Source organism: Temnothorax curvispinosus, unplaced genomic scaffold (assembly GCF_003070985.1).
Source record: "Temnothorax curvispinosus isolate PA1 unplaced genomic scaffold, ASM307098v1 QBEX01005133.1, whole genome shotgun sequence".
Lineage (NCBI taxonomy): Eukaryota > Metazoa > Arthropoda > Insecta > Hymenoptera > Formicidae > Temnothorax > Temnothorax curvispinosus.
Genome location: NW_020214913.1, coordinates 1,219,416 through 1,291,504, shown reverse-complemented (window position 1 = coordinate 1,291,504; position 72,089 = coordinate 1,219,416). Strand labels below are relative to the sequence as shown.

At 40.4% G+C, this 72,089-nt stretch overlaps 5 protein-coding genes across 8 annotated transcripts in view; 2 read left to right on the top strand and 3 right to left on the bottom strand.

Moving 5' to 3' along the window:
• Window positions 1-15,924: 15,924 nt before the first annotated feature.
• LOC112454533 lies at window positions 15,925-52,608 on the bottom strand. Its single transcript, XM_025015985.1, has 3 exons — window positions 52,232-52,608; window positions 26,813-26,918; window positions 15,925-19,089 (listed from the first exon to the last, which is right to left on the bottom strand). Exons 2-3 carry the CDS (start codon window positions 26,916-26,918, stop codon window positions 16,568-16,570), a joined length of 2,628 nt encoding a protein of 875 aa, XP_024871753.1. The 5' UTR covers window positions 52,232-52,608; the 3' UTR covers window positions 15,925-16,567.
• Window positions 52,609-60,370: 7,762 nt separating this feature from the next.
• LOC112454573 (peptidylglycine alpha-hydroxylating monooxygenase) lies at window positions 60,371-63,266 on the bottom strand. Its single transcript, XM_025016050.1, has 3 exons — window positions 63,050-63,266; window positions 62,489-62,704; window positions 60,371-62,405 (listed from the first exon to the last, which is right to left on the bottom strand). The coding sequence occupies exons 1-3, from the start codon at window positions 63,164-63,166 to the stop codon at window positions 61,737-61,739; spliced, it is 1,002 nt and encodes a 333-aa protein (XP_024871818.1). The 5' UTR covers window positions 63,167-63,266; the 3' UTR covers window positions 60,371-61,736.
• A 2,885-nt stretch (window positions 63,267-66,151) lies between these two features.
• LOC112454579 (ADP-ribosylation factor-like protein 6) lies at window positions 66,152-70,573 on the bottom strand. Of its 4 annotated transcripts, none has more exons than XM_025016061.1 (3): window positions 70,510-70,573; window positions 67,077-67,256; window positions 66,152-66,902 (listed from the first exon to the last, which is right to left on the bottom strand). In XM_025016061.1, exons 1-3 carry the CDS (start codon window positions 70,544-70,546, stop codon window positions 66,691-66,693), a joined length of 429 nt encoding a protein of 142 aa, XP_024871829.1. In that variant the 5' UTR covers window positions 70,547-70,573; the 3' UTR covers window positions 66,152-66,690. The 4 variants fall into 4 exon arrangements, with proteins under 4 accessions (XP_024871829.1, XP_024871830.1, XP_024871827.1 ...); XM_025016062.1 differs by having other exon boundaries at window positions 70,481-70,552; XM_025016059.1 differs by lacking the exon at window positions 70,510-70,573 and adding an exon at window positions 70,274-70,470.
• On the top strand, window positions 67,548-70,177 carry LOC112454578. Its single transcript, XM_025016058.1, has 4 exons — window positions 67,548-67,975; window positions 68,075-68,568; window positions 68,833-69,177; window positions 69,263-70,177. Exons 1-4 carry the CDS (start codon window positions 67,918-67,920, stop codon window positions 69,986-69,988), a joined length of 1,623 nt encoding a protein of 540 aa, XP_024871826.1. The 5' UTR covers window positions 67,548-67,917; the 3' UTR covers window positions 69,989-70,177.
• A 234-nt stretch (window positions 70,574-70,807) lies between the features above and the next one.
• Window positions 70,808-72,089, top strand: part of LOC112454540 (protein LTV1 homolog) — a 2,280-nt gene continuing 998 nt past the window's right edge. The window contains exons 1-4 of the mRNA XM_025016003.1: window positions 70,808-71,001; window positions 71,091-71,640; window positions 71,708-71,934; window positions 72,010-72,089. The exon at window positions 72,010-72,089 is cut by the window's right edge and continues 49 nt beyond it. Coding sequence (XP_024871771.1) covers window positions 70,999-71,001; window positions 71,091-71,640; window positions 71,708-71,934; window positions 72,010-72,089 — 860 coding nt within the window. The 5' untranslated portion in view covers window positions 70,808-70,998. The remainder of the gene's footprint in view (window positions 71,002-71,090; window positions 71,641-71,707; window positions 71,935-72,009) is intronic.

Below are 72,089 nucleotides of genomic sequence, written 5' to 3'. Positions count from 1 at the left end.
TTGCATTTGAGAGATATACATATGTTTTGAAGCATTTTCTGGATATATGACACGTACGATCTCTCTGGAGACCTACAACGATTATTCAGAGACCGACTTCAAACGCTGCAAATAAGCAGACCGACGCAGCATCATCAGAGTGCGGTCTTATCCTGTCAAACCAAATGCGCATCGCTAACTCTTAGCAGACCTAATATTAAGCTTCTCCGGTGGAAGCAGATTCTTGCAGCGGTAATCATGTCTAAATCTTAATTACGTTGATATAACATGTGATATAACGAAGTCAGTCGCTCAAAACGCTAAACTGGAAGATATATTAAACGCTACTAAAATATTCATGTCAGACTCGAATCGCTCGCTGGTTGGAAACATCTCTTGCATTTCGAGATTAATGAGAATTGATGTATCAGATGTGAAGAGACGTAAAGATATAGACTGATGGGACGCCGGAACCATTTCGTTGCTATCAATAATATTAGCGCGACATCTCACTTCTCCGGACTGTTCATGAATAATTTGGGGGAAAGAGAGGGAGGTTTCTGAAAGATTCAAGCTGTCTGGATATCGGGCACGTCGTCGAATGTGCCCGAACTTTTGTTCTTCATATTCGTTTTAATTAAACACGAACGATCGGCGTGTTTAATCAATTAATGCGACGACGAATCAACCGCTGACGTCGCGCGTCACGATTGTCGGAAAGCTGTATCGGGACGAGGGATGGATCGAATGCGAACTCTAGCCTAATTAATAATTGTTATTGGATAGAGAGACGGAGATACAGAGAAAGAGAGAGAGAGAGCCAAAAATTGTAGTTTTTTCTTTTGGAGTATACATAAACGCGCGAGATAATTGAAACTTCAATTTGAGACCTAACCGCGCTCTATGATTATTGTCGACGTTTTTCTCTTCCCTTCTCTTTTTTTCTCTCTTTTCGAGAGCGTGAATTCATTTTTCAAGTAGATTGTATCGTGGTATTCCATTATCGATATCTGCCGGGTCGTCCTTTTTCTTTCTATCCGATTTCGCAGACTAGTAACTCTGCAAGCTCATATTTCGCGGCGTTAAATATTATGTTGTCCGACAGATAAGTGATATTGTCATCTTTCTTTCCTTGTGAAAAGATAGATAAGAACAGAACTGTAGAAGTTTTGTGCAAAGTTCATTTTGCAAAGTTACTTAATATCTTCGAAATTAAAGACTAGAGTCTTACAATTATTGACTTGTTTTATATTTCTGTCTATAAGTATATATTGCGATTTTCACTAGAGTGACAATTGAGAATTGAATGTAACAGATCTGATTTCAAAGAACACAGATATCCAATAAGGAATATAAAACCCTTTATATACTTCAATATATTTTACTTATTCTTTGCAGAAAATTTATTGTTTAATATTGACAGTTTTATACCGCGATATATTCCCATAAAGTATAGCACATTAAGGCCGATATGTTCCATTGGATAAATAAATCTCGCAATCAATCGTGAACAATGAATGATTCTTGCCGTGGACATCGCTCAGACAATAATGTCAATACAAACGCATTAATATCGTGTGCCAATCATATATCAATATCAAAAAGGGAGTGATGTTCTGTGACAAGAAATAAAAAAGAAGTTTAATTTAAAAATATAAGCTAAAATCTTAGAAATTTATATGATACCTACAACATACTTCATCACAAATATATGAACAAGAAGAGCGATGCCTAAAAAGAAAAGCGACGAGTCTCAGTAATTAATCCTTTAACCACCCACGATATAATTATCTCGCTAAGTCAAGATAACATTTTGGACATAATACCTCGCATTATTTAATAATTTCGAGGAAAATAAATAAATCGACAATCCGCTAGCATTTAGTAACATATCCGTATTTTAATCTAAAAGTGATCCACATGACTGAGAGAGTTCCGAGAAAGCAACGATGTACGGAAATGCGCGCGGTATTCTCGTGACACACGTCGCGGTTTAGATTGTATAACTTCGTAATTTAGTGAGACGAGTGTTGCAAAACTGGGTTGTATTATAATTGGATAACCCGTCTAAAGTATCCTTACACAGCAGACTGACGGCGCAGAGGATCCACGAAACGTACGTAATCTCGACGGATTTTGCAGGCAGGCTTAACCGGACAGTTCCGACCTAAAGCGAGCGCATCTAGGTCTCACTTAACTGACCATAAATTTGCAACAACTGCAAATACACGCCGAGATGAACACACTTAATTCCTTATCACGAGAAGATGTTAAAAACGTTATTTCATTTTTAGTCGACTGTAAGACACACGTGAAACGAAATTTCTTCTCGGTCTGTTTTTTCTTCTTGGAGTTTGGAATTCGTGGAAATATATTCTTTCCCCGAAGTTCGCGCTTGCCGAGTTTCTCGCCAAGTTTATAGGGTCAACGGCATTTTCGCGAGATGCCGTGGCAAAAGAAGGAATCCGGCGATAATCGTGCGACAGGAAGCAGTCGACGTGCCGGGCACAAACACGAGCGAGTGCCGCAAAGGAGACGCAAGTATCAACCTGCTTGCCGTCGATATCGCTACGAGGAATCGGTAAGCCGTCAGTGTGTTTCTGGAACTCACGTACCATTCAGACAGCGACTCGGCCTTCGTTTCTTCTTTCTGTCGTCGAGAGATCGCCGATCTAAGCAAGCGTCGAACAGGGACGTCAGCGGTTCCCGTACTCGCTCGCTCGCGGTGCATCCCGCGATGCATTCAGACGCGAGAGTTAAGCGCATTACTCGACTGCCGCTCACTTTGGCGACGGAAATTAGTTTAATCGTCTGCATGATGAGCTTAGACGACTACGTGTAAATGTGCATGCTCATCGTTAAAAGATTTTCACTGAATACCACTTTACGTTGCTTCGCATTATTAGATCTAATGTCTTAGAGGTCGTGATGTTACATGCAACGGTTTTATTTTTTGCGAAAATTAAGTTACTTAGAGCGAAAGAGTATGGTTACCAGCAATAGTATTTGTTAGCACATCTTTGTACATAAAATTAAGAATCAATTTAAAAATAAAATTGTTATATGCATTTCTAAAGTTTGTTAATCTGTCGCATTTCTTTTCAATTATTTATACATTGAAAAATATTTATGTTTCGATATTAAACAAGTAAATTAATTAATCAATTGAATTAATTTTTTCGTTAATTCTTTTTAACAGCAAGATTCGTGAGAGGCGTGCAATTTCCGGAATATCTTTCGTGTATTTTCTTTCAAGAAGAAATTCCCCACGCACGAGTGTAATTCGCTGGCAAATGCATCGCAGGAAGGAGCACGTCGTCGGCAGATTCTAGAGATAGCCTAATCGGATTCATTACCGCACGTCATCTGCTCAGGCTATAGTAATAGTCCGCTTTTCTTACGAGCATTTCGATGCTTTCACGGTCGTTCCCTGGACTTAATTATACGCGCGACGGCGTATACACACAGACACTCTCTAGAATTTCACTCTGCGAAAGACCGGCCAGTCGCGTTCCGACTGTGTCGACCGGCAGTTAGCTACATTCAGTAATGCGTTACTTGCGCACGCACGTACGCGTGCATGCGTGCACGCACATTCCTCGTTAAAAAATGCGCTCGTCGAATTCTGGTTTACCTCGCGAAAAATCCGTTGTTATTCGGATCTCCGAGATAAGTGCCCGAGAAACTAGAAACTCTAGATTTTTAAGCTTTTTTAAATATTCGCTGTCTACTTGTTTCTTTATTGTTTCCGTGCTTTCTTAATAGTACAGGAAAGATATGTTTCTTTTTTAAGAATAACATTTCAAGTTACACTGAGTATCTCATTTATCATACTAGTCTACGTTTAGAAGCTGATACAACGTTTTTGACAGTTTCTATTAGATGCTGACATAAAAATTGTGCATTTGTAGACAAGGAACATTGTCTTCCTCGCGTAAATTTCATTTGGTTGGAAAATGGGAAATTAATCTTAATAATAAAATTGTATATACATATATACATCTCTCTCTCATTCTCTCTTTTGCATTTTGTCATCAAATGGAAATAATGCCAAGCATCTCAACGTGGAAATTAATTGACCGAAGTTCATTTGCGTCACGCACGATACATTAAAACGAAGTTTAAAGTGAATGTAAACTTTGAATTTCTCCTGGGATTGCGCTCTAATTATGTCTCCCATGAGACCGCATCACTTACGTCCGGCTATTTGCGATCGCGAATTATTCGCGTGGTTATCCTTATATCTCGATTCGACTATATAATTATAATCCTCGACATTGTCACAGCTATATAAACGGTACTCGATATCGCAAATCAATTTATTCGTATTGATGTGGATGTAATTACGCCATTCTAGTATTCAATAATTAAACTAATATATTAACAGTCGCACAAATAGGCTAATTCACTAATTGTACTGGAATGCATTCTAAAATATATCATGAACCGGCTTCAAAACGATCGATCCTTCATAAATTTACGGATAGAAATATATACCCTTTATTTCCCTAAATAACAACAATATATATGCCATGCATTAATGAAGTTATAAATCCTTTGCAGGCTATTAGAATGTATGATTGGATTATTAGATTGCAAGAATTATATTTTATTATTGGCTTTTATTGCAAGGCGAATAAAATTGACACTTAAACTGACTACGCTAAAATTATTTTAATGTACATAGACATACATATCATTTCTGGATGACGCAAGAATGACGCATTTAATTATTTCTTCTATCTTTTGTATATGCGTCTCTTACCTAATTAACTTGATCTACGGAACATTTATTTATAATGAGGAAATGAGAGATAACATCAAAGAGCTGCGTCCCTTCCAGTCCCTTAACGATTAATTACTACGGTCTGCAAGTGTGCAGGACAGTGCAGCGTGCCGACGTGCTTACATCCATCACGTAATATTTCTCTCTGATCTTATCGACTGTTCGTCGACTCGTTTACTATGTCGTAATGTTCCTCACGATCCGTCCGTTGATCACTGTTGTTCATTGCGGCGATAAAGACAATTTACTGTCGTCATGCGTTTTACAAGGCTTTAATTGATGATAAAAGACTCATGCACGCAAGCTAATTTCACGAGTCGCACAACGCCCGTAATATAATTTTACGTCGTGGACCAACTTTTGTATAATACGAACAATGAGAATAAACACAATTAAGAATTTTTAATTGACTATATACTGGCAACGATTATAATCGTCGTGACAAATCGTCACCGCGTTTCGACCAAGAATTCTGGTCATTTTTTTTTTAAACTGACGTAATTTTATATGCTTGTAATATAAGCGTCGTAATTAAATAATTAAATTCATTGCGAAAAATATTACCTCAATTACATCAATTTAAAAAAAAAATGACCAGAATCCTTGGTCGAAACGCGGTGACGATTTGTCACGACGATTATAATCGTTGCCACGATTATAATCATTGCCAGTATATAGTCAATTAAAAATTCTTAATTGTGTTAATTACTCTCTAGCGAAGAAAATGAGAATAAAGCCTGGTTTAACGGACTGCAGTAGATGAGCGGCACTCTCTCGGTTTGTCGGATTTCATAATATTCTTGAAAAAGAAACAAAATAACGTAACGTTCGTTTACAAAGTTGATCAGATAAAACAATAAATTTAAAAAAATCTAAACCAAACTGAAGTCTACCTTAGTTTACCTTGTTCCGCTCTAATTTTCTAATATCATTAATTAATTTTCTAAAATAATTAGGTTAGCATAATATTGTAATCTAGTGCAAAGTAATCTTTTCAGACGCACTATAATGCGTTTATTACGTAGCATAAACAGTACTTATGACCGTAAGTTACGTGCACGCGAGTGAAAAGTGTCGGCTGAATAAAGAATCTCAGAATCGAGTGGAAATAGTCGAGACGAAACGTGAATGCGGACACGAAAAAATGAAATGACTTATTCCGTTTATCTTTAACTGCACATCGTCGATTTAAGATCAAGCCGTTCTTCGCGTAAAGTTTCTCAATTATTCAGTTAGCGCCAAAGCAATGGTAGAAACTTGGTCCAAAAATCTATTGCAGATTCGACCAACTTTGCCATCTTAAATAATGCTCGTACCTCGCTCCATTAGTATCTAAATCTCAAACCGGCGCGTGTATGTATACGTGGCGCAAATCGCAAGACAGATATTTCCCCGCAGATATACCGTAAAGGCGGCTCCGATCGGATTCGTCCCAATCTTCTTGAGTGCAACTGCCAATAAACTCCGCAGAATCGCGCTTCCTCTTGCGACTGAAATATGACATTTGCATGCGAACGTGACGTTTTACGGACGCTTCCGCATGAAGTAACGCGAATAATTCGCCACGAAATTCGCGGGCGAGAACACTTTTGGGGGAGTATCGATTTTCCTTTTGGAAAACTTCGCATTAGAATTTATGTATCGCCAATCGAACGCGACAAAGAAAAACGTTTTATTAGCAATCGTCGAACGGGTCTGCAACGATCCCAAAAGATTAACTGTACCACCGACGCCGACGCGTCGGAACTTGGAAAGATTGGAGAGTACGGAGCACTCTCGAATCGAGACGGGTAGATTGCCGGATGAAAAGGACGCCGGTACATGTGTGTGCACCGCGGAGGCGTGGGTTCCCAGTACCCGGCTCGCGGTGAGATGGTACGAGGGCACCGATATTGGGTTAGTTTTTGCCAGAGGTTTCTAGTTTCCCGAATAGTGCAATGAGGTCTGCGCACTTCCCGTAGACGACCACCACGTTCCAGATTGGACTCGCGCGCGGTGATCAATTTCACTATTTTAGCAAGACAAAAGAGCGAGATATAAGCTCGACTTTAAGTTCCCGAACACGCCGTGTCTCCGATCGAAACGACGACGTATGACTTGATTAATGATACCACGGAACGGGTGATGCATTGCGGACGATGTTACTTACGAGAGCGTCCGTAAAAAGTTAGAGGAGAGGGTGTGCTTTGGATAGATGGAAGTACAACAGGATGCAGCCGGCGCATTGGCACGACCGCAAATGGCCGGACGACTTTTTCCATCGAATCGCCTAGAAATAAATATAACGCTCTCTAGATTTAATCGGCTCGATCGATTCTCATGAATCGAGGCACTCGCAGCAGCAGCTTGAAAATTCGTTTCTCCATTGAATTTATTTGACGCCGCGCCGCGACGATATCGCAACGACATAAAATTCACGTTTAATGTATAAGCCCCAAATTTATTGAAATATAATTTTTCATACTAAGAAGCTCAGCTCTTTATCTGAATAGCCAGCAGCGAATGGAATTTCCTATAACTTGTAATATTGATCAGGGAACGCTTATTGTTAGACGCGCGTTCATAATCGTTATTTAAATCTCGTTTAATGACTTGATATATTTGTTACAATCGAAATTCTTCATATCACGCATGTCTGATTAACGATTTTATCGCATGCAAACAAGTCTATCGAGGTAAAATAATGTAATTTTATTATTAAACGGAAAGAGGTAGAATAAATACGGAGAATAAATACGTGAAGTTACCGATAATGTAATAGTGAATTTCTCTCACGCTCGTCATTGACTCTTTCAGCTTCAAAGCCTACGCGGAGGCCGATAACGGTATGGTAATGGCGTGAACACACACCATCGTCAGGTTTAACTTTCATTAAGGTCGGCAAGTGTGACCTTTCCATCCACTGGTCCCTTATCTACCTATCGTACGCACCAAAACCGTAACTTTTTCTCACGTCTCAACATCCTCCTTTAAACATCCTCTTTAAGTCGGATGCGCCGCGACCTATAACCATATTTTTTTACGCGAGTACAATTTCGCGTATGAGCGGTGACAGATTACTATGTACCGATAGCCAGAGGACCGAGTCGGAGAACCGAGACAACGATCGATCATATCGATTAATTCGAAATTAACGATGACACGGGTAAAATGGGACAAATTGATATTCGATATTCGAGCAAACTGCAAATTTTCGGCCGGAAAGAGAAGTCATACACAATAAACCGTTAGGAAAGAACCGTGCGAAAGAAGTGACGTGCGGAATAAAAGAACTGTAAAGGAAGAATCGTCACGAACGTAAGTGCGTTTTCTAGGCTCGTAGATCGTGATACGTGATATGAGTTTATATATTTTGAGACTAATGCACGATGAGATAATATAAAAGCTCAGAAGCAATGAAAATCCTATTTTTTCCCTCTTTCTCTTGAGTCTTTAGAGACTCTTGGATGGACATACGAACATCTTGGGTATCTCCCTTAAATTTTCCCATTAAATTGTTCGGTGTGCATTCACCGGACAGCGTACACAATGTTACTTTTATATACGGGTGACGCGGCCCACATCATGCAAAGGCCGTCGACCCGCAAAAAGGGCGAAACAACTTGTCCGAACCTGATAGCCATGGCAATCAATCTGTTAATATCGACTCGGGGCACCGATTAAGGTACCGAACAACCACGAAACGCGAATAACCCGCTTGCAAATAATCAACGTCGGGGGGATACCGATGCGAGATTATAGTGGCAAATTACTACAAGTACAGGGTGTCCAAAATACGTCTCTCCGTGTGGGAGATTCGAAATAAAAGATATCAAATTTTGATTATTAATTATTACAAAAAACAAACATCGCGCTGACTTGATAAAATTCTCTCTCCCTCTTTTTCTCTTTATGGTGTGATTAAACAATAAACTTGCCGGCATTTTTATTGTCATGTAGAGAATAAAAATCAAGAAGGTTATTTTAGTTTTAGATTATTCAAGCACATATGTGCTAAACAAATGCTTTGTCACTCTAAAAAGATTACTGGTTTTCCGATCAGAATAAATCTTCTGCATCGAACAAATAATGCGAGCTCGTATCGCATCCTCGATGCCGTCCCATTACCCAAATGTATTCAATATCGAAACACCCCGTATAAACTGCGCCGCATAAAAACCTTGTCCTACGTGAATCCTACCATTTTTCATTGCACCGAAGGATTTCTTCACCGAGCGTGTGAAAAATCGCGCGCGTGGGTCGCGATGTAGCGTATTGTCCTCTTCGAAGCGCGGCCCATGTAACGATCCTTGCGTCAAAAACGAACAAGATCGGCGCTTTTAACGGTCCGAGGCGCTTTTAATGGTCCGAGCGATCTTACGTAGGCAGTCCGCGACACGAAGATCGACGACGACACGGCGAGAACGGTAAGGGGATTCCTTTGCAACATTGTATTCACGCTTGACCCCGAAAAAAATTCCGCAACATAATTTGCACGTCGGAAACAAGCTTTTACCGGTTAACCGCGTCGCAGCATACACTTTCCTTGCCGATTATTATTGCTACGAGTGTGTCTCACTCGCTTTCACATTTCTATAAAAATTGTAAATATAATTTATATATGTACATTACTATAAAGTAGCATTCGCTGCATGTAACACAAGAGTCTGGAATGCGTGTTTTCTCGAGATTGCATTGCACATATGAATGTTGAAGAGTAGACGTTGAAGATTAGAGAGATTAAAGACTGTTATAAAGTGAATTTTTGTCTTTATACTGTTCGTCAAGAAAGCATTCCCGTTTACACGGTCATACTTTATAAAGATTCAAACATAAAGCGGATCAAGTTCGATAACTATCCATCTAAACTCGAAGTCGCGTTTTAAGCGAAATACGAAAAACGTGAAGAGGGTAAAAAAGTAGCATTGCCCGATGACCTCAAAAGAGTCCTTAATTCTCGCTCTTCTCCGCGACGATTCGCCATAATGGCGGGCTTTTGCGCAAGGGAACCAGATCCCGAGGCGTGAGCTCGTCGGAAAAAGCCCGTGAGAGATTGCGAGAAGAGAAAGAAGAGGAGAAGGAGGAGAGGGAGGAGGTAAAGCAGGAGAGAAACGAGATAGCGGTCCTGTCCTCCATGGACTTTTCTTCCATCTCCCTCCTCCCGTCCCTTCTCTCTTTCTTTGCCGCACAATTTTGCTGTTTCGCCGGCACTTTCAGTCGGATGTCATGAAACGTCATTTCCGACGGGAACGATACGCGTTGCAAAGATTTAACACGTTGATGGACAACCATAATGCGCAAAAGTCAGGAGAAAGGCAACGTCCGTTTTGTTTAATTCTCTCTGAAGATATGTACTACATGTAATAAATATGAATAAATAATTAAGAATATAAAATTTCTTATTTCTATAAAATTTTTTGATTGAAGAAAATCGACGGGAGACGACAGAGAGCAGTCAAAATGAGCGATATTCCACAGCTTTGGAAGTGGCTACTATATATTAACGCTCGTCCGCTTGTCCGAGAATAACTTAAAAATATTAATGCGCGAATATCGGAAGAGGGGACGGTGACAGAGAAGGCGAGATACCAGAGCTGCAGTCCCCTGTCCCTTTCGGCGGAGAACTTTGTTGCAGGAACATTTTTCTCGTTAATCACGCAATTTTTCAGTCTGACAGGAAACACCCTCTTTCGAAGCTTCATCAATTAATCTCGGAGCAAAGCTATATCTGCTCGAATCCCCGGCGCGGCGTTACTTTAGAAAGAAGATACCAAAATGTTCCAACGACAATTCCGCGCAAATTCTAAACCGCTTATTTCTATGATTAATTTTATCGATTTTATCGATTACTCATTAGCGACACGCGTAAGCCTGATGCTGAATTCTTGAAACAGTCATTTTGTGGTTTAATATTTAATACTATAATACTCTATTTTTCATTGCAAAGTGTATAAGACGAGGAGGTTATGGAGGAAGAGTCGATATTTCGAGAGATGATAAATCTCTCCTATCGGTTATCACATCGGTCACGAACTATTGACCCTTCTTCTCTCCTGAGATACTCCGTACATATTATAGTTTAAGTAGGGATATACTAGAAGCAGAGTACAGGTATAAGGTATTATAGTTGCTTGCAGAGAAGCTTAGTATGGATATAATTTATAATAATGGAACAAACAGGCAAAATAATTATTTGGTATAATCTGCTTAATATAAAATGCAAAGGACAGATTTTTATTAAAAAATGAAATATCAGTATCATTTTTCTCGAGACTCGTATTTCAGATAATTTATATATGCGATAGTTTATATTATATTTCGTTTTCTCTTGGGATTATAACATATCAATTGTTATCGTATATATGTATAGATTTTCTCCAATAAATCACGGTGGAAGTGATATTATATAACAGTTTTTTTCGTTCGTTAAAGTGCAGTATATAAAATTTAAATCAGTTCATATTTTTCCTTCTAGATAAATATAAAACAATCTCAATCATATCATAATTAATATAATTATAATTAATCATAAGAAAAAATAGATATAAACTAACAATATTGCGTGCAGTAATCGTAATTTAGAAGATAAAAAATCGACAGGAAGGCACAATAAGAGATGAGAACTTCATTATCGATAAAAGAGCGATTTCAATCAATCTGAATTTCCTCGTTTCGAAACTTTGACAATAAAAAAGTGAATTTATCGACCCTCGCCTTGCTTTATCTCGCCGACTTTTTTCTCCCACCCGAAGCAAACATGTCGCGCGGTCTTCGGGCCCAGGGCCCTTGTCTTCCACGAAAGATTTATACTACTGACATTGAAACTAAATTACGCTATAAATTAACTTTAAATTTGTGCTTTCGATGCACCCCGACTTACTCGTCCCCAAGGTCTCATTTACCCAGGCAAAGGCCCATTTATCATCGGCCTCAACGACAGTTCTGATTTTCTTTGTAACCTCTTCGTTTCACGAATACGTAATTAAACAACAGCAAACAATAAAATGTAGTTTTAGGATTGCATTAACGATCTATTGACCGCGATTGCAATATTCATTAATCTTCATTAATTACACGGAAAAAATGTAGTTGCTTCAATTAAACGTCGACGTCACGGGCTGCCACAAGCATAAATTCAATTGGATATTATTGGACCAAATATTTAAATTATTAAAACAATTATCTGATGTTTTTTGCTTATTAATATTGATGTTGCATCAATAAATTTTATCTTAATAACACTGATGCTTTTGATACAACATTATTTTTTTTCCGTGTATAATTGTCATTTTCAAAATTGTGAATTCATAAAAAAACTTATGATAAATATTTGGCAAAAGAATTACATAATGTCTGTATCTACATAATAAAAAGTGAATTATAAATTACCTTATGGTTGCTTCGATGCCTTCCGAGCACGCTTCCTTTCAAGCTCTTCGTTGTACACTTACATGCACACACGCAATGCATACTCGCAAAAACAATTAATTATGATTGCACGCGATTTTGCGACAAAAATATAATCGCTCTATGATTCGCTCAATATATACATATGTATTAGCTAATTTTAATTGCTTATAGCCTGGAAATTACATTCTGACTTCAATATTTTTATATTAAAATTCTCGATTCCAATTAATTTCTCCTGAATATGATATTAAAGTACATATTGTATAATGTTATACTCTGGTGAATAAGATAAAAAGATAATATTTACTCTATACTGTAACGTGTGCAGTTCAGTGTGACAGAATGTTATAGTTTACAATCAAGTTAAATCATGTTTAAAATAAATTGCAAAATTTATTCAGCCAATTTATCGCATACTCCGGAAAAATATTTCGTATTAAAAGGAGTATTCGCGCTTTCGTATCAAATTTGCGTTAAGTGGCGCTATTGAGTGAGCAGCCGATCTCATAAATCAGACCCAGTGGGAGCTAATAATAGCAAAATTTACGGAATCACAAATACCACGCGAAACTGCAAACGCAATCAATCCGCGCTCGGGAAATTTGTCATTCTCGTGTACCAGTTTGACCGCTTCAATTAAGGATAATCGAGATAAACGAGCGACGCGAGTTTATATGGGTTGCATCGCGCGTGCTTTATCACGTAAAAAACATTCCATTAATTGCTGATACCATTCAATCGCCAATTATATTTACATGACGATCTAAATATCACGTTTTCCGTGATATTTCGTGAGCACTCACGAAGTTATTAAATTAAACACAACAAGTATTATATCTTTTGTTCTCTCTCTCTTTCTCTCTCTCTCTACCTTTCTTCTATTGCTCATAAAAAATTATTATTTTTAAAATTATAATTATTAACAATTGCATTCTCTTAGTCTCGACGTTTTTTGTACGGAATAAATCAAAACAAAATTTTCGATGCGATGCACTTTCTGACGTCTCATCTGCACGAGAATATTGCAAAGAATTGATTTGTTACGATTTTAACGACCAATTTTAATAGCGCTTTTAATGAGCAGTCTCGATGCACTCGTCTGCCTATACCGAAATTTATGACCCCTCGTTGTACCGTAAGATCGTTATCGATACAACTTCATCCGTCGTCACAGTCGGTTTTGGATGCGTCCCGTGTTGGTCTATGCCGAATCTTTTTGACAGATCCGTATCCCGTTATACGTTGAAATCCCAATGTAATTTATGACTGCTGCGTGCAACGCGGCGGCGTGTATACACAAACGCACACACATACATACATACATTAAACCGGAGGAGACAACTGCAACAGTTTTGAGACGATCGCACTATTGGATATAATTGAATGCCGCGATCGATTCCCTTTCCTTCAAGTTGCAGTCCAGTTTCCTCCGTGCTTAGTAGAACAGCGACGGTATGTGGGATACGGCGGATACGAAAGAATCCTTGGATCGATAATAAGATGCTTTATTAATAAAACAGAAGAATCAACAGAACGCGTGCGTGACCGTCAGGTACAATTTATCGTACGTAAACTTAATGCACGCCGTGCCCGCGTGCGAACGTAACGCTGAATGCGTAAGGGTGATCGCGATGTCGCGCGGGCGCGCTCACATCGCCGCGAAAATATACATATATAATTTATTTTTATATAAATAAATACACCGTATACGTGTAATATGTATATATATGCATATACCTATATATCATGTGTATGTGCGTGAGTATTATATATATTGCGTGTGAGTGCGCGTAACTTCGACTACGCCTAATTACGATCGCTACGAGCAAGAGGGTCGTGATATACCTAATCTGTGAGCTGTTAGTACATACGCGATATGTTTGGTAACTGGTAGAGTGTAAGACTAGTGTTAATGTAAGTTTCGTCGTAGCGCCTAAAGTTGTAGGGTGTTTTACGGAGCATTGCGGAAACCTCGAATCGAAGGCCGTTGGAATCCTTTTCGAGCCCGTAGACACGGGAAAACGAAGAGAAGTCGTCGCCATTCTCGTTTATACAGCCAAGAGTCCGACTGTTTTTGTGCTTCGCGTAATTCATTGTTCGACGGGAAATTTATCTGGGGGAGGAGGGGGAGATGAATAGAGATTTTAACGGTGCAGGAAAGGACGATGATATCTATGTGAGAACGACGAGAATCGAGAAATTTTGCTGCCGGCGATCCGCAATTGTCTACGACAAATGGGTAAATTCTGTCGGGCGTTTGTGCGATAAATAAGTAGATCGTAGTGAATAAACGAAATTGAGGACGAAAAGTTTTGATATTAAAGCATCGACCTAAAATAAAATGCGTTTGCGACACAGATTGAATATGTTGGAGCGACCGATTACGACTTTCCACCTTCGATTTCTGTATCTAGCGCAATAAATATGATATACTAAAGAGAAACCTATTCTTAACATCCACGAATCTATAAATTACATCGACGTCATACGCGTACAAGATGTCTTGGAAGCTGCGGCTTTCTCTCGCAAGAGACAGATAAAGTATCTGCTCCAATATCGAGACATTGATGATCAACGAAAGATTTTACATAATTAACTTTCAGCCATTATTTTAATGTTATTAAATTTTGGGAATTTACAATAAAAGAATATAAAATTACAATGAAAGGAATGTCAATCTAGTCCAAGAGATCCGCTGCTTCTGAGACATCCTGTATTTCTTTTGTTTCAACTACGTTGTACGATAAATAATATTATTGTACGCATATAGCACACGATCATAAGCTTCACGTTTGCGGCGCAATTAAATCGCGCAGACCGGTCCAGAGTCGATCTGAGATGCGGTCTTACGTCCTCATTGATAGCTATGTAGGCAGAGTTCCGCAATGATATCGCACCGTGATAATCGTAAAACGAGTTCGTCCGATATTTAGATTGCGGAAGAAAGCGCGCACGCGAATCGAGTGACGCTATAAAACAGCGAGTGAAACGCGAATTCCAATTCGTACACTCGCTGCATTCGCGATCGCGATAACTGTCGTTGAGGACGCAAGCGGGTCGAATGCGCGATCGGAATCGTTGAACGATCGCTTATTCCGCGTGTAACGCGTGTAACACGTGTGTATGTATGTATATATATATGTAATTACGCTTTTACATATATATATATATATATATATATATATATGTCATGTAATTATGTATACTGGCACATATGAAATTGGCGCGCTTTTCTTATCGTGGACGAAAGCGTGGCAGGACATGAAGAGAACTGGTTGAGCCTCTGTTATCTAGTGATAACAGCGAGAGTTTGTTATCACTGCGAATGACAATCGATCTCGAGCAAACGCAATAAAAACGAACGACGATCAATTTTTCCATATAACGGCGAGAAACTATGAGGTGGCCTACGAAATTGCGACCCGCGTAGCGTGATTTTGCGAGAGATCCGAGGATGATCTTTTCTCCAGACAAAAATCATATGCAAATTATTCGAAAAATCTCGGCACGTGGAACATGCTCACGTATTCGCTATCCTGTACAGCGCACACGATGAGTCATTGATGCGAAAGTGAAAAAGAAGATATCATTAATTGCGTCGCTAATTGCTTCAGATTTCGATTGTTGCACGATTATAGTTTCAATGCAAACCGAATTACAGTTGTAACACAAGATTTTGTGCACCTTCACAACGCGCGTGTAATAAAATAAAATAGAGAATAACCTATATATAAAACAAAATAAATAATTAATTAAATTAATTAAATCTGAGAATTAAATTATGCATGATCATGACGTATGCATTAAAATATAACAATTATATATATATATAACAATAATAATTACATGTGATGGGCGTGACCAAACATCGAATTATTTCGATGATTTGAATAAATAATCAATATGATAAACATACATTCGTATATCCGCTTACCGTAGACTTCGTCTCCGGGTACCATAACTCAATCGTTATCTGCACATCTATAAATACATAAATTCGTTCAGACTGTCTGGTATTAAAGAATATATAGAGGCACTCAATATCACGGAACGACAAATAAAATGAATAACGTAAATTTTCGACATCTCATTTGTCAGCGTGTTGTAGTTATACATATCTCCCAGGTAGCTCCTATGCTGCGAGGGTCTGCCATATGAAACCTCTCGAGTTCCCATCTCATGCGCGTCCGACGACATTCGGCCATCGATTTTCACCCAACGACTTACGGTATGAACCGCGTGTAAGCAACGAATAAATCGACCTCGTTCCTAAGAAAATTTCATTCCTACTGAGAATGGCGGTTGCCTTTTTGCCAACGCGCAACGAGGACTCCCATGTGCGGATGTCCCCAGCTTCCAGCATCCGCCTGTCGAGTTTGTTCCTCCTGGAGAACTGTCGCAAACAACGGATCTTTAATTGATCTCGATGCTCGTAACCGAGTTGGACACGCGATGCTCGTCCTCCGCTTCCGTTGATGGTGACACTGTGAAGCCGCTCAAGCCACTCTCGATCAGGCTCATGAGACTCTCTTGGCTCGAAGATACGTGCTTTTCGGCGCGCGCCTTCTCTTCCACCTTTCTTTTCTCGGCGGCCAGATCAACGGCGCCATTCTTTGTATTTTTCTGAATCAGCTGTTCCAACTTGGACAGTTGCCGTTCGGTCGCGCTCTCCACGATCTCGTTGTTCTCCACAGGCATCCCATATTTGTTCACCGTGGGTTTATAAGTCTTTACCTTCGAGTGACCCTGAATGATGAGGTACATCGGGCCGCGGAGTGGCTTGGCTGGTTGCTTGTAATGGGAAAAAATCGGATCGGTGGTTAGACTCGGGACGGTCGTGGTTCGTGGTGGAACCGTCGACGACGGCGCAAGCATTGGCTTCATTTTTGGAGTTTCCGCATTGAGAATCTTCACCAGAGGCGACTGATCGGGCTTTGTGCTCTCGTGATAGTCCATGGTAGGCGTGTACTCCATAGTAGAGATCGTCGATGTGAACAACGGCGAGGTGGTCACGGTTGTCGCGGGTAATCGAGACGGCCGATGATCGATCGATTGTTCGTCTGATCCGGGAATCTGCGTGCTGAAAGTCGACGGCGATGGTGGACTGGTGAATGTCACGGGGAACGGTTGAGATAGTCGTTGATGAGCTTGTTCCACGTTTGGCAATGGTATCATCATATTGTTTATGGAGGGCGCGTGCATGTGCGCCATGGGCGGCGACACATGAGACATCGATACCGGCGAGGATGGCCGAAAACCGGGACGCATGCTGCCAATAAAGTGTATCATGGTGTTCGGTCTGGCCTGAGGACGCATCATGGATTGAGAGGCCGCCTGTGGAGGAACAAACATGTGCGAAGAGCTATCTATGTGTCTGGGGGGCATTATCGGAGCGGATGGTGGATGTGAAGGCTGATGGGCAAACTGTGAGGGCGCTATCATCCTGTTCGGCGCGGAGGAAGCGGACGGATGGTCCTCCGACAAAATTGGCGAGCTCGTTATCGCGTTTCTTACCGGCTGCGACTGAGACTTCGACGCTTGGTGAGTCGTCTTTGTCATTTCGGACGTGGTGGGATTCTCCCAAGCATTGTTGTGCGTCGTCGTAAGTGGATCTGAAGAACTTGCAGAGAAATTCTTCTCAATATAATTCGTCGGCATTACTACGGCGACCGGGCCCTTCTTTGCTTTGTGTGTCTGCAGATCCATGATGCTGGAAGGCGAATTGGCGACAACAATGTGCATCTTTTGCGAGGATTGCGCATCGGTCACGGTTTCTTCTTCCTGCTCGGTTGAATCCGTAGTCGTGGTGGAGGCGGTGGAAGTTTGTGCGACGCTCTCCGTCGTCGAAAACGTCGCTTCGGTGCTGATCTCCTTCTGACCTACGACAATTTCCTCATTTTCGTTTTTATTGGCGTCCACAATAATGTTCGCGTTCTGGCCAACGACGACCTCGTGATTGGATGAGGCCGCGGCGTTATGATCGATCTCATAGTGATCTCTGGAGTAATCCGAGGTCTGCCACGTGACTTGATTGACATCGAGAGGATATACCGTGGAGGATGAAGAAGGTCCATTGTTGCCGAGCCATCCACCAGACAGAGTTTGCGTCGATTGATATATTAGATTTGACTTCTCGAAGGAGACGGACGGCGCGGTGGTCGCTTCGTATCTCGACTTTGTGCTCTGCGACGCGGACGGTACGTAGATGCTCTTGATGGTCTCGATCTTACTCAATGGCGCCTTCGAAGTGGAGTACGGTCTTAACGAAGACGCGGGGGAGTAGCGTCCATAATCTTTGGAGGGCGTTCCGTAATACTGAGTATCTTGGAGGACGGGGCCTTCCTCCGTCTGCGTGCTAAACGATGATGATGTATCCGGGTAACCAATTATCTTGTCCTTGGACACGCCGACGTTAAAATTGGTAGACGTCTCGGCTTTCTGAATCATTGGTGGCGGCATCATCATAGTGTACGGCTTTATCTTTTGACTGTAATACGAATTCGGATAGTAATTGGCCGGCAACGACTGTAGTCTATTTTGATTTCTGTAGTCGATCAAGCCGTTTCGGAAACTAGTGGTGCGCACGATCTTGGGCGGTTCAGCGCCGTTGCTGCCGGTGAAGTCGTTCCTATACAAGATCGAATCCTGATTACCAGTCCGCGTGAATTTAGGACCGTCCACAAATTTGAGAAACTGCTCAGGTATCTTCGGGCTGGTCTTCTTCGCGGTCACACCCAGCACAAGGATATCGCGCTTCGACGACGGCTCCGTTGTGTGCTGCTGCGAGTCCAACCAGTATTGTACCCTGTCGAGAACCGGTGGTACGTAGTCGAAAGTCGGATTATTCTTCAGAGGGTCGCCGCGTCCCAACGGTGTCCATTCGTCATAGTCCATCCTAGGGGAGAATATCCGCGGCCGGCTGTCATTCTGGCCGCCTGCGAACAGAAATTTCGAGGGTCATCGTGACCGATTAAAGCCGACGGAACACATCGCGGATCAATGGCAGAAACCTTCGTCTCACTGTGACGCGCGAAAGGCATAAGAGAGGAGACCGGCGATAAAGAGAGAGTAGCCAATTATACTTGAATCGGCGCGTATAAACGAGAATTTGATACCTTGAGTAATGAGCCCCGTCGTCGTGATTAATTGTTCTTAATTTTATTATAACCCTCTCTCGAGCGTGCGCGTTCTCTCGCACGGCGCTCTCGCCCGATTGATTTATCCTACCGGCACTGCTAACGTCACGATCCTCTAGGCTGCATAAATTTATGGGACACTAGGTGCACATGCGAGTGAGAGGACGACCACGGCCGGCTCGATGAGATACAATATATCCGCGCGCGCGGATAGTTGTGTCGTATAAATTTATACGTTTTTAGAATACGTGATACCAGCGCACAACAGCGAGCGTCGTCTCTACGCGCCCGCACTTTCGTTTAACATCATCGTCAAGCTAGACGACGTCGTATACATGGCGCGGACCATTCGATATCTCAGGTATAGCCCCTCATCACGCGGCAATACTCCGAGGGAATCTACAATAAAATTTATAGACGACGACTTTAATCTGTTATCTCAAATTACCTGTTCCTTGGAAACGTTCGGCATTAAATTGTCGAACATTAGAATGATAATGTATGTCACGCAAAAAAATATTGTAAGATGTTTTAAGTAACTCTTCAGCGAATATTACAAATAGATAAAATCACAGGTGTTAGACTTGACTATTATTATAGTTGAGAGAGGAAATGACATTGCAGAAATACTTTTACGTATTTCTCTTTTCCATATATCCACGCAAAGAAAGAGAATTAAGTGCTCTCGTGTAAACGTTCCATCCGATACGGCAAAAATCTTCCACCTGACAGACAATGCCACTTTTGTTTCCGAGCGCGATGCGAACGAACGCGTAAGCCACCCAGGATGATAACATTAAGTAGTCCATCCCCCCGTATACATCCGCTTTCCTGTACGTCACGGAGGATCCTGTTACGAAGTTGCAATTCACGTCGCGTCGTATCTGAGGTCTTCCAGCGGGCACGAACCCATCCCCGCGAAAACGATGAAGGCCCGTCTTCGCGGAGTAAAGAAAGAGAGTACCTTAACGAAGTCTCGCCGAGAGGAGGAGGAGCGCATCTTTTCAACGTCGAAGGGTGACGTATGGGGCGCCTTCGCTTCGCATGCCCGAGTGTTGACGGACACTCGCGTTTAAGCGAGGCAGATATCAGCCGACCGCGGTATATAGTATACCCATAACGATCAGTTATCGTCGAGCGATGATTGCTATCCTCAGCGACCGTTCGTCAAGCGGTAACAATCCCTTCGCGATTTATGAGAATAGGCACGGCAATTAGGATGGATAATTCCCTGGAAGGCCGGAAGGCAGGCACCTTCGCGGAAAGTTCCCCGGGAATCCTGCCAGCGATTAATTTTATAAAGTTTTCCAACGGCTCGAGAAACATGCGATCATCTCGATAGCACGTACGAACGTACAGCGGTTAGCATTCGCAAGTGGGCCGAGTTGTAAAAAGAATAATGACAAGGTTTTCATTTAATTCCCAGTCAGGACTTCGACGCGTAACGTTACCGTAATTGGCCACGAACGCTGTCGAATGTTGCTCGCGTAGGTACGTACGACGGTAAGGTTTCACGCGAGACCCCGTACACGTGGACACCGAGGAAGACAACATATGCGCGGATGTCGCCGCTCACACGCGCTCACCGTGTGCTCGCATGTACGCCCAATATCTCGCGAGAAAACGTCCCGATAATGGCTAGTCGAGAGTACACGTTTTCTCCGGCATTATCGAGGCAATCGACGTTTCTATCTCTACGGTCGGCGCCGTAAACGCGGTAGACGTCGGGCATTAAAGCCGCTCGCGCAGGCCGCAGGTGCAGTCAGCTATGCGCGCGGCGATGCATAATGCGCCATATACGCGCGCCGCGCTGACGGAAGTACCGCTGACATCTCGAGTGCCGGAGAGCTCCGAGAGCCGAGAGAAATCTCGCCGTCGTAATCGAGACGGATGTTCACCCGTGACAACATTTCAAACGGGAATAAAATTTTTCAAGCATGTCTTTCAGGAACTAACGCTAATAACGCTAATACCCCGTGCGATTCAAGTACGCAGATGAGAGTTAGATTAAAATAAAACAACAATTTGTCCACAAATTTACAAAATACAGAAATCCTAAGTTTTTATAGGAAAAAGTGAGATAAAAAGATTTAAAAAATATATTTTTATTTCGCTTAATGTCGGTCGTCTAAACAAAATTTAGCAATAAACTAAAGAAAAAAGATATTAAGTATAAAAGTAACAATCTTTCTCTCAATAACATTCGTTAGAGTCGCATGCAGTGCACGGATGTTCGAGGAACGTCGTTGCCCGTCATTTTCCTTGCGGTGCCTCATTACGACGTACGAACGAGCATTACGTCGTCAGGACGAAAATGCGAGACGCTGGCGCTGTGTCGGAATGTCCCGCGGCTGCACGGCAGCCGGCAGGCGCCAGTATTCCCCAGTCATGTCGCATAAATACACGTGTCATGCTCCGCGAATATACGCTCACGACACGGGATACGGGATGGTCAGAGCTCTTCTGGCTCGTGCGCTCGCCGCCGCGCCGTCTCTTCCTCCCGTGTTACCTGTCTGCATAATGCACGGTCGGATCCGCGACCTCTGCAGTTTTGCGCGAGCATATTTCAAACGAGGGGACAGGTGACGCCTAAGTAATTTCTCGGGGAATATTATATGCTAGGAGATTTCGTTCGAGTCCCTGCACAGAGAAGTGAGCGTTCGAATCGGGCGCATCCGGATCCGGGATTTAAATCTTCGCCCTTCGCAAATTTCATCCGAAATCCATCACCGGTACATATATGTACGAATGAATGCATATATAAATGTCAAATCAATCTTCTATATTAAATCTTTTTCTAAAAGTATCAGAATTCCGCGACTATTTTTCACGAATATTGCTTCGACGGTCGCGGTCGCGGTCGCGCAATTAATTCATATCAATGTATTTTTAAGTAAGATCTACGTTTGTAACATTAGCAACATTTAAAAATATTTAAATATCGTAAAATATTTAAATGCTCAAGTTACCTTGAAGATGAAGTGTGGGCATTTCATTAATCCGAATCCAGATCAAGCAAACGAGAACGAACGAACACTTGCTTCAATAAATGCGAAAGGCGCCACTGGTATTCGTGACGCCGTTCATACTCATTGAGGCAAATCGTGTGGTTTATTCACGTTTGTTTGCTTGGTCTGGATCCAGTTTTATAATTAAAAAGTCATACGAAAGCGCTCACATGTGTAACTATCCTTCAACAATCTTCCGCTTTGAGCCTTACGCGCCTGACGTCTTGTTGAAAAGCGAAAGACACCCGCCTCGGGGTTCACCGGCGTCCAAGCGTAGCGCTGTAAGGAACTATTTTAAGAGAAATGCACTACCGGTTGACAACCGAGCGAAGATTCATTAAGGTTAAGAGACTTGCGAGTCGCGGCGCGGTAATGGACTCGTGGCGAGTTTTCTTTCTGGATTTATTGTCGTGGTTCGCGAACCGTTGCTCGCCGGAAACGCACGCATCGTCGGGGACGCTGTGAATCATAGAAATGGACATTTGTCTTGCGCCCGTATTCCCGCTACAGTGCCATGGCTCACATTTCTGTTTCTGTATCGAGTGGTTTTCGGGCCGACATTTTTTATCAAGGAGTTTCCAAGTTCCTTTAATCACCGCGAAAGCATACATTGTCGCGTGTCCTAAAATTTTTAGCCAAAAAAGAGACGGCACAGGCGAGTGCATTCGGTGTAACTTTGACCAAAAAGCTCGCTTTTATGAAACTACTGAAGAATGCAGGTGGTGAGAGCGCGCAGCGGACGCAAAAAGAAAAGTTCAGCGATGTGGATGCAGATGCTAAAAGCGACGCGTTTATTCTCTCGTTCAGTTTTATGCCGAGCTCCACGCGTCATTGTTTGAAAATGAAGTGACGTGCGCGGGAACTGAAGAAACGCGCGGGCTATATCTCTCAGCTTCAATTGAGACAGACGTGAATGTGAGCCGGGCGAGCGAGCCGACGAGATAAAATGTGGCGATTGTTATGAAGCTGCTGTTTCTTCCTATTATGCAAATGATCACTCCAGTTCGGGAGATTCCGGTGTGAGATGTAAAACGGCGATGTAACGCGGATAACAAAGCGACCCAAGTACATGGCGATGTAATCGATAAATCGAGAACAAAACTTGAAATCTCATCTCGTGTATAACGCTCATGTTAATACTATTAAGCTTTATATTATATTGTAATGTACAATGCATTATTTAAAAATGCTCAAAATGTTAAGCGATATATCTGCGTGATAATTAAAAACTTATCTCACTTTTGAAGTTAACTAAGATTCAAAGAGCAGGTATACAATTTATATATTTTATTGTTAACAAATTTCTATGTTTGTACATAACTGCATGTAATCTCGCAACGTTCAAGTACAATGCAAAAAAAAGGAGCGGTAAAATCTCTCCGTAACCCGAACAAAGCGTGAGAAGCATAACATAGCTGCGATGCAAATGCATAAAGCCACCGAAAGCGTTATTATATTTTTGCCTGTATGCGCGCGCGTGGGATTATTTTCCCGCTCGTTTGTACGCATTACGCTTATGCGACACATATTCCCGCATTCCCGTGCCGCTTTTGTCGCTGGGAAATAGTACAATGCCGAATGAAATCGAGTGTATAAAATGTGCAGTCGTATCTTCTCCCTTTTAATTTCCCCGTCTCGCCAATATGCCCCGCACGCATATTTGAGCATATATTACACTTCTCCTATTTCGCGCAAATTTATGTCCCCGCCGCAATACCTTCAGGTGATGTACTTTCAGTTGTAGTAGATATTATTGGAACTTTTAGCAAAACTGACGGAAATATCCCCTGGAAAATTGGAAGCCGATAATTTCGCTAAATTTATATTGATGAGAGCAGGGATTCGAATATCATTCTCTCCTCTTATAAAAGTTGAACGTGATAAATTGTACAGTTTTTTCTCATTGGGCAGCATACAGCTATTAATCGTTTAAATTTTTGAACTGGCAATCAACATAACATTCGTGCATATCTGCGCAATTTTCTACTTCGTTATCAATCCCGCTCGTTCATCGTGCTTTCATATTTTATATAATTTTTCGACAATTCGAAAAATATTTCTGTATTTCAAGCAAAATATCGCTTAGAGAAATGAGCGAATATCGATTTTACGAACAATGTGACGGGCGCTGTATATGTTTGCACTGCGAAAAAGCGCAGTCACGGAATTAATCATGTTCTTCGCGGATTTTTCTCGCGGATCAGCGAGTCCCGCGATGTGCGAAAGAGGATGTTGGGTCGACAAGTTACTCGCAGCCGCATTCGACGGAGAAGTGCAAAGGTTAAGAGGGACGTAAATGCAAAGTTGGCTATTGTGAGCGCGCGCGATAAAAGCGCGCGCGTCGCGCTTATTTTCTCGTACTTTTGTGTCAGACGTTGTTGTTTGAAAGTAGAACAACGCTCGACGAGGGACGCCGAGGCGAGAAATCCGCCTAGGACGCCGTTTCCCGACGCGTTACCCCGACGTGGAGCGAATTAAAAATTACAATTCACGCGGGGGGTCTCGCACGAAAACTTTCAGCGATCGCAATTGGACGTCGCGTTTTCTGCGAGCCCTGGCAATTCAATTATCCCGGCACTATTATGCAAATAAGGAACTTCATAAATTAAAATGTGTTAAAATGATGAATATACCTGTAACTTTGAGAAGGATATAAGTCTAAAAGTTCACGTTTTCAGAAAAATCTTACGAAGGTTTAGAATCATGAATAGACTCTCTTTCAGGATTAACTAAATAAATGAATAAAAATAATGTCGATTAAATTACAATATAATGACATTTGGATTGGTTTACTTAAATAATTTTCATTTCAAAATATGTAAATTATTCATATAGACTTTCAGCGTAAAAAATATGGTGTTATTGCGTTAATAGTCATGTGTGGAAATTTAATCATTAATTATATTACTCCCTTTTACTATAAACATCACATTAAACGCCAGACAAAAACTGTCGACAAAAAATTGATGACAATTGTCGATCGGAAATCATATGTGACGCGTTACACGAATTAATCGAAGACACATTCAGCCGTGCGCGTGTGTGCGTGCATGTCTTTTAGCACCGAGTAGAATGACCCACTGACCCGCCCCACTGATACGTGCGTGGAGACGCACACGCGTGTGCAATGACGCGTACGCATGACGTGCAGCTAATTTTGATCAAGATTTATACTGAGATTAATAGTAATGTTTGGCAGCTTGTTCGAGCGAAAGTGGACGGATGTGCCGAATTGATATGCTTTATTTCATTAATCATTAGAATTTTCTTTGTCTCTGTTTATATTAAATAAATTCACTAATCAAGTTTATAAATAAATGAGTTAAATAAAATTTTTGCCATCAAACTGTGACATTTCCGTCTCGTACTCATCGATTTGTGTATTTCTTCCCTTTGTTTCTTTATTTCTTCATTTTACCGCAATGCGTCAGGGCTGGATAAAGATGGAACAGGTCACTGTCGCGCAGATGTAAAGAACTCGAAAATAAAAGTGTTTACGCCACTTTTAGCAAAAGATTTTCCGCGAATAAGTATTTTCTAACAAGTCTGTCCAAATCTGTATTATTCTTTTTAAATAGAGCGTAAAGTGGTCAACTGAACCGGACACGATAATGCATGTATCTTCAATTAACGGGTTTTGCCGAATTACTACTCGCTGGTCACCGCTCTGGAAATTGCAAAATCCAATTTCCAGTTCAAAAAGTACGAAATCGGATTCCCAGCGGGACGTTGGACGCGACGGCAGCGTCGCGACGTCGCGACGTGAAGTCGCGTTCTTCGACGTGCCAGCTCGGGTCCTTTTTCCCGCAGCTTCCGTGCCCGCAATACGACGATCGAAGTATCCGCAGAGCACTTTTTGCAGTTCAAACATGATCCAACGGATAAGATTTGTCGTGCAACAGAATAGCGAATCCGAATCGGAAAGGAAGATGCAACGATAATCAAGTGCAATTATAAATAAGGAATTAATAAAGACTCGTATGCAATATCGTGTATTATATCATGCTTTTAAAATTTTAAATATATGTCACTTGTATGTTTTAAGATCGTGGCTGCCTCGTAGATCTTATTTATTTTCTTTGATGATTAAAAATAGTTTATCTCAAGTTATAATGAACTGGTACCATCCCTTTGATGACTATGTTGCTTATTACGCACGCTTCATAATAAAAATTATTTTATATTTATCGTCGTATATTTAGAGCTTCAATATTTTATAGAAACGCTATGTCGTAGTATAATACCATATGTTTTTTCTTACATCAACATTTTATTTAAACAAAGTGGTGAATCTTTTACCGAGGCGCGAGGGTCGAATTCCGCACGAATGAACTTTTCACAAGACCGTACAAAAATAATGACAGTGCGACGAGAGAGATCTTACAATAGTAAACACGGACGGACTCGCTGTTTCCTCGAGCCCTCATTTGTTCGACGGAAAATATTCTGCAGGGCACATACTGGTTACGTCGCATGTTTAGGACAGAAAAACAAAATACACGGTCGAAACCTACCAGTTTTATTCTCGAAGGAGGACGGTACGCTCTGGCAGGATGCGCAGCACAAAAGCCCCGCCAGCAACAGCCACCTGGATAGCTCGGTCAATCTCTTCGGCATCATCTGAAACAGCGAGAAGCGAATTGAATTAACCGCTGGATAATCACATCACGCGGCTTTCTGTCCTGTTCAACGGCCACTTTGAATCAAACACAGGGGTCCAAGTATCGATCATCGTTTGCGTTTTGTTCTATATTGATATGGACTATCGTGATAAAAATAATATACTATCAAAGTTCTACGATCTTTATCATTTCGTGATATTTATATTGTATTTTTTTTAAATCGATTTTTCTATTTCTGACAAATTATCTGTGTAAAAACGTATTGCAGAGTCTATTGTTGTACTACATCTGTTAAATTGATTTCGACATTACCGATTTGACGAACAGAACGCAAAATTCGATTTATGGAGGGATGGGACGTTTTTGTGCCGCGGAGAGAATCGTGACACTTTTATTTCGAAAGACAAATAAATCTTACGTACTTGGCATTAAAAAGCGCGCGCGTTATTCATCGGGGAGTTTTTTGCTTTATCTCCGTGGAACGAAATAAACACGATCGGTACATGCGTTTGTGTTCGTGAACGGTAGGTAGCATGTTCCCCATTGTTTAAAAGCTGCAACATAGCTACGCGATTGCAGAAATGTGATTAATTCGTCTAATTGGGTATCCAGAGTGCAGTTGGTCGACGCGATCAATGGCCAGAATGATGGGCTCGACATTAATTACAACCGTGTAAATACGTGCACGCGAAATAATATCTGCCCCACGATGCGGAATAAAACTCGCGATATTGTCCTACGGTCAAGCATGCTGCATGATAATAAGGGGATAAAATATTAGTTTCTACGGTAATCGCGAGTAACCCATTTACTGTTTAATGTTACATCCAAAGTGTAACGACCGAAATTAATATTAAAGTCAGCCAAGTACGTTGATTATTGTTCTCGATAATGATATAGATATATGAGAATCTTTGATACATTAATACTCACCATATTTGTAATGTAATCCTTGCATGATATAAATCCTTATGTGAATGTAGAAAAGATTCAAATAAATATCTGACGTATTTACGTCATATGCATATACATCCTTTCAAGCATTTTGCACATCTCTGTAAATCGTCTACTGAGGCCGTGTGCCAAAAAGCACTATCAATGCTGCCAAGTTCTTATATCCTTTTCATAACTTCTCTTGTCCCATTGCCAATGTGCTGTCAGTGATTATGTGTACGAAAATGTATTATATAAAACGTTTGACACGTAACGAATCTGTATCAGCATCTAACATTGTTTCAAAATACCGAATATTTATTCAACGCATAGGAAGGCCTCTGAAGAAAAATTCATCGAACGACACAGACGTGAACATACTACATGGATTAAATAATTTGTATGATCCCATCGATACGTACGAGTGCCATGAATATGCGAGTAACTATGGCGGGTACAGTTTACGGTACTTTGACGAAACGTAAAACAGGCAGAGGTGTCGTAGTAACAACACGACGTGACTACATTTTCCGACAAACCGGCACACTTCGCCCGAGCCATTCGCGACGAGTAATATATGGAGCGAGGACCAATGTGTCCTTTACAACGACGCCGTGGAGGAGCGAACTCGATGTCGTGTAAAGTGAGTCGTAAAGACCGTTGTTAACTGCTCTCCCCAAAGGCGCTCCCGTTCCGCCACTCGCGAGAGGTTGCCGGGGATAATTTCCGACGGGTCATGACCTGCCTCAATCGACCGGCAGAATCGTCAAAATTACATTCCCACGACCACGAAAACGCGAATGCGTAGGTGCAGAATCCTCGCCGAATCTCCGCGTTTCCCGAATCGGTGAACGTCCCCTGAGAGGGAGAGAACTTCGACTGATAACAAAGTTACACCGAACGAAATCTGATTAAGGAGACGCGATTACTTGACAGTCTCGGAAATTCAGTCTCGATTTTTACATAATACTGCAGCTGCAGTATATACATATTTATAGGTATGTACAAAGTTTCCGAAATAATCTCTGCGGACTACATAACGTCAAAATTCGGACTTTTACTCGAATCTTTAATTTTCTTTTTGTTTAAATTAGAGTTATACATCGAGTAGAGAATAAATATGGAATGAATTACGTATCATCTTTACGCATGCTAAAAAATAATGGCTCGTACGAGCAACCGTATGTTTGAGCAAGATCGAGGACAACTCCCAGGGGCTAGACGCTTCAGCGTTCATCGATCGACGAGAATTCGATCGTACCTGTTAACGACCACGTCGAGAAAGTCTTTGAAGAGCGGGGCCAGATGCGAGTGGCCGTGGCGGCTGGGTCACTGTCACTAACCGCGAAAATTATACATTCGCGTACACACAGAGGGGACTTGCTACTTCAATTGGCGGAAGAAGAGAAAGATGGATAAAAGATCGTTCATCTAAATTTCTCGGGCTTCACGATACAAAGGAAGTACACGGTATTACTCGAACACGACACCCAACTTCGCATATATAAAGCGACAGTTTAGATATTCTTCACGTAAGCTTCAGACGAACAAGACAGTGGCCTGACGCGCGTTATAGCAACATGACATCCGTTCGAAGGTTCGCATACTAATGATTTAATAAGCGGCTATCTATAGCTCGGAGACATCGAAGACCTGTCATAATCAAGGAGTAATGCACTCATATTGGAGAAAGTAGGATATCCTATGAAATATAGCGTCCTGTATAGTCTTCGCCAGACTGATCGCGAGACAGCGCTGTGCCATGTGTATCATTAATTGTAACGTTTATTAGTATGAAGCTAATCTTCATAATAATTCCAAAAATAATTCAAGTAAATAAATAAATTCACCTACTGTAAAATCAGAAATTCAAAAAATCGTGTTCAGAAGCAATAATAACTTGAAGTCCAAGCGAGAGAGACGCCGGATTTTAATCAGTTAATGTCCATATCATTCTGACAAAAAAAAATCATCGAATAATTATAAGGTGTTTTTAAAAATATGTCGTCCTCTTAAAATAATACGTAGCGTCGTCTCAAATTTAAAAAATAATTTAAAATAAATTTGAAGCATTCTCCGAATTTATTTTAAACATGTATTTTAGTACGCATAAAAAATTTGCAAATCCAACTGAATTTATACGTTCGATAGTCAGTCAAGAATTTTATGCACGTAATATTTGTCCACATCTATTTAAGAAGCGGTTCGAAAGAATGTAAATGGATTTTTTGCTTGAGTTACATCAAGGGAAAAAAATGAAAAGGCAAAAAAGTTTTCGATCGTGTCTACGTCCGTTAATCGACTCGTTAAACCGCCAGAGTTTGATGCACTCGGAATGGCTAAAATTCTCGAGCGTGCGAACGTTATCGGTGAATTCGGATCGGCGCGATCGACAATGATACTTTCACCCGCGTCAGGTGCGAATGAATCGACTCGCTCTCGAGGCTCATCAACGAATCATTTCCGCCGATCATTGAAGCTGTACACATGTTCTCTCAAGTGGTATTGCCTAATATGATTCTCCAAAAAAAAAAACGTCAAAAATTGTATTGCATAATTAGGAAGAGAGGGGGGGGGGGGGGGGGGTCTTGTACGATGGAAACCACTAAATATAAATTTCATTTCAAAGATCGATGAGATACTTCACGAAAATAACGCATAATTTATTTCGAAAGATGTCAGAATACATATAATTCACTGAATTTACGTGAAATCTAAGGATAACGATCTAAGTAAGAGCTACGCAATATTGAAATTTCGACAGGGTTCCAGAGAGTCCTGCTCTGATTAGGGCTAAACGTCACTGCACATGACGCAAGAAACTGGACCACGACAAAGGGCTGCGTGCTCCTTTGCAGGACGGAAGCTCGCTGAAAGTTGCTTTCGTCGTATTTGCACGTGGAATCGCGGCATAACGAGACACACGTGCTAACGGTAGACGCTGCTCCGGGCGCCGATCTCCTCTCTTGAACGAGATTCCCAGAAAGAAAGAGCGTGATGAAGAGAGAGAGAAAGAGAGGGAAGAAGGGAAAGAGAGAGGCGAAACAGTCGGGCGAATGGGCAAAGCAGACCGCTTTGTGCGAAGCCGCCTTTAGAATCGGCGACATCCGACCTTGAAGATCGAATCAGGATCACGATAGCCTCGATAATATTAGACTTTCCCGATCATGCCGACAAAACGTGAAGAGATTCCGTGACTTAGAAGCAAAATTAGAATTTTAAGACAGATAAGAATCTTGATAATAGCGGTTTTATGATAATTTCACCAATCTAAACATATTGAGATCACTAGATAGATCACGAAGGAAGATATATATATACTTAGAAAAGGAAAGTTAACAATTCAGTGTAGAAATTTTTACGAAAGGTCGGAGGGAACACAATTCTGATACACATATTCGAAATTTCTAAAGTATGCTAATAGCGTATGACGGCAATTAGTTATGTCTTGCGATAGTATAAAATATTATAGAAAATACTAATCTCTGTAACCATCTTACGCGTGCCTAGTCACGGAATTCTATTTCTTATTCAAATGAACTTGAAAATTTTTCTATCCTGTATAGCTAAGTGATTCGTTCATCCATGATTCCCAATAAATAAATTAAACGATGGATCAAGTGGATTGATCAAGTTAAGACTAATACATCTACAATCCTGTTTATTTTTTATATTGTAAACCTACATATATGTTATAAATATGTTGCAACATATTTTATAAATATTCGTATAATCAAATAGACGCATAGCTAATTACACGCGTGTATTTATGTGAGTATGCAATAAACATCTACTCGAGGCACGAGCGCGTTCGCACATCTGGATGATACGCTCGCGGGCTCTAACGATCATTAATTAATAATTAACGCGCATGGCTGTTCACGTTTTCCTGTCCGTCATAGACGAGAGTCCGAGAGGAGAAAGTCAAAGGACGTGCGAGGTACAGGTTTCCACCGTGCAATTAATGCTAATTGATCAAGTCATTCCGCGGCCTCTGCGATAAGACGCGCGTATAGATATACTAGAAAATAAAACTACCATGAAACATGGCGCCGATAGCATAATTATCGAAAAACGATGTTCGGCTTTGATCGCGCGCGCGCGCTTTGATACATCTATTAAACGGAATCTAATTTACTTGTCTACCTGGAAACATTTTATCTGACACAATTCTCCGACCGCGAAATTAAAAGAACTGACAATTGTTTAATTAAATCGGCTCGACTAAATTCGTCGACAATCAGACATTTCCTATTTTGTGCGTGATTATTGGCGAAATTAAGTAGACTCTAACAGATTTTGTTCCTCACAGTTCAACTTTGCTTTGCTCCGTTTGAAACGCTGATTTTTTTTCCCCAAGAAATGTCGCTATTCCGCTTTGAACTTATTAAGTTCCGATGAAAAGTCCGGAAATGAATTCCAAATACGGATTGAATAGTTGCAGCTCCGAAATTCCATAATGTCTCATATCCTGCGAAGTTACGAACGCCAGAGCGAAAATTTAGTCTGCGGACATCTCATTTTTCACTTCATCCACCAAATACGGTTCCTCTCAGCGGCTTTACGAGTCGTCGGCTCGCTCGGGGTTAATTTATGCGTGAATAGAACGCCCGAAAGAGGAAAGAAAACGGCCGAGAAGAAAAGAAGCGGGGAAAAGTGGACGCGAAGGATCGCGTCGCGTCGGGGACTTTGTGGCACCGAGATCGATTAAAAGGACCGTCCTCGAGAAATTAACGCATCGCTGAGGGCGTCAATTAGGCATTACTGACGATGCTCCAATATGCAAATACCGTTAAACCTTATATACGCTATTTTCCATTTGAAAGAATCTCGACGGCGCTCTGGTACTTTCTCGTCGGAGAACTGAGCTTACCACCACCTAGTGAATTAAAAACGGGTGAATAAAGTAAGATAATGTCCCGGTAATTAACAAATCCATTCGAAAAGAAAACGCGGATTAAATGAGGTAATTGACGACATGTATTAAGTGCTACATACTAAAAAAAATATGTTACAAAAATAGATATGCGCTAAATAATATTAAGAGTAAATTGTAGTTACATAAAATGTAAAAATATATCCTATAGTAAATTATAAAAAAATACTTGTGTACGAATAATACGAGAGATTATATTGCCAGATGTAAAAAAGCATCGTGAACACTTTCGCGCCGATTAATGTTCACTAAATGTTCAATCTTCCGCGATGTACTAATTGCAACTGCCGCTTGGCACGTTATTAAATGAATGCCCAATGAATCATGCGTGTTCCGACATAGATCGTTATGGGAATCAGCACACGTAAACCGCATATTATGTCGTCGACGCAGGTAAAAGTTCCGAGACGATGCGCAATCATAGAAGGAGAATTCTTTCTCTCTTTCTTTCTGCCTTACATGACTCTCCTTTCTCACAGAAGCGCGTGTACAATGTATAATTATCGTTTACATCGTTAGAAAAAGTATTACGGCGGACGCGACCATACAAAACATTTTTTCTCAATCGTATAATTAATTATTTTTCTATCAGTTTTTTTTTTCTTAAAAAAGCACGCATCGTTAATTAATAACTCTTCTCGAACAATAATTTGTTACAGTATATTTGTAACAGTAATAATAATTTGTATTTTATTTTAATATTTTAATCTATAATACTGTGCTTCTATAGATGCTGATTAATGGTAATCACTTTATCTGACTTTCTCTCTAAAAGTAAGAGAAAGAAAATGAAGGATTAATTGAACCTATAAACTATTTCTGGGTGGCACATATAGATATTCATACAATCGTTATCACGTACCGTTCGCCATTAATTTACCGACATTAACGTTATGACGCTCTTACTTGTCCCACGAGGCCGTGCGTGAGTTGTCGTGCAATTAATCGAATCGAATTTCCTGAGAGAAATCGAATATTCGGCGGGGACCCAGCTGGTCGAGAGAAGCAGTCATTACGAGAAGTTGCGATAGAGAACAGAAATTCGGTAAGTCCGGGGAGGGTACACCGAGGGCAAGGCCAACCCCTCGGGACTTCGGAGCACGTTGTGGACAAGGGTTAAGCGCGTGTGTGAACGAAGGCGCTGGCGACCACTACTAATTTCAGGTGCGAGGAAGCAATTATCAGCTCTTCAACGAGCCGGCGCGCGCTCAAGTGTGACGGCCAGCCGTTCACGAGATCTGTTCAGGTAGTTTCTCGCCTTACCGGACTCGGCCGAACGCGACCGTGACTAATTCCCTTAAGGGGTTACGCACACCTCTCGCCTCGCTACGCCGCGTGCGAAACGAATGCGGACGTACATCTTCATGTTTCCGCAGGGCCACGACGTAACGTGTTTCTTTCGAGCGCGAGTGACCGTACGTCATAAGGAGCGCAAAGAGAAGAACGATACGACGTCTCCCGAGATTGAGTCAGCGATACCTGCAGAAAAATGTTGGTCGAAAAGCCACAGATCTGTCTCAACCCTCGACATCCGAGACGTACTCCACTTTGTGCTCAATTGAAGCCATTTCCTTTCTAATGCACTTTTTACGGATGTTCTAAGAGGAAAGAAAAGACAAAATCACCAACTGTACTAAGTGGCGATCGCTTCTCCCATCTTACAGGAAAAAAATTATCCTTAAGTGAGTGCTCGTGCTTGATAGACGAGGAAAAGAGAGGAAAAGAGATTATTGGACGGGTAATGGTTCTTGAAAAGTTAACAAAAGAAGTTTTTCTCTAAGACATAATTTAATATAAAGATGTCTTTCAAAGCGTTTCTGGAAATTCTACGAACATAGAAATATAATATACTCAAGAAATCGATATTAATTAATTTCTTAATTACTTTCGTAAAATATTTGATTGCTGTCTGACGGTGTCTTGCCTGAATTAGCAGAGAACAAACATCTCTTTATTTTCGATATTCTTGCCACCACCCTCAATTCTTTCTCTCAATACTTTTTAATCAAAATTACTTCAGATAAACATTCCATTATCACAAAATCATATATTAATTCGTTTCAGAAATTGTCAAATTTATTAAATGCGCGAATTGCATTAATCATGTACAATTCCAGAGTGTGGTATTCCAGAAGACCGGTTCTTGCGTTTGTTAACGAGAATTTGCCAGCTAGGAGATACGATTTGAAAGCACGAATGTAATTTGGTGTAAGAACAGAAAGGTACAAAGAGAAAATGTAGCGGAAATGAATTCAAGGCGAATATCACGAATCAAATATATATAATAGCGGGAAAGTGATGGGACAAATTCATCATATACTAAGGCGAGCTCGATAATTGGTATTTTTAAACGCGAAAATTCATGTCTCTTAAACTGATCTCGTAATTCTCGATGTACCATAGGTGTAAATTTTGCACCTCGCGTAAATGAAATTCGGCATCGTCTCGAAACTCGTTGAAAACCAGCATCTTACGGCCATTTTCGCGATAAGCGCACGTTAATTATGTCGATAAATACTCGCGATAAAGAAAGGAGGGAAGAAGAGAAGAAGAGAGAAGTGCGAGTGCACCGTGGTTTTTCTCGACGGGCCCCGGCGCGGCGCGTTTCCGTTCGATTCTCCGAAAGTCGAACGGACGTAAGTGATGGTTTCCGACGAAAATCCCCGCGGAGGAAGAATGATTTACGATCGATTCGGTTCGGGAAGGAAAGTCAAGCCGCGGGGGAGCCGCGCCGCCACGGGTCGGCTTAATGCACCGGGCGAAACCAGTGGGAAGAGCTTTAATTATGCACGACGTTTCTGAATTAAGGCCACTCGGCTTTATGGTGCCCGTATATGCGAGGCGTTTTACATAATAGCTCCCTCGCGGGGTTGGAAAATAATGTGCCGAGGAGGAGGCGAGTCGGTAGAAACTATGAGAACCATGAGAACCATGTGTGCGCACGGCAGCGATGCTATCTGCTCTCACCGCTCGAGATGAGAGAGCTTCGACGGGGCTTCATCTTTATCACTGTTATCGCGCAGCATAGATTTTACGGTATTTCATATCATATTTCACATCGTATTGCGTTCTATCTGTGAATAATTTTGTGCTGTTAAGTTTCATTTCATAATCGGATATAGCTGGAAATCACGTTACTTCACTTATCAGCCTTGCGAACAAACGCTGAGAAAATGGAATAAATCTCTCGTGTAATTTGCGCGCGGTTCCAGATTCATTGGCTGAGTGATTTGCGATCGAGAAGTTGAAGCAGATTGCGATAACAAGTTACGGTTAGAATTTATGAGTCCTATTCCCCTTGGCGAACGTGCCGGGACCAAATTTGGAACTGGGTGGATAAGTTCGCGTGTAAACGACTCCGAGATCGAGGCGGGCCCCGAGACAGCGTGGCCCCACGGTTTCACTTTATCTCTCTCTCTTTCACGTGGACCACACAGCGTCGACGAAGGTGCGTGTCACGCACACGGAACTCGTCGCCGGGTCTGTGTGCGAGCGCTCGCGTGCTTCCGAGGCCCGACTGCGTACACGACGGCCAAATCTACGTCGATGAGAATTAATGCGAGTCGATCGCGGCCGGCGAGGCACGCCACAAATTTCCGGTCGTGAATGAAACGAAAGTGGTTTTTCTCCGTGTATCGAGTCTCGGCCTGTTCTGTTCCGGCGGCGTTGACGAATAATTCCGACTAGCGATTTAATACCGAGAGCCTCTCCCGTGGGGGATTCGAGGAAACCAGATTGAGAGCGCGCGATTGCGCGGATTCGACGCGAGATGCAATTTTGAGATTATCTCGCATATTAATAAAACCCGCGGGGGCACCTCAATTTGCGCGCCTCATGAGATTATCGTACTCTGACATCTGAAATATCAGCGATATTTTATGTCACATTTCGATAATCGCACAAAACTCGTACGACCCGACACACGAAAAACTGACAGGGCTTTTTATATATCATTGCATCGGTAAAACATTTCTATATCGCCATGTACCGCATAATATGTTACAAAAGCAACGTCACTCGAAGATAGCATTATCGGCCATCTGTCATAATTGTTTTACTATTTTTTTGTCGCATGCAAATATTTGTGCATTTTTGACAGAGAGCATTTAACGCTATCTCGCAATGATGATTATTTGTTGAGCACATCGTTAAGCTCTCTCGTTAAACGTGTACACAAATTCCTTTCATGTAACATGCATTCGATACAGGAAAATTATTCATAAAATATCCTTGATCAAAATCCATTTTCGTCGTGACATATATTTAATGACTTTTATCGTAAATGGCGAACAGCTACAAAACTAAAAGCAAACCTAATCCAGATCATCTATACATATATAACGTATTCTTCCCTTTTTTGCCGCGATTGTTCTACCTTCGCGGTTAATACGATCAGCACAGTATTTTTTACCTCTCCCTGTCCACACTCTCTCTTCCATCGTTTACTTTTATTTCGTAGCGCGGCTCTAATATTGAATCCACAGCGGAGTAGCTCCACTCCGCGCCACCTCGGCCCTCCCGGCTCACTGCAAATTTAATGACTCCGCGGATAATCGTGAGACTACTTACGGGCGAAAAGTGGCCATTTACTTGCGGGAGGATATAACAGGATTGGCCTTTAATTCCCTCGCCACATTCCACCAGCCGCGCTTAACGCCCGACCGTGTGACCCGCTTACCGTGTAAAGTAACGTCGGACCTCCCAACCTTTTATCGCTAATTTTTCGCGATACGTTTCCCCGCGGAATGAAACGCCGGACGATCGCGCCGTTAATTAATCGAGCGGAACAATTAAAACCGCTTATTCGCCACTAATTTTTCTCGCGTTATAAAATGCAAAAACGCACTTCGGATTCATGCATCTGTTGGTTAAGCTTCTTTTCAAAGAGTTTTCCCTCGTTCGCGATTAACATTCGAGGGATTTCCGCTGACATCATTCAAACGAATCATTTTCCAGCGTTTAGTTTTGCAGCATATTTTAAACCATTCGTTTCTCGGTTTTAATGATGGAAAAGATTTAGAGAGAGGTGTTAACCACCACAGGAGCAGCAGAAGAGCGTGTAATTTTATCAGATTAAAAATGTTAATGTTACGCTTCATTTATATCTACCTCGCCGTGAATGCGCAATATGGTTATTCGATTAAATTACATGAAAAATTTAACGAGTTAGATAATATAATGTGACATAAAAATATTCATAAAATATTCTATTCACACTGATTTCATATATAAATTTCATATGACTTGTTATTGTAATTTAGAAGAAATCGGAACTTGACAAAAATTTGAATTTATTTAACTCTTATCCTGCTTTCGATCTCTAACTATAATTAATCCTAAACTTATCCGCGTTTTTCAACTTATTTTACAAACCCTTTCTTTCCATACGCGTCAAAATGGTCCCCCAGCGAGCGGACTCAAAAATGCGTCACGAGAGAGCCACGCATCGTCGCGAACTGCAACCGGCCTATATTAACTACGAAGGCGTATCACGTATGCAGGCCGCTGGGCCCGGGCCCACCTCGCCTCTCCTCTCCTCGCGTGCGATGAAATTTTCATCGTGCCGGGGCCCCGGCTTACGGGATACGCGCGCTCATGCGAAACCGTACCGATCTACAGTCCCACGAATCTTTCACGCAGAGGCCGACGCGGCGCGAGCAACAAAAGTCCGCAAAAGCGAGAAAAAGTTGTCGGTCCTCGACGAGCTGAGACCGTGCACCACCGGGACGTCGAGATGAGGCTCACGATCGGTTTTGAGATCAATTCTTTGGCTCGCCGGCGCCGAAGTCAACGTCATCGTGATTGGACGGTGTGAAAAAAGAAAAGCACAATGCAAAATCAAAAGAATACATAATGGTCGCACATTCTCTTCAAGATAAAAAAACTTGGGGTATATATATATTTTTCTTATATTATTCTATAAAATAATTTCTTTTAAATCAACAGATTTTCGGTAGGCATATAAATTCCGATATTAAAGATTTTTAAGTATAAAACGTGGATGTACCTTTATAACTGCATTTCGCAGATGAAAATATTATAGAAATAAAAGTATAAAGCATAGCAAGTACAATAGTATTCAAACAACATGCGTTTGAAATTAACCAATTATAAACCAGCGAATCTAAATGGATACTAATTTATATAACACAATAATTGTTTTAGCGAAACATACCCTCCTATCCAATTTGTAGACGGATAATTCGATTTAACTAGACTTTCGCTGAACTGTAGTGATATTTCAACACATGCAATCAAATTTATTAGATTTCAAACATTTCGAAGTAAAATTATCTATATCGTTTCGCTTTATTATTGTAGCTAAAAAACTCACGTATAGAATAATAAAAATAATAGTGCAAGGGATTATTTAAAAATATTAATTCGTACTCACGGTAACGATAATAGAGATGTTTAATAAAAATATATTATATCATCAAAATATATAAACAACAAACATATATAAATTCAAAACACAGAGAATAAAAAATTTGAAAAATTGCAAGCGCCAAAAATGGGAAGATACACAAACACGAAGCTACAAATGGATACATTTATTGTTATTTTGGTGAAACATCGTGACTCAATCGTTTGTTAAATATTCTAGTGCATTGACCGATTTTAAATGGATCCGTGCGAACGGCACGTGTGGAAGCAAATATAATCCTCGGAAATACGCGAATGCGGAAAACGCGCGGAGAGAAAAACGTTACGCGGGAGGCCGGCGGTGTAAGCGCTATTTACGAGTATGAGATTTTAACGCAATTTCATCGGCGAGAGCCTAACGAGATTTAAAAAAAGAAGAAGCCGATACGTTCTCATCGCCTTTCAACGACACTCTGTGAAATGAATCGCGAAAGTGTGCGATGCGGCAAATCGGCAAACGAGAGAGAAGGAAATTGTTCCGCGCGTCGCCGCCGCGGCCAATAATAAAATGCTTTCTGCTAATCGTATTTAAGACGCGCCATAACGTAAATTGCTACACGTAAAAACATTTATGTGCAGAAATTAGAAAAGATATCGCGTGGGTTATTTGTTATAAAGACTCCTACAATTCATATATTTTATCGTCGTAGCGTAACAAACCGTTAACAAGCCAATGAAAAAAAAAATATCTCGATTATTCAACATCACCAAATACCGGATCATGCAGTTTGCGAGGATTTCCTGTGTCTCTGTCGGAATAATGTTCCGAATAGGGGTCAAGATTTACATGTTCTCGCTCCTTCCAGCGACGAGAATTTCTCCGTTTCTTTTCTAGGTGGTCCGACGTCTGATTGAAGGAATGACGAAAGTTATATGGGCTCCCGTGAGTGGCATCGACGCGACGCATTTGAAATAAATTCCACGCGCCAATTCCGCCGCCGATCCCATTTTATTCCACCGGCAAATTCAAGAAGTTGCGTCACCGCGAATCACTAATTAAGTTATTTCTCCTCGGCGGGCGCAGCTCTAATTGCAATACGCCGCATCCGAGGCCGCATCATACTTTTCAGGTGGAATTTCGTTATCAAACGAAAACGCTGGTATTTCTATAAAGGTGGAATTAATGGTGCTTCAAAAATGTGCAGCAGTACATCGAAAGTTATACGAGAATCGTATGAAAATGTAAATTGAAAATGTAATCTGCATAATGATATATAAATGGTAAATTGCATTTTAATTATTGACTTTTGCTTCGCATGTTGCGAAAGCGGCGATGTATGGAATCGTTATTAATTACAGTTGATAATAATTAATATATTATGTAGTATATTTCTCTCTAATTAGCGAGAATAAAATTTATAGATGTTACAGACATTTATCCCTAATTTATTTCATCGCGTCGTTATACCGCTGCGCGCTGGAGAAAAAATAGTGGGCACATAAAATTGCGATAAATGTCAAGTTAACATGTAATAGTAACATATATAAAGTGGCGTAAATCTCCATTCTTTTAAGAGAATATCTATATGTATTTCTATTTTTATTAGATATCGTAAAATTATGTCGTGATATCACGCTACCTGCTTCTTACAACCGCGCGCGCGCGAATGAAAGATATATCACTATTATGAGAATCTCATGCAATGATATGTATTAGTTCAGGAATTTCTAACTTTCATGTATTTCTCGCGTCACAGAAAGTTTAAAAGTCTGTATAACAAATATTATCGTATTTGATGTCTTGATATCAACGGCGCCAATCAGTCGAAAGTTGAGACCGAAAAAGAGCGCATCGTTAATAATTATTTCATTTTGTGTAATGAGAAATTGTTAGTCTCGTATCGCAAATCGATCAGCTATATACGCGTATGAAATTAAAATTATTCCGCTATAAGCTATAAGCCTCTTTGTCAACTTCTATCTTTGATGTATTAATTCAATAGGACAGAGAGCGTTACAAATCGCGATGCGCGCGTCAATGTGAATTATTGTCGGCAACGTTTGTTCGCGTCCCAATATGGAATTTAAATTTCGAATGTGCGTAACACCTGTCTTCGTTAATTTCGCGTGCTACTCCGGCACACAATCGGGCTTATTGTTTCGACCTGGGCAGATCGCATCGTTATGCGCGATCATCCGTGAACAGGAGCATTAATACAGTTCATTTTGCGTGCCAGCATGTATATGTATGCCCCAATTGCATAACGTTACGAATATTTACGCGCGACATCAAATACCTATCGCTCGTGCAAATAAGCACATAAAAATGACGATTAAAATTGTGGATTCGGAAATACTAACCGCTTCTTATTACATGAATTAGTTGCCAAAAATATATGCTATATAAATATAAAGTATTTCTTGCCCACTTTTTATTTACACATGTTAAGTGCATATTTAAAAATTCTCTGAATATTACTTCCTCTTCTTAACCTTTGAATAACATAGAGAGACCAAAACCAGACCTCAATTTCTGTCAAAAGAATATTTCAAAAAAAGAAAGAAAAGAAAATGAAGTAACACATCTACATATTTTACTCCTTTTTCTTTCCGCGCTTCACAAATATTAATTTTGCATATATACATATAAAATATATCTTAAAGAATAAAAATCATCTTTAATTAATAAAAAATTATTGACATAAATTAATTTATTATTCTTACTTTCTACAAAGTTTCCAAGACGAATAAAATCATGTGACGTTAATAAATCAATAATTATAATTTTAATAATTAAGAGAAGTAAATTAAATCGTTGCAAAAAATATTGCGACTTTCCTATATACAACTCCTAGAATGTTTAAAAAACCCAATTTTAACAAAAAAAATCCTACAAAATGTAAATAATTGTTTTTTCTCAGTTCGCAACACGCTTAAGTAATATGTAATTTTTTTCATTCAAGTGATATAGAAAATTAAAAATTTATTAATATTAGAAGAGGAAAAATAATGATTTTTGTATAAATCAATCAATTGTAATTCCATATTTTTAATATGTTGCTCGGTAGACGCGTTAACTCAAGTTGACTATACACAGTATGACTGTATACTTAACGCTTCATTTCATAGCTATGTGAAAACGATTTGGTTTTATCTAAAAATACGAGAAGAATTTCGAATGTACTCTGTCGGGAGAAAGTGCTGCAGCAGCTCGTATTATATATGGTATCGTGACAACAAACGTCTTCTTCGAGCGCACTTATTGATGTTAAACCGCAATATACAAGGCCCCTACATACTTTTACGGACCGCCCGCGAGATCCAAACCGTTAGGATCTATTACCTACTTACTTTTGACAGATAATCACCGTATATGCTGAATGCCTGAACTTTTAACACGCCATAGAAACGTGTGAATTTGTAAAATTGATCGATAATATAAACCCTATCATATTATATATTATATATTATTATTCCAATGCTTGAAAAAAAAACTGACATTAAAAATAAAATGTTCTGTATAATAGAAGACCATGACCGTATTAAAATAAAAAATATATCATGAAATGTGGAACATGTTATATTCTATTTCTTATAAAGATTTATGACATTTTCTTGATTAATTAAACTTAATCAATTATATAATTTCAAACAACAATTTACGAAATTTATTAATTTATTATTATTCAAATTGTTATTCCAGATTTATAATGTAGCAAAATTTCTAATATGATTTAAATTATAAACACTCGCACGTGTAATATAATTTTTTAATTAAAATTAATTAATGTCTCAGTTTCTTTGTTTGTTTGTATCCATCGCATTCGTAAGTCACATTACATCCAATTTTGCTATACTTAGCTCAAGGATGTTGTTTGTGGATGAGTAATAGCAAATATTGCAGGGCTCGTTTCTGCTCGTAATATGATGGGAAGTTTGCAAAATAATTAAGTGCCCGAGTACTTAACGGTAATCTAATGTCACCTTAACGAGTGTAGGATCGATAGTCCGTAATGAAGCAGCCACGTTACCGCAGGTGTCCCATGCTGTCCCGTCGTGAAAATTGAGGAAGCGCGTTAACCGAAAATTAAGATATTAGGTTTGAGAAAACTTAATTGTCGCGAACGCGCATCACCGTCTAACCACCTAAGAGTTGTTTTGCCTCTGTGCATAAAAATTGCACAAAAGTAACTTCCTCTATCTAATTACGATGGCCGTATCAAGTTAATTGAAATTAGGTATCAGTATGGAATAAATCATGTAAATTGTAAATAAAGAAAACAAAACTACTAGCAAGAAATGCACAATGTACGACGTACGTGAATGTAAATGTGTAATTTCTCATTCTCATGCGAGAATCATTCATTTAAAGCCGAAACTGAGCCGCAACGTATAAGAGTGTAGAATATAAATCCAATCTCAACAACTCGATCGAAACTGCAAATTGAGTTTGTAGTATTGAAATTTCGTTATATCAACAACGTCTGGAAACCTAATCAAATTTCGTTATGGTAAATATCTTGTTCGAACTATACTCAATATAATGCAATTTTGAGGAAAAAGTAGGATCCAAGTATTCGAAGGCAAAACCAATAGTTATAAAAAATTCATTGATCTATCATTCATCGATGTTTCAATTGACGTCATTAAATAAAATATATTCAGGCTGAAACATCGAAAAATTTCTCTCCGAATATTCGGAAGTTTGTTCCGAATATTATTCGGACTACGAGTCCTTTCAAAGTCAAATAATATAACAGACACAACGCGCCGTCTCATTTTTGTCGGTACGCCCGGCTCATTTCGTCCTGAAAATCGATCTGCATTCCTGATAGCCTCTTGACCCGTTATACAGCTATTCTCGAAAGATCTTTGGTGGGATCGATATCATCCCTGGTAACGACTAGAACTATATATGCCTGCTGGGCACACTAATTGGATTGGCAAATAGCGAACGAGACCAGGATAACGTATTCTCTCAACAATGAGACGTACTACACGAATTTCCAAATCGATATTATGTGAAGGATTCTAATAATATCTTAAGAACTCTTAGAACACAATTCGCAGAATTTCTGCCGAATTTGTTAGAGTACGGAAATGTTTGTTATATAAGGATTTTATTTTACTATATATTTTTGTAATAAAAACAGACGTTTAAAACATTTATCGTCCACTTTTTTAATAATTTAAAATATCTGATGTGATTTCCACTCAAAACTGCTATTATACTCTTCAAAGCGCGTTTCACAGATTCAGAAAATTAACTATGCTGATGGTTTATGTTACTTCTTCGAAAAAATATTTGCCCTCTGTATAAATTCTTTGCAGTTTGCCGTACTGCTTAATCCTCCATCACGTGGCATAGTCAAATGTACTCCTGGTACCTATAGAGATTGTAAAATACGTAGAAAAATTTGCAACGGTGGCTGTGCTGTTTGCAACGCCGGCTAGCCAGCCGTTCCCTATCCGTTGTGACACTAAAAAATGGAAAAGAGAGTTGTAGTAGAGTTGCGTACCGACTCGCGGGTAATAAAATATAATGGCAGTTTTATTGCGCTAGCGTCGTGTAGCGCACTTACGTCACTCGAATTCAACCATAGTAGCCGAGAGTTAAACTTGTTTTGTCCCGCGCGCGCCCTGCGGTTATCTCCCCGTAGTAAGACACTTTTTACCCCGATCCAACATTTCGTGTCGCTGTGAAATAGGTCACTCCAACTCGTAGCCGTAGCGGATAAAATTTTTAGCGCGCCCGTCGAACTTGGCCATAATTTCCCGTCTAGTGGCTATTTCGCGTTATTACAGAAGCTGAGGTAATCGAGATGAGCCGAATGGCCGATATGTCTCAAATATTAATGACAAAATTGACTCTATCTTATTCTTCGTTTAAAATTATATATTTTCGTTGAAAAGTATAGTTTATCTTTCTAAATTATAGATTACTCGCGTGACACAAAATGCATCAACTTTATGTATCGTAATATTTCCCTCGGGGAAAAATCTTAAAATGCTGTCTCTCAGGTTTGATATAGAAGCATTACCTGGATACCTCTTATACGGAACGCATTCATTTGTCGGTATCTTATAAGGCGATGAAATATACCGTACGAGAACTTGCGCGCAAATATGCGTCTTTCAGGATAAAGAATTGCAGGATCAAGTAGTTTCCGTTTGTGGCCCGAACAAGTAACAACGTTCATATTCTTCAACGAGCAGACTATTCTCGGCGCGCCATTGTCTTTCGGCAGCGGCTTCGCTCGCGGCGAACGTGCCCATGAAAAGCCCAGGCTCGTTAAAGAGGGAACTCGGAAAACTCGGTGGGTGAACAATTCGTGGGAGCTCTCGCGAAATTATGTTCGCGCGACCGACAACCACGTTTGCGGGGAGAAAAACCAAAGGAAAAGGAGGATGTGCGGCGCCGCTCGGTTAAATGAAAAATTGAGCTTCGCTCTCAAGTCCCGCGCACCATCCGTAAAGTCTCGAAGAGCTTTAGTACGGGTGAAGAGTTTCATCGCGTTTGGAATTCCTCGCCAAGACGAAATCGTCTCTAAGTAATAACGGCGGTAAAATCGCGAGTTTCCGCAGTAACCGCAAAATAATAGGAAAATAAATTGACCGCCATTCACGAAAGACATTTCATTCGTATATATAACCGTATTTCGACCATGACAAAATACTGTACTTGCGGTATTTTACCGGGTGCCAATCAATCGCGATTGAATTTCGCATTCATGTCCGCCTACGAATGTAAATACGGCAAAATAATTGGCTCCGTCCCCTATAAATTTCTCCGCTTCGGTTTGCCAACTCGATCGACCAAAGTTACGTCTTTGAGTAAACCGAGAATACCCGCGGACCTGGATCTCCTGACTTGTCTGAATAATAAAGGTAAGATCGTTTCTTTATTCATTGATCATCTTCAAATACGAGTCTGGAAAGCTCATTTTGCTAACAACGAAAGTAATATCCATTGAAGAGTAATAAATTGTAGAAGAAGCTCGGCGGCGATTGTTGGAAAAATCTATATAATACCGTCGATCTATTAACTCGTTCAGAGCGGATGTAATCGTCGTTTATTAAAATACTGTCAGCAGAGGATTCTATTTCCATAAGATAAAATTGCGAAATGAAATAGTTGCAAATGATAGCGAGTATAATAATAAGTTCGTGCTCGAAATGCAAAAATTATCCGATAAGAGTAACAGATCGGCTTTACATTCACGTCTAAGGAGCTTAAACGTCAAAAGCGAGCTCCATATTGAGTAATACTACCCTAATGGCGGAATTAAGATCAAGAGCGGAATATTAACTATCGTCGAGCATCCGCTGATGAAACGTAGTATGTTAAGCACGATATTTATCAATTAATTATCACAAAAATAAATGAGAAGAAAGAAATCATTATTTTACAACTTGTTAAATAATAATATCATCTTGTGGGTATCACAAATCCGCCACTAAACGAATTACATCCTGTAACTCTTTAAGTATTAAAAAAATGCTTATGACTGATTAAGTGCATTAAATAATTAAGTCCATTAAGGATGCAAATACAGTAGGTAGTAATTTACAGAGCAAACAAGCGAATGGCACGCGATACGCGAGCGTGCGGAGGAACGAGAGCGTGAAGGTGCGCGGCGATGCAATCAACGCAAACCAGCGAAAGATGCATCGTCCGAACGGGGCGATGACAGCAATCGTTCGCTCGCGCGGGTTCCGAAATGAGAAAACCCTTGACAATCCGATATCGCGTAATCCCGCGACTCGCGAGCTTCTCCCCGACGGCGAGGTTGCCCGCGTATTCCGGTACTTTCATATCGAGGCTCATATTGGCGCCGGAAGATCTCCGATAACGCCGCGAGGCGCGACGCGTTTCACGCGCCGCAATCTCGCTCGTATCACCTCCGCGGGATTCGCCACTCGCTCGTCACGGCGGGTGACGACAGGGAATTCATATCGAGGATCACCACGCCCGCGAGTTATCGCCGGCCGGAGAACGATAATAAATGCGCGGATGACGAGTCTGTGTGGCGCGACGCGGCGCGGCGGCGCGCGTAAAGAGACACGAGGGCAACGAGGGGCCAAGCATTCACCTCCTCCACCTCCTCATTTCTCCTTCTCCTTAGTCTCCTTGTTGGATTTATGAATACCGCCGGGTGTAAAGGGACCGTGCCCGTTTCCTGGTTGTAAAGGGAGATATATGCACCTTATGGGACATCGTACATTAAACCCAGAACAGCCTTTGACGTATACATACGTATACGTAATATCGCGCATGTGTACGAACGTGTGTTGGTAGGGATACATTACGCGTACTTACGTAGCAATGAGTTCGGATACACTTTAACAGTTCTTGATAGCGATAACGTGAGGAAGATACAGTTTGGAATTGTCATAATATATAATCGGGACTTCGATACCTGTGATAATGTATAATTATACTAAAATATATTAATTACGTAATGTGGGGGCCCCCATTTTTTCAAGAAATTGACTTTAAGTTACATAACCACAAATAAGAGTAACAGATAGAAATAACTGCCGTACATAGAATATGACGAGTATAAAGTTACCTAAAAAAATTACGTTTACACGGCGATATGCACGAATATAAATGGCGATGGCAGCTAAAAACACGAAGAGTAAATTTTCTTGCGCTCCAGATGTTTTCCCAGCTCTATTTTCTCTGTAGTGTAATAATAACGAACGCAAAGACGAGGACTGTGCACGTAGTTTATCAAACGTAATTAAGTTCGTGACTGTAGGAATGTGGCATTGTCAATAATAATACCGCATCTCTCTTATTTTTACGGTGGTAGGGTGGTACGCGAGCTACATCTTATCATGCCGCATGGTTTTTAATTAAAATTCACAAGCTGGCTTCACTGAAGCGTTGAATACATTTTAAATTCGCCAGACAGTCGACTAATAAAACGCGCAATATGCACCGTGCGAGACAATCCTCCTTTTTGAGGAAAGTGACGAAAGTTAAAATAATTCTGCAACTGAGTAAGCGCGACGATATCACGTTCGTATGAAATTTTCGGAAATGCTTATATGGAATATTTGACGACAGCGACATTACAATGCCATTATCGGACTGTACCGTTGCTGCCCCGCTTTCCCATTTAAATAACGGACAGAAGTTTAATGAAGCGGGCAAATTATATGTGTAGTTTCATACGTAATTTGTATTTCATCGCCTCTAGCGAAACTGCGCGGATATTTAATTAATCTCGTTTACAATTAAGCAAATCTGGTATTATAATTCCGGTAAAAATCGGATGTATGTCTGGCTCTACCGTTCCTATCCATAAATTATTGCGCTGGCAAATCTCCTGAAATATCTCCGAAATGTATAATATATTCTCCCTATTGAATTGCTCTGATAGTACGAAATTTTAAATCCAATGAGAAACTCGAGTCAATTTTCCACAACAGAAAAATTGTGTGTATAATGCTGATTATATTTATACAACTCATGAAAATCTACATGCGTAATTTAATTCGTTATGTTTAATTCGTTAATCGTTTTATTTCGCCATTTTCAATTTCGTTCTCTCATGGTGAACTGTACCTGGCAGTTTTACGAGGAACAACGTTAAAAAAAACGCGAATGTGGATTGTTAACGTGTCGTAGAGATTATATTCGTATAAATGTCGGCCGGCCGCGTCATAAAACTATGAAAATTCTCGCCACGGAGAGAGTTCGCGGGCCTTTTGATATTTCATGTGATCGACTGCATATCCTCCGCATAGCAGCGAACGCGGACGGATTCCTCGGCAGGAGCGGGAGAATCGGTTTCCCGCAAGGCGATTGGAGCGAGACCGAACTTTGGCACTCTTCCTGAATGCCGATGAAACAGATGCAATTTCGTGCGCACGAGGAGCCAGCAGATTAAAGCGGGTACAAGCGACGACGGCGGCGGCGGCGTCGCAGCTGCGGCAGTGATCGAAAAAAAAAGGTGATTGACCTAGTTCGCTAGGCGGTTTCTACACCGCGCTCCGTTGTGTCGCACGTATGATCCGATCTGAGTTTAGCGACGTGCGAGCAGTTTAGCAGCGCGGTCGTTCTCGGCGGTGCCGCGGTGCACAGGTAGGTACATACAGAGGAAACAAGCGCAAAAGCTGCTTTGCACACAAGCGCTGTGGATCCGAGGCGCGTCGCCGAGATTGGGTGGCACTTACGGGCCAAGAACTTGAGCGCACAAAGTTTCCAACGTTACCGCAACGTAGATACGCAGAGGCGGTCTTAAACTGAGTGTAAACTAGCGGTGGAACAGTATCTCTTAATGCAGGGTTCCTCAAGTAATTTCTACACACCGTACGTGTTTCGCGATACTTCTTATTTAGCCAAACTCTATATATACTTAAGAAATGTAAAATGTTACTTCAATTATTACTTTTTCCAATACCTGCACTTGCTCTCAGAGTGGCTTATGTGTTCTCAATGTCAATTGTCTTAAGATGTAATTAAAAAAATTCCATTTCTTCTTTATATACCTGATGTAATCTTCACTCTTCCTTCTCTCTTTGATTCAATTTATTTAGCTGAGAGTTTCGATCTCTCGTACTTTGTAAATTTTTATCGAGCTCAGCAAACATCTCAACGTTCATATTTAATATCGTTTTACCTCCGCAGTTTGTGTGATTTAATCTTTCATGTTCTGAATAATTTGAACTTTCTACCGCAAACTTTAATTAACGTTAAGTAAGACTAGACTTCGTCAAGTTTTGTGTTATACCGACGAGAATTCTATATCAAGAATAAATCGCACCGGGCATAATTGTGGACCGTATCCACGTACGAACGAGCGACGGGAACTATAGTCGGCGCGAATACATTCGCAGCCATGATTAATGCCAATCAAGCGGCGATTTCGCGTTCTGAATTCGGGATCCGGTTAACGCCAGGAATCAATAGACCCGCAAACCGAACCGATTAAGGATGCACGGGCGAGTGGAACCGCAAATCTAGAAATGCAACGTGGGTGGTGTTTCGGTCTGAATGCAGGATGACTAGAATTCCATAACTAGTTATATCGTTTTACATTCCTGCGCTCATACCGCAGTCCTAGTGTCTTACTGGCTGAACGTCATACATAAAACTCCCGGCGAGAACGATACAACACGGCAAATCGCTCTATCGATCGGGCATTTACCATCGAATATGTTAGCGCAGAACGTATCCTCCATATTAGAATTTTTATTTTGCACGCTTTACTACTTTCGGTAGAAATGCGCACGGATATTGATTTTCAAGCTTGCAACTTTTAATATTGCGGGCGAGCCAAAACTGTTTATTACAATTTAACTAGATTCGATTTAACTGCCCTTTGGCAATTATTTTATATTTAACATCTGAAAAAATTCTGCACAAAATTTTGTAACATCGGTGAAATATTTTTTTATACACGGAGCAAAATAATAGAAAATGATAGAATGGATATAAAACTGGCGTGTTAATATTGATTCAGCCCAATTTTCCGAGCGCTTTCCCGACGAGACGATGCTACGTCCAGGATTTTCGCTCGGAAATCGACGAAGTCACGGAAGAGCCATCGAGTCACGCGTGCAACGAATTGAACGATCTTCAGGCTCATTAAGAGCGGTGGTAGCGCAACGGTTTGCCGCACATACAAGCGTACGTATGTACACATACAACGGTTCGTTTGTCGAGCTTTGACGACCGCGTGTGGCAATACTCGTCTCCACTTAATAAGATCGACACCAAACATCCGTCGGAAAGCATACTGTCAAAGTTTCTCCTTATCCGAGAACGGATACGAATCGATCCTGCCAGCTAGCGGTCTATGAATAGCGTAAAATCTGGATTAAGAAATGGATCGAACAATCCCGTGGAGTAGGAGACGAAGTAACGCCGCATCGCCCAGAGGACGACGCATTTCTCCGAGCAAAATATATAAAGTCCGCGAAAATGACGTGACCTATATGCCAAATGGGATTAAGAGATCTTTAAATTTAAACAGAAAAATCTAGTCGAGCGTATTGATTGAGCGTATTAAGATGAATATCGCTTTGTTAAATCTGCTATTATAGGCGCGCCTATTAGCGTTGTTTAGAATATAAAGTGTCCTACAATTAATACACAAATGTCCTTTTTGCAACAAATTTTTTGGCCAATTTAGTGTAATTAGAGTTTTTAGTTTTTACAAAATAATTATCAATTGTACGTAAGGAGCTTCTCGCAATTAACAAGAAATACACAACAAAATTGTTAGTTTGGTACAACGTCTAGAGATAAGTATGTCGTGCTAAGATGCGAGTGACCCGAATAATCCTATTATTATAGATGGTTAACCATGTAATCCTCTCCCCGATTATATTTTCAACTAAAATTTCACTGAAAGATCCGCCGAGAATAAACGTCAAGTGCCTTTAACGTTAAGCTTGAAGCTCAGGGAAACACGGCTGTGCGCTTAAATTAGGGGCGCGTAGTCTTGACAAAGCTACAGAATAGTGTGCACAGAGGTTTCCTTAATTTTCCCCTATCAACCCTTAACAGCACACAGAGCGCATCACGCGAGTTTACGAGCGCCGACTGCGCTTCGTTGCTTCCTTTGACCACTTTGTACTTGTAATACAGTCTACTTTAGCTTTGTTCTCTAATTTTCAAGAGAATTTCCAAGAACAGATAACGTATCTAGCCGCCTATTGTGCAAGTCGTCTTTCGTGAAAAGAAATATTTTCGCAAAGAATTATCTCAATCACGTAAATAAAATAGTAAAATAAAAGTAATGGAGAATGTGTGTCAGAACACATTTTCTGATCGTTTTTGTGCAATACTTTCACAGAAAGATACTCACTAAAAAATTACAATATTTGCTAATGTTATTGTAGTCCGAAGATACACAAAAATCTGATTGTCAATATCGGCAATCATGGTGCATCAATATAACGACGTGACGCTAAAGTTATTTGATTTTCCTATTTCCAGAGTTGTCCGCAGGGACAACTCAAAAATCGTACAAAATAAAAAATTAGAAAAATTTGATCCCAACAATTCCTTAAATCGTTCAAAAACTTGATAATGATGCAATAATAGAGGTATTCACCGTGATTATGCTGAATCGCACTCTTTCCCGGAGGGGTCCTTTTCGAAGGTGTCCGGTATCACTCGGTTAGTTCAGGTCCTCTCGTCCTAGAGCACTCGCAGCAGCTTCCTCTCGCACATTGTCGTCCTTTCCTTCAACCCTTTCGTCTATCCCTTTTCCTCTTCTCAAAACTGGCTAGATCAGGATACCGCTGCCTTGTCCTTTCACGATTTCCTGGCGGAGACGTGACTGGCACTCGCACGGGATCCCGATCGAAGGGTCGATCCCGCGCAGATCGCGGCGAGCGAGAGGGAGAGCGAGGAGATATCTCGAAAGCTCCGCTTCACACGGAGCACAGTGGAGAACTGAGCGAAGTGCCGGCCGGTCGAGCAGCCAGGCGGGCTTTTCCGAGAGTGGTTTAACCAATCGCGACTTCTCTCTCGCCCCCACGTATCTTTCACGCTCGCTCTCTCTTCCTCTTTCTCTCTCTCTCGCGCGCGCTCCCTTCTCTGCCGCGTCGCGACGCGGTAGACGCGCCGCCGTTCGCCGGTCCTACGACGCGGGTCGCCTGCCGCCGCAACCCCCACAGGTGCATAATCCTCTTGCACCGGCAGATACGTGATCGCGCATCTCCTGGTTGGAATCAGCAATCGCGAAGCGAAAATTCGCAAAAGTTTACGATTCGAGATCTCAATTTTCGACAGGTTGGAAAATCGATTGTTCCAAAATAGGAATATTTCAGCACGCTGAGCGTTACAATCAACACCAACTATATTTATAAGCATCAATTAGCTAATATAATATATTGCTGATGTCATATTTTAAGATTCTAAGTGCACGTTTCATCTTTTCGTAGTTGTCTGAAATTCCGCAGAAATGTAATTCTTAACTTTCTCAACCGCTCCGTTGGAAGCTGTCTAAACTCGAAATCCGCGCAGTCGGAAGCGCGTAATATTGCCACGGAAGTTCAACCGCGATTGTCGTAAAATCACAAGAAAGATTTCTAGAACAGCTGGATTTGCTCTGGCGAAGTAGGTTAACCAATCGCGAATTTTCTACTCGTTCGATGCGTCCTTCTTTTTTATTTTCCATCTGTCCTACCGTATAGTCGCGTTGCTCATGGAACGAATCGAATGGATCGTCGCGCCTTCTGCCTGATGCGCGACCCTCTGCACCGGAAATTAAACGTGGAAACAGTACTGTGACGGACCTCAATTTGATAGATATTATTTTCGGTTATATCTACGAAAGAGCGGAAGTTTCCTCGTGCACCTCTCCGCGCGTCGAAACCGAGAAGACCCGAGGGAGAAAAAGGCAAGAAACGCGCGACGCTCTCGGCGAAAATTTGTCTGGGCGCGTTTTACGTATAAGTGTACGGGGTCTGTAACCGTGATGTCGCCTTTCTAAAAGAAATGTAAATCCTTTCAACAGCCAACGGTTTAGTCTGTTTACCTTTGGAATTCAGGCGCGCCGGAATTAGGACGGGGAACGTGGGAATACACTGGTGGACCCACTGGGCGACACATGTAAACTGTAATCGGCTGATGCAACGATTCGCGCGATGCGCAGTCTCGCGCTTGTCGCTAATCAACACGATGTAATTTAGAAAATGATCTTAGCCGAACGCTGTCTCTATAACGCATGGCGAAACGCCTGATTTCTCCCAATGAGAGACACGCCGAACCTCGCGCCGAACGGGATATTCGCTTGTCCCATCGTTATCGGTCGTGATACAATTTTCTGAAGGATCATTCAAGCGGTTTCCTTTTTGCGACACGTTTTATCAGCGGCGCGGCGACGGAGAAAGTATGGTCTCCTTTGCCCTCGACTCAAATTGGCTTTTCCTAGTCGCGATCGCGATTAACGATTCGCTCAACGTTAACCGCGGTGTTTCGCAAGGCCGGACCATAGGAAATCAATGAGTTTCATACGAGACAGAAAAAGAGAAAGAGAAAGAAAATAAGCCTAATTGAGTCAACAGACACCAAGAAAGCGGTACGAAGGCAAAGTCGCTATTTCGATATGAAAATTAAGTAGAATTAAGTATAAATAAGATCATGTCTCTCATTTATAATTACGTATCTTAGGCATAATTATGTATCTTATATAGAGTCTTGCTCTAGTTATCCCTTGTACATGGCGTTGCGACTTTGCCTCGAAAGCAATGTAAACAGCAATTAGATAATTTTATTTAAAATATATTTACATGTATATATATGCATATATATATATATATATATATATATATATATATATATATACACATATGTATATATTGAAGAAATCGCGCTTTCTTTATTGAAAAGTCGCTACTTTGATAAGCTGCTTATCTAACGAAAAGCGCAAAGTCATTTTATAAATATCACACATTTTAATGAGACATGACTAATCTTACATGACAAATATTACATGGCATAGATACAGATGTTCACAAGATATTCAAAGCTAGATTTATGTCGCGCCCAAAAAATTATCCCCATTTTCCCTTTCTTTCTTTTTCTCCTTTTCTAGAGAAAGATTTGCTTCTAGTTCAAAGATTTTCTATCACTCAACACGCTTGTACGAGATTCTAGTTTGCCGGAAAAATTTTCTCGTTTATATCGTCGCGATATACGGAACTTCCTCCCGCGGGAAGCCAACCCGGCCGCTGCAGCTCGCACCCAGCTAAACCAACTACCGTCATGAAACGTTAAACGACAAATGCATCTCGCGCGAGCGACGAGATTTTTCACACAAAAAATCCAGGGGACGTCTTTCAATAACGTCGGGAATTCGCCTCGTATCGGGCACGACTTCGTCTAAGGATTCGCCCGGTGGAAACACGTGCCGCGTTGTCGTGGATTCGGACCGCGTCGTCCGTCGTGCTAAGATCGAAGGGGAAAAAAGAGGACGAAAACAAAGCTCAGACCGCGCGCGCGCGTCTACGTGCGAACTGGCGTCGAACGAAACGTGATCGAGGGCTCACTTTCGAAGCCGGTGTCTGCAGCCAGTCGCTTTCCTAACGATCGGCCCGCGTGCTTTTACCGCCTCGACGGATGCTTTTACGATGTTCGGCTTTTACGTGCCGTTCTCATCGGCCTGACTATCCGCATTTAGCGTTCTATTCAATTATATTTGTGTTAGTGTTAATTTTTAACACTAATAGAGAGGATTATTCATATTCTAAAACAATTTCTTAAAGAAACTTGTGACGTTTGATCAACGATAAAATTGATCATTAAAATGTTCTAAATTATACACAGAGGAAGAGCGCCAATATAAACGTTAATACAAAATACAACTTCACGTCTATAATTTCATCATTCGCATTTAACTATATCCTCCATTTCTGGAGGTAAATCCAACCGGGAATATCGGAGCAGGAGTTCGAGCAGCGATACGAGTCGAATACGCTCCGAAAATGTCAAACATCATTCCGCGTTGGGGGTTGCGGAGTAGTATGATATCGCAGGACTTTAACGCAAGGGCGGTAATTGTTGCGAACTTGATATCTTGCTTGCCAGAGGCTCGATAACCAAGCTATGTTAGCATCTCCGCAACAAACTTCCAGCTTACACCAGCAATTAATTTGTTCTGTATAAAAAGCAGAATCAAACACATCAAACTAGTACAACCTAGCTCTAACATATGCAGACAGTTATAGTATTCTCTCGCCCCATCTCTCTGTTTATTTTTATGTCAGATGAAATTGCAGTATGCAATTATGGTCTGCAATTAAAGGGGATCAATCAAGCATCGGTTCTACCGTCCAATTTAAATAAAGCTAATAAACGTAACTGTAAATAATAGCTAATCAATATGTATTAATATTTCTAATGCAAACATTCGCAATAGTAAGTATAAATTAGATTTATTAATGTCTATCTAAAGTCTATTGTTAGACGCATGAGATCACATCTCATCGATTTCACGAGAAATTTGTATCTCGAAGCTGGAAATGCGCAGAGTAATTAAGAATAGGAAATATGACGTAGATGATGATTAATGACGTATCGGTCATGTATCGCGTTCACGCTACACGTCTGTCCGCTTTCTAAGTTATCGTTATGAATACTGATCTCGGAACATCGTTCGCCAGAAGAATAGCGCAGGTTTATGATACGCTCCGTATATGATTGTAGAATATATATCGGTAACCAGAGAAATGGATACGCAACTCATACAACCCATGCCGATGTGCATATGGATTTTACTTTCATATACCGCCGTTGCGCAGAGGAAACGAAATTATGAGCGAAACCCCCGGCAAGAATCAAGTTTATGGGCCTTTATCCATTAAGCAAATTCAGCTTTAATGGGAGTTAATAAATTGCTATATTTATCTAGAGCCGGGGCAAGTTTCCCGCGGGCGAGAGACGTACATATATTCTATCCGTGGATTTATCTAGCTATTTAATTTACCATCGTTTCAAAAAAGACATCTTAACGCCGATATTCTATTAAGATAGCAACATTTTACATACGTTTATCCGGATAGCGAGGTACCGGTTTATCGTTGTAAAACGTGAGGTGCATGTATAATTGACAAGAGGTTTATTACAGCAAAACGTAAACCACGTGAGAAACGTCTCGAGAGCAAGCGAAATGTATTTCGTTTGCCTCTAGTCGCCACGAAGATGAAATATTACGCGCACGTTTTCTTCATTCCCAGACACAATATCTCGTTTCGTTTTCGGCCCCCGCTGAGAAACATATCTTGAGAATTTGGCCCGGAATTATCGCGGCGAGCAAATGTAATCTTCCCGTTTTCCCACGTGTTTTCGACGCGTGACACTGATCGACTAATGGAGCAGAAATGATCGAGCATTCGATCTATATTCCGTCGTGCTCGAACTTCGCTTTCGAACACATGATCTTCCTTAATACGCGAGTCACGCAATGCGAAATCTCTCGAAGTCTCGTCGATTTATTTTGCCGAGAGTAATTCGTATTCTTCGCAACATCCTTCTCTACTCCCGTGAAATCGAAATAGTGATGCTGCTCACCGCACGACGCAAATCGATCTTTAACCCTTTCCACGGTCAATCTTCGTATATAACTCTTCTGTCTTTACGTATAAATTTTCATTATATCGTCTAGTCTAGATGAAACTTGATGCAGGGAAAAGTTACGACAGAGTGGCATATTTTTCTATTTTTTGTTTTTTATTTTCAATAAAATGGTCTACTTAAATTAATGAGAGAAAAAACAAAAAAAAAAAAAGAGAAAGTTGTAAAAGATACATCTTCTATCTCGCAATATATAAAAAATTAAAAAAATCAGTCACTACTCTAAATTAGAAAAACATTAAATATTGACTGAAGTTGTATGAAATTATTAAAAAATCAACTACATTAAGATATAAGATAAAAAAGATAAAACAGTGCACTTTTCTCTAATTTAATATTTAAAAAATAATGATGTTTCTTATCTGGCGTGCAATTTAAATAAAAGGTCTAAATTAAATTAAATTGTTAAAAACAGATTTAATTAAATTTAAATTTAACATTCTTATAATATTTTATAGCCACGTTTATAAACGCCAGCTGGACATTCTTGAATATCTTCAGAATTAGCATCGTTAAAGCAGATACAAGTTTCGCGGAGAATATTCATTCGGCGCACAAAGGATGACTATCGATTTGCGCCGGACATTATACCTGTATTGGCACGAACTCCTGCTGAAGGAGACGCGTGCAAGAGGGCGACGTAATGAACAAAACCGGTTTTCGATTTTACAGGTGGACGATCCGATACGTCGCGCTACTCGCACGACGAAAATCTAAAACACCTCCCCAGACATTCCTTCGTAAAGTAGGTCATACCGGAAGAAACGAAAGTACGAAAGCGATTTCCGCATTAATCGCCAGCTGATCATCGTTGCGTGAAATCCTCGATAGCATTAGCGCGAAGCAACTCGCGGAACAACTCGATCTAAATAATTTTAAGCAACAAACGCAAAATAATCGGCCAAAATTAGCACGTTGTATACAAGACATGTAAATTATATGTCTCATCAAGCTGTAGTGTTGTATTTGTGTTTAATGACGAAGATAATAGAGCTTTTAATAGAACAATTATGGTCTGACCTAATTTTGAATGCAACTTCTCTCTATACACGCGAATAAAAATAACAATTCGACTGAAAATCAATATAGCTGCAGATTTATAAACTCAGTTACATGCGTCGCATGATGACTTAACGATTGCCAAGCAGGCAATTTTCAACTCTGACGCGGCTACAAATTATCATATGTAAGACAGACGTTACAAGCTTGGAAAGAGCGAAAGAGAGGGAGAGGAGACTTTATTAGCTCTTTCGGCTCTCATCAATGGCTTTTAAAATCGTCAGCCACACCTCCGTTAGATTCTTTAACTCGCCCGCTGCACTTTCACCGGTCATTTATTTTCCAAAAACGTACGTCGTCGGTTACCGGCATACTTTTAACGATCAATGATTCGACGACAATAGAACGGCATGGAAATAACATCCGTAAAGTTACTTCGAAATATCAACGAAACTTGTAATTCATCGACAGAAACTATCGAATTCTACGCATAATTTTCCACCGTTATTAAAAACTATAGATATTAGTTATCTATACACGAATTAATTTCTAAAAACGTTTGATTTATTGAGATTTAAGTGCATTTGTTCAGAACGTTACTGATATACTTCCATATTATATTCTTTAATTAATTTTATTTCAATATTCTCTTAGCAACTTAGTTTAAGTGGATGTCATCTAATAATCCTGTCGTTTTCGACGCTTAATATTTTGTACAGTCTATAAGAGCTAAAGTCAATTTTTGATACAAAAAAATTATTCAAAATTAAGTTTAAAAAAGGTTTTGTCATTTATTTCTTTTTCTAACGCGTCATTCGTGAAGAGAGGTACCTACTTCTATTTTCAACCGCGATTGGAAGAATTTATTGACGTTCAGATATTATTTCTAATAAATAAAATAGACTCGACAATAAAATAATAAAAATACACTAGCAAAATCTAAATAATGGCTGCAAAGTTTATTTAGTAACGTACTGTGTATGAAAGGAATATCGCTGACAATTCTGCGCAATATGCAACAAAACGGGAGCACTCCTAGCTGTAAGATAATCGATTAGCCAATTCCCACAGCTCCACTTAGGTTAATTAATTCCGCTCGTCGTTTAAACACACCTATCGCTCATAAATAGCTCGACCTCGTGATCAATCCTCTCATCAAGTTCCACGAATGTAATTTCGTAATCGGCAAATAAGATCGGTGTAACGGTTAATCGAGAGTCAGCTAATTTGCCGTCACGGTCCGTGCATGAATGTTAGACGTAACAACAGCCTAACGCGGTTCGATATATCGGGCACGTCATGAAACATGTATTAATTCGTCGGCTTTTCGTCGATCGATCGACGCGACGGCGGAAGGCGCCGAGAAAATACACGAGAGACGAGCGAGATCGTTGCTATAGAAAGCGTGTGCGATAAATCTGACATAAAACCGCGCAAGACGTGGCTTTATTGCGGTATTAAAAACCCTGACGGGACTACCTCTCTCTCTTTCTCTTGATGCACCTTTTATGTTTAATGAAACCGCGAATTGCACGTAACAAACGTCTGTACTTAGCTTAAATCCCAGAATTCACGACTGGTTTTCATGGATCTATTAGAACCCTCATTACTGCAACTGAATCTTAACTTTTTAATCTACAGTTTGTTCTTTTGCTACGATACGTACTTCGCGCTGTGATGGGATGAAAATTAGCCACATCTAATAAATTATTTTAAGCAAAGAAAAGCGATTCGACGTGTCGCGTAAGATAGATCGCCTAGTGTAAAATTAATTTCGAAATTCTGTGGCAACATAAAAATTAAAAATAGGATACCGAGTGAGCACCTCAAAGCGGAACACGATAGCCAATGCGTATGTACGTACATGTGACGAGTAGAACAACGCCGCAATACAATTTGCTTAGAATATATGCAAACAAAAGACAAATTGTATATGTAGCGGCCAAGAGAACTTTATTAGCGTCGGACTATACGTGATATAGTATCGTTCGTGGTTTGTACAACGAACTGCTGCATTCAATTACGAGAGTGCACCGCTCGGTCGACGTGCTCCGCAGGAAATGTCCGATGCGCGATCGGTGTACTTCGCAGACGCGTGAAACGAGACGTCGACAACTCTTGCGTAGGTCATTTATTGAAATACACAATTGTCTCACAATTAGATCTCGTCTCCAGAGACGATTTACACATAATTCGAATTATACGTCATGCTTATACATCATCGAAAATAAATACGCTGAATAATTATATCTATATCTCTTCTTTTAACATTTATGCAGTCTCGAGGAGTAGAAATTCCTGAGCATCGTATATGTACAGTCTAGAGAAGATATCGAAAGAAAGACTTCGTAACATTTGAAAATATAAGTATCCTCTCGTCAGTCGTCACATACATATATACATATATACTACGATCAATGAATCATAAACTGTGCGTTTTTTTATAATCATTGTGCCAGTTATGAAATTATTTAAATGCGTCGTACGAGTGGCTTTCAAAATCAAAGATACTGCTGTATCTCAATGAATTGGTTATTAAAATAAATTTGAATGTATGTAACATGTACCGTAACATTGATCTCAACTCCAATAATTTCTCCAATCTTTTCAAATAACCTGCATATAATAATAAATATTAACTGAAACGCTAGGCCTAAGTTTACCATTTTATATCACATCTGCATGCTTTGATATACATGATAGCTCTAATCGGATAAAACACAATACTAGAAGTCAAACTATGTAAATCATAACTGTCTTCGCAATTAAGAATTTTAAAACACAACACAATAATTTAGAGATAAATTAGATAACAAGCAAATTTTAGTAGACTTCAGTTTAGACTTTTTTTCGTCACGAAAATTACATATATCATATATATATATATATATATACATATAGTCAATCAGCAATTTGTAGCATTGCTGATTGCAATATCAATTTGAATGATCATATGACACACTTATAAGAATTGACAAGAAGAGTTATTGACAAGAAGAGAATTCCAATATTATAAATTGGATACCGAGTTCTTTAAAAAATTACGTAAGTAATTACGTAAAATAAGTACAATGTACCCTGATTACAGTATTCTTAAAAATACTTATAATCACTTAAAAATATAAATTATAAATTAATTTGGAATAATTTGTGCGTATGCTGGATAATAGCAGTCATCTTGCTGAGATAAAACCTCCAAGTTGTTTCAAATTAAACAAATAATTCTAAACCGAACATTGCGATAGAATAAATCGAACTGATAAAGAGCCGCAAGAATAATAAATAATAAACTATTTTAAAAACCTGTCATAAATTATATTAGGACGGCTTGGTCCCCAAATATGGACCCTATCTCACTGACGAATTGGATTCAAATGCATTTAAATATGTAATCTGCGGAAATGTTTACATTTGATCCTAATTCTCTATGATAAAACAAAATCGATCTAACTTTGTGCTGAATGACACACTTTGATATATTATAGAGTAGATGCCTCTCTGTCGGGAATATTACTTAATTGTTGCTTCCAATGATATAAAGGAGGCCCCATGGTGAAGCAATATTTCCGTTCAAGCGGAGAGCCATTCTTAACGTAATACATAATATACATATTGCACATTTCATCTTCATTCGTACCACCGATATACGTAGTCCTATCGCGCGTATTTCTCATTGTACAACGAGCAGCTAATACATCACCGTACGTAACTGGAACTTTGTGAGTAACGGGATAAAACATCTGAGGAGTCAATGGATCTCTCTTACCAAGTTCGATCCATTCGTTATTCGGCTTCACTACGTAACCGGACACGACTTTACCGAGCGAATGGGTGTGCGTTCTATATGCGAATGGGTAAATAGTCTTATTCTCTGTCATGGGACAGGACGATTCCATATATACCGTTTCTCTAGGTGGAATAGATCCGCCTGTTCCTAACAAAATAACCCCAGCCAGCTTGTCCATTGTTTGCGTTGTATAACGCAGAATTACACCTGAATCATCGGTACTGCCATCCTTGAAGCGATCAATATGTGCGTAATGCACTTGCAGCACGATGTACTGTATGGGAGAATCACCGCCTACTTTAAAGCCCACTCCTTCTGGTAGGTTTAATTTAGGAGCGTCCCTTGCCCATGCATAGATAATCTGTATAAATAAATGAACTTTTTTTCTTCAAGAGTCAAGATTTAAAAAGAATTTATGAAATATGTTATGTTAATATATATTACTTGAGTTCCTTCTTTACAAGCAGGTGCAGTATCTGGGTTATTTCCAGCATTCGCCATCTCTCCGCAGTTCCAAACTGGCTTTGAGCTACCTGGCTTGGTGCAACCATAGACAAGCATATGGTGAGCCGTTTCCATTGTTGCATTCGGCTCAAAACCAACAATATAATAATTCCTCGCAAAGTCAACCCTAACTGGAGTGCATAAATATAATTCGGGCTGTAAGCAGAATATCAGGTATCATTCTCATTTCATAAAAATTACCTTTAAAAAATTGTGGTGAGAATGCTAGCTTAAAATAAGTAATCTCTTAAGCTAGCATTCTCACCACTGTAAGTATATAGTATATAATAATCGTCATAAAAATTATTAACTAAATTGAAAATAATTCAAAGTATATAAATATATTTGCAAGAAAACTGTCAGTTGACTGATTTTTTCATACATCTCATTTTTATATATTGCAAGAGCCATATGTTATCATGTAATTAGATCTCGTATGACGTACATCGTACGTATATTGTTCTTATGTTATTTGAAAAAGCTAAAGAGTATCACGCTTACCGTGTTCGGCCTCACGTTTGGCATGATAAGCGAGTACCTCTTGACAAAGTAACAGCACGTAAACTTGAAAAGAATGGCGAACACAAAGTAACGCGTAAACGCGCGTTTCTCCCACATTTTCGTTGCGCCAGTATTTTTCACGCGTCGGCACTTATCAATGGTACGACAAGGAGTCCACCTGTCAAACGCTACAGGTCGGTCGATACGGAACCTAGCCTGACCTAACCCAAGCCGAATGACGCAAATCGCAAATAGCAAATGGGGGGTATTTTTAAAAGCCCGACATTTTATGGCGGTGGCGGCATCTCACGGGAACGCATATACGCCTCTTGTACATACTCGCTTATCATGCCAAACGTGAGGCCGAACACGATAAGCGTGATTCTCTTCAGCTTTATATGGCGTTATATGGCGAATGCTGGAGATAACCCAGATACTGCACCTGCTTGTAAAGAAGGAACTCAACATAAATTCTTTTTAAATCTTGACTCTTGAAGAAAAAAAGTTCATTTATTTATACAGATTATCTATGCATAGGCAAGGGACGCTCCTGGATTAAGCCTACCAGAAGGAGTGAGCTTTAAAGTAGGCGGCGATTCTCCCATTCGGTACATCGTGCTGCAAGTACATTACGCACACATTGATCGCTTCAAGGATGGCAGTACGGATGATTCAGGTGTATTTCTGCGTTATACAACGCAAACAATGGACAAGCTGGCTGGGGTTATTTTGTTAGGAACAGGCGGATCTATTCCACCTAGAGAAACGGTATCTATGGAATCGTCCTGTCCCATAACAGAAAATAAGACTATTTACCCATTCGCATATAGAACGCACACCCATTCGCTCGGTAAAGTCGTGTCCGGTTACGTATAGTGAAGCCGAATAACGAATAGATCGAACTTGGTAAGAGAGATCCATTGACTCCTCAGATGTTTTATCCCGTTACTCACAAAGTTCCAGTTATAAAAAAAACGCACAGTTTATGATTCGTTGATCGTAGTATATATGTATGTATGTGACGACGAGAGGATACTTATATTTTCAAATGTTACGAAGTCTTTCTTTCGATATCTTCTCTAGACTGTACATATACGATGCTCAGGAATTTCTACTCCTCGAGACTGCATAAATGTTAAAAGAAGAGATATAGATATAATTATTCAGCGTATTTATTTTCGATGATGTATAAGTATGACGTATAATTCGAATTATGTGTAAGTCGTCTCTGGCGAAGACGAGATATAATTGTGAGACAATCGTGTATTTCAATAAATGACCTTACGCATTTATTACGCAAGAGTTGTCGACATCTCGTATCTCTTTTCCGTTATTAAATAATTTAATAATTTTAACGTTAATAAAATAGTTCTGATGATAATTATAATTAGTTTAATCGCTGGTTAAGTTAATCTAATTTTCGTCGAATTCTTGATAACGCGAAGAGACAAAACGGATGAGACATTTCAGTGTCGCCAAATACGCAAATATAATGAAATTTATCAGTAAATTCACTCACCGTCGTTGTACCCTAGCTAAGTACGCCTTCGGCTGCACCTGGAAAAATAAAAAATATATTCTAATTATAATCACGAATTTCACACATCGATTATATATATTATCTGGTTACTTTTATTCAATTATTTCAATAAATATTCGACAAATCTTTCGCAAGTAACCGCAATCGTGTGCAGGTGCCTCATTACAATTACGCGCATTATTAATTTAAAGAACGAATCTAATTTAAAAAGTAAAAATGAATCTAATTTCACTCACCAGCTAGGATATTGCAGTGTGCTCCACCCCCTCGCAAGTTCCGCCAGGAATCCGGAGACACCCGCCGTCGCGTCGCGTCGGTCCTATCCAGGAAACGATGAACACCGGAAATGATCACTTCGCTACGGCGCTATTGGCGACGACGGCACTACACACAATTTCGAAACTCGATTCGCGCGCTTCACCCTTAAAGAAATCCGAATTCACACCGCCATTTTGCGATACTCCGATACGCGAAACGGATCGCGCTTCGTTCCGCGATACTCGGCTTTCGATCAATTATTTCAGGTTAGGTAGTCGCGTAATCAACGATCCGATTCTTCGATACGCTACGTCTGTAATGCCGATAGCATCCCGACTGTCTCATTGTCAGAAGAACGCGAGGCTCTCGTTCTCGCGTACCCGCGGCACGGCACGAGATCCGCGCTTTGCTCCCCTCACTCGTCCCGACGCTCGGAACACGGCACAGTCTCGAGTACTCGACGAATTCACGACAATCACACGCCCGTCACTTTAATCGGCACTCCCGACACAAATTCGCGCCCGCGACGCGTTCTCGACCGGGTGAAATTCGGAGTAATTGCGGGGCGCGCTCACCTTCCGAACCGAAGCCGCCGCCGGCGCCGAGTCGAGTCAGCCGAGTGCCACCGCGCCGTCGCGCAGCCGCCGAGACTGTCATGGCGGCCGGACGGCAGCGCGCGCAATTGAGACGATTTGAAATGCGGACGATTTGAATCCGCGAGGATCAAACGCTTCTCTCGCGCTTCTCAGCAAGCTGTTATGATCTATTCGACATTCTTTACAAAAATCTGAATAAACGCGTAAAAATTTATGTATAAACGACGCGAGAAAGGAAAGCTTTGGGAAAAACATTCTCGTTCAAGTTTCAAACTGGCGCAGTTAAACCTGTTGTACAGTAATCGTGCGTCGGCAACTGATCAGCCAATCAAATTCTCCGTGTAATGCTAGGTTTACAATGCGAGTCGTAAAGTCGTGAGTCGTAAGAATTGACCACGCACAGTCAATTATTCTCCTCAAATTCGATTGTGATTGGTCCATTCTTACGACAAATTATATTTTTTGTCGTTTATTAACACATTGAAGATTTTAGAAATAAAGTTATACGTATACATATAACTGGAAATTTTGCTATAAACAGTGCTTGTTGGTTGAATTACCTACCAAATCGATCGAATTGATTTCTGGATTAAAGTCATTTTTATAGTAGCCACGTTGCTAAAATCCGCCATTGCCGTGATGTATCACATTCCATGGAAAAAAAATGATAATAGGACAGGATCTTTTAACTGAATCAATTTCGAACTGTGCAATGATTCTCCGATCGGCATTTATTTTAAATATTACAATAAAATAACGTATTTTTGCAAAGCTCGCTAATTATGAAACTAATATTTCGAAGTTGGAATTAAATCATCGCGGCTGCATCCCAATTACATTGTGTCAGCCATTACGTACACACATGCTTCTCTACGCATATATTTTTCTGGACGGAATTGTATTGAGCTCGTGATGGTGTTTCCTAATTGAACCTCGTCACGAGATTCTTGTAATTCGACTAGAAATCGTAAAACTCCCGATCGCTCCTTTGCGCTAATTACGCAGATCCCGCGTGAAGCTATTACAGGCCGAATTATAGGCCGTTTCGCAATAAGTCTTCTCGCAATGACAATTTTACGTCGAAATTTTGCCTTCGCGGGGTGGAATCGCATCTCGGGGAAACGCCACATGAGAAACACCGGTGTAATTGACGCATAAATTATGCTATAGACATCGATAAGTTCGATCTGACAACGCGACGGGGACTTTGCCAGGAAACGTCGCGTCTCATTGTGCAACGACGGGGTTTATCTCTTATTGATAAATATATCGCGAATTTGATCTGTCAACCACTCGATCGCCGGCTGCAGGCCCTCGCTGGTTAACGCATTCGTCGCCCGTATGTGCCAGGGCTTGTTCTGTATCCGCTCGAGTCCCAGCCCGGCGACCAGTTTCACGGTGGTCAAGGAATCTGGCAGGTCCATCTTGTTCGCCAGGAAGAGAATGGGGATCTTGCGTCCTGAAATATTCACTTCGCTTTCGGTCGTGCCAAGTCTGCCACTTAGGAAATCACGAATAGCGAGATATACGAATACATTTTGGAAGGTCTTGCAATTAAATCTTCTAAATCATGTCCTCTCGTTTCAAACGAGCACTCATTATCGCTAATTAAATTTCATCACGAGAGACGTACCTGCCACGTCGGGATGCTGCAGGAGCATGTCCAGCTCTTCCTTCACGACAACCAGTCGCAGTTTATCGCTGCTGTCGATTATGAAGATGATCCCGTGGCAATCTTTGTAATAATGCTCCCACAATGATCTGTGACGATCGTGGCCCGACATATCGAATGCGGTGAAGTTGACATTCTTAACTGAAACAACGGTTTCGGTTTAATTGCATTGAAATAAAAGCAAAGTGCTGATTGTGCTGATATTATGTGGATTACATATATTATACCCATTTGATAGCAAATTGCTCACTCGGTGTTTTCTGTGTTTGCTGGGTATTGTATGTATCAATTCGTGAACAATTTTATATTTTTAATATTTCATTCAATTTTCCTACTTTTTATTTTTCATGGGGCTGACTTGGCAGAATTATTAAAAAATAATGATTATTCTCTCCATATTAACAAAATAATACAGGTGTTGCTTGATAAGTAAATAATAAGTGAAATAATTTATATCATTTGGTAAAATTATCCTAATTTGTTGGACGGCATAGATACGGTTAGAACGATTAATTGTTTGATTTTTTTAATCGTTAATTAACCGGAGCTTGATCGAAGTTGTCTTTAATCACCGATTAGATTAATTGGAGCTCGGTGAAAACCGCCTTAAGGAAAGCAGAAAGCAGAAACGTCAACGCGCCATCTGAAAGTATCCGTACGTCGAGGAAAGTGGAGCGTGGAGCAGTCGAGATATGAATTTGAAAACAATGGAAAACCGTCAAAAGTAATTTTGGCACGTGTTTGTTCGATTCGGTTATTGTTGCAAGAAGTGCAAGTGATCTAATGACCTTGCTGAACGAAAATGCAGACGCGCAGTTCCTCTAGTAGCGACGACGGAAGTACCGAGCCGGCGAACAAAGGTGCGTGAAACGCTCGTCGAATGAAGATCCTAACCCCCACTGAAGCGACGTTTATCCGTCGAACTGAAGTAAATCGTTTTTTTTTATCGGCTTTTATAGGCGCGGAGGCCGCGGAAAAGGAGAGGCTGCTCCGAGAGATACAGGAGCTGAAATGTATCGTCAAACAGTGCGAATGGAGTCTGCAGACGTTGCGCTTTAAGGACGTGGAGGAACGCGTGACCAAAAGATCCTTGCAGAGCCGGGACGTTTCCTCGCTGACGCGAAACAGAGTGCCGAATGTCGAGGTCGATCTGCAGAACGATCTGTACAGATTCGCCGGGTTTCGTTGCGTTAAATTTCGGAGGGACGAGATTATATTTAATTTCACATCGACAAACGAAAAGCAGAAGGACAACACTCACGCGGTGCAGATCTTCATCAAGGATGGAAAGGGCAATCTGGGAAAATGGGTGATGCCAATGTCAATCGATATGAATTACATATTATCCAAAACGCCTATCGACCAATTGAAAAATTTAACTGCCTTTATAAAGAACTGCAAGCACAATGTCGACTGCTACACGGCGCGGCAAGAGCAATTTCTGTCGTTACAGGTATAATTTTGTCTTATGAAAATGAATGGGTGCGTTCAGCCGATACTCCGCTAGCCTAGCAATTGTGAGCAGTCGCTCGTTTCCTCTCCTTTTAATCCATTGGGTCAAAGGAGAGGAACGAGCGAAAACGAGCAACTGCTCACGATTGCTAGGCTAGCGGAGTATCGGCTGAACGCATCCATTTGATATACAGTATAATTTACTTATAATAAGCTATACCGCTATAATACTACCAAGTAAATAAACGTTTGTTTTTTTCTTTAGAATAGTATTTCACATATGAAGCATTGTACTCTGCAGTCAGACCTTGGATTCAAGCAAATCAGTTTAGAATTGTATGGTGTACACGATAATGAAAGTGACAGATATATAGACTTGATAATACATTTGCTTTATCATTTCGACAAAGCAAGACCTTACAAAATTGAGGTTAATGCAACGAACAAAAGCAAGTTAAGCGACGATGCAAAACAGAGATTAAAGATATGCTTGAAGGAATTTAGAATATCAGACTTACAAACTGCATTCGACAAGATTCTAGATCCAGAGGACAATTCCACATTTACATGGACACGGGCAGACGACAGTGAAAGTCCATTGGAATTGAATGTATGGCATTTAAGTATATAAAAATGTTTCTCAGATTTTTGTTTATGATTAAAAAAAGATATTTTATCTATAATTTTATTTGTAGGATACTAGCAGTTCTGATGAAGAAGACTTCTTAGTTCAGCTGCAATCAGATCGGAAGAGATCGTTGAGAAAGCTTCAGAGAAAGCGTGAATTGCATAAGAAATGGAATGAAAGGAAAAGGCGAAGACTTATTAGAAATATTACTGACTCATCGGAAGATGATCAAGAGGATAGCCACTCAAAAGTGAAAGTATCACGTACTGAGAAACCACGGCAAATTCCGATAAGAAAGAAGAAAACAGAAAAGGCTACACCTATTCAAACCTACACAAACCAAAAGAAAATTATTAAAAATCCACCAATAAATCCACTGGAAGAAACAACGCCAATGCACAAATCTAAAGTTAAATTGAAGCAGACAAAATTAAATTTCCAAACTCACGAGGCTACGAATTCTAATACAAGTAAAATATCTTTGGTTGAATCAAGACTGCATAATAGACCTGATAACAAGCAGTTGACGATTGCCAAACTAATTACCAGCACTCCACTACGTGTCAACATTAGAAGACTATCACCTAGTCTAGAGATTAATAATATTACATCTATTGAAACGACCAAGAAAACGGCAAATAAATTAGATGACTCCAAAAATAGCGATCAATTAGGCAATGAAAAGACTCGGGAAAGGAATACTCGATCATTACGAAGTAGCACGAAGACCACTGGATTGTCACCACAAATGAAGACAAATCAACGCCTTACAAGAAGCATGATAAAAAGTTAGGAAGTAAAAAAACGTGTATAAGTATATAAAAGTATGAGAGAGGTAACGAGGTGTGTTTACTGCAAATAAACTATATATATGTTCTATGCATTTCAAAAAATACATTTCATATATATATCTTTTTTTTTATCACGTCATCCCCCTGTATTTGTATCTTATTGTAAAATAAACAGACAATGGTACATGTGATTTTGAGACTGTGCAAGTGTGCAATAGCGAACGCGTGAAAGTAGCGTTGAAAGCAACGGTATCTCACACTTTGTCGCTCCTCGCTATTTGACTTACATGCGAATTTTTCGACATTAAACCCGACAGTGGGCACTATGTTTATGCAACGGTCATCCTCGCGTTTGAAATTATTTATGACCGTCGACTTACCACTGTTGTTAAGGCCCACTACTAAAACGTTTACTTCTTTTTTCCTAAGACCTAAGAGGTTCGCTAAACGATCGAATAACCCCATTTTCTTACGGCGCTGTAAGTTTTCCTCACATTTATCGGACATCAATAATCATCCCTACCCCCTCCTGCCGTTTGCGTTATCACCATCGACACCATCACCTGTGGTTCCCTGCGCACCGCGCACCTGCGGATTAGAGTAGGGATATCCTCATTATCCCCTCTGCTTTATTTTCAGCTGAACTTCTTGCACGGTTTATCTTTTCTCTTTTTCTTTTCACGTTGGAGAGAAAAAGAAAAAGATGAACCGTGCAAGAAGCTCAGCTAAAATAGAACAGACCTGCTCCTTTGTTCCAGTCTTCCAATGGAAATGCTTTTGGAAGAATCAAGGGATTTTTGTCTTTCTGCGCATTGTTGCTAGAGAATTGTGCATCCATCGTGTTTGAAACTCTGAATTACTCTGAAACCACATGTTCCTTCACGCTACGTGTTTATAAAGGCATAAACGCAGAATTTTCAAATATACAATAATATTACGTTACGACGATTACTTTCGTTGCATATTTTATCGATTTTTGTGCATACGATCAGTTTGGACACGATAGATCACGATGGTAATCTTTAATGTGTATCCATAACTCATTTTTATAGAATGCTAATAGGTTAAGTCATTTCACCTATAGAATAACTAATGTAATTACAGCCAAAGGGGAAAAAGAAAAAGTTTATCGACAAGAAGGATTCTGTAACATTCCACTTGGTTCATCGCTCGCAACAAGATCCATTAGTGGCGGATGAAAAAGCACCGCAGAAAGTCCTAGTGCCAGCTGCTGATGCACAAGCAGCGAAAACAAAAAAGAAGTCATTAGACAATGAGAAACGTCAAGAGGAGCAGCAGAAGTATGGAATCTATTTTGACGATGACTACAATTATTTGCAGCATCTTAGAGATGTCAACACATTGTCAGTGGAATGGGAACGCGTCGAGAACCCTAGTAATTCCAAATGTGACAAGAGTACTCCAAAAATCAACCTGCCATCCTCTGTATTCGCATCGAATGTCGAGGAGGAAGTCGGTATGCTCAATAAAGCGGCACCAATTTCCGGGCCACGATTGGATCTCGATCCGGATATAGTTGCTGCGATGGATGAGGATTTTGATTTTGACGATCCCGAAAATCAGCTAGAGGATAATTTCATAGAATTGGCTAACGCTGAAAGTAGCGACAGTGAGGATTCCGATAGAGAATATGGTAAGTTTATTAAGGTATATCATATTATACGTTTATACCTGATCTGTGTGTAATTTTGCATTTTTAGAATACGAATTGAACGAACCAGGGAATGAACATAGTGAATCGGATGTCTCATCTGACGGTCACATGGATTTATCCGACGAAGAGGCGGATGAAGTGTGCAGTTTAAATGGACCTGAATATACTTTTAAAGATGAGGAAACTAAATCAAGGTTTACAGAATACTCTATGAGTAGCAGCGTGATGAGAAGGAATCAACAACTTACATTGCTGGATGACAAATTTGAAAAGGTTTATATTTTGATTGTTTAAAGTATTATGAAAGTATGTTGTATGTGTTCTTATCTTTCCTGGTTTATTACATAGATGTATGCTGCATACGATGAAAATGAAATTGGTGCTCTAGATTGTGATGAAATAGAAGGATATATCGATCATGATTCGAA

What these genes read in the sequence shown, in the direction of transcription:
- LOC112454533 (XM_025015985.1), bottom strand. Translation starts at nt 26,918, where the DNA reads ATGATGCCGAAGAGATTGACCGAGCTATCCAGGTGGCTGTTGCTGGCG. An exon ending in CTCCTTCGAGAATAAAACTG is followed by an intron (nt 19,090 to 26,812) that starts GTAGGTTTCGAC and finishes TTCTGTTCGCAG; the next exon opens with GCGGCCAGAATGACAGCCGG.
- LOC112454573 (XM_025016050.1), bottom strand. Translation starts at nt 63,166, where the DNA reads ATGTGGGAGAAACGCGCGTTTACGCGTTACTTTGTGTTCGCCATTCTT. An exon ending in CAAACGTGAGGCCGAACACG is followed by an intron (nt 62,705 to 63,049) that starts GTAAGCGTGATA and finishes TTCTGCTTACAG; the next exon opens with CCCGAATTATATTTATGCAC. An exon ending in CTTGTAAAGAAGGAACTCAA is followed by an intron (nt 62,406 to 62,488) that starts GTAATATATATT and finishes TTATTTATACAG; the next exon opens with ATTATCTATGCATGGGCAAG.
- LOC112454578 (XM_025016058.1), top strand. Translation starts at nt 67,918, where the DNA reads ATGCAGACGCGCAGTTCCTCTAGTAGCGACGACGGAAGTACCGAGCCG. An exon ending in TACCGAGCCGGCGAACAAAG is followed by an intron (nt 67,976 to 68,074) that starts GTGCGTGAAACG and finishes CGGCTTTTATAG; the next exon opens with GCGCGGAGGCCGCGGAAAAG. An exon ending in AGCAATTTCTGTCGTTACAG is followed by an intron (nt 68,569 to 68,832) that starts GTATAATTTTGT and finishes TTTTTTCTTTAG; the next exon opens with AATAGTATTTCACATATGAA.
- LOC112454579 (XM_025016059.1), bottom strand. Translation starts at nt 70,451, where the DNA reads ATGGGGTTATTCGATCGTTTAGCGAACCTCTTAGGTCTTAGGAAAAAA. An exon ending in TAATGTCGAAAAATTCGCAT is followed by an intron (nt 67,257 to 70,273) that starts GTAAGTCAAATA and finishes CCGTTGTTTCAG; the next exon opens with TTAAGAATGTCAACTTCACC. An exon ending in GCAGCATCCCGACGTGGCAG is followed by an intron (nt 66,903 to 67,076) that starts GTACGTCTCTCG and finishes TGAATATTTCAG; the next exon opens with GACGCAAGATCCCCATTCTC.